The sequence below is a fragment of the Acomys minous genome, assembly GCF_964271855.1.
Source record: "Acomys minous genome assembly, chromosome: 1".
Classification (NCBI taxonomy): domain Eukaryota; kingdom Metazoa; phylum Chordata; class Mammalia; order Rodentia; family Muridae; genus Acomys; species Acomys minous.
Window position 1 is genome coordinate 185,439,488 of NC_140483.1, and position 72,089 is coordinate 185,511,576.

At 39.6% G+C, this 72,089-nt stretch overlaps 1 protein-coding gene and 1 long non-coding RNA gene across 3 annotated transcripts; one reads left to right on the forward strand and one right to left on the reverse strand.

The window, feature by feature from the left end:
- Nucleotides 1-2,624: 2,624 nt before the first annotated feature.
- Nucleotides 2,625-2,978, forward strand: LOC311594035 (large ribosomal subunit protein eL31-like; the record flags this gene model as incomplete). Its single annotated transcript, XM_084775455.1, has 1 exon — nt 2,625-2,978. One exon carries the CDS (start codon nt 2,625-2,627, stop codon nt 2,976-2,978), a length of 354 nt encoding a protein of 117 aa, XP_084631581.1.
- Nucleotides 2,979-30,402: 27,424 nt separating this feature from the next.
- LOC311605472 lies at nt 30,403-60,026 on the reverse strand. Of its 2 annotated transcripts, XR_014781971.1 has the most exons (6): nt 59,674-60,026; nt 56,776-56,922; nt 37,103-37,318; nt 32,454-32,621; nt 31,898-32,060; nt 30,403-31,002 (listed from the first exon to the last, which is right to left on the reverse strand). It is a non-coding gene; the product is annotated as an uncharacterized lncRNA (long non-coding RNA). The 2 variants fall into 2 exon arrangements; XR_014781972.1 differs by having other exon boundaries at nt 31,898-32,621; nt 59,674-59,795.
- Nucleotides 60,027-72,089: the final 12,063 nt, after the last annotated feature.

A 72,089-nucleotide genomic window follows, 5' to 3' on the forward strand; every position in this document is an offset into this window, starting at 1 on the left:
CAAATCTACGCACTAGAGAATAGACAGCATCTTCAACAAATGGGGCTAGTCAAATAGGATGACTGCAAATAGATCCATATTTATCATGATGCACAAAACTCAACTCCAAATGGGTCAAGAATCTCAACATAAAGCCAGATGCCTGATAGCCAAGAAATATACTAGAACTTCCTGGTGCAGGAAATTATTTCTTAAACAGGACCCTGATGGCACACACACTGAGACCAGCAATTCATAAATGCAACCTTGGGAAATGAAAAAAGTTTCTCTACAGGAAAGACATCATCATTCAAGAAAAGGGACAGCCTACAGAGCTGGGAAGGTCTCTAGCTGTGACTTCTCGTGGTCTTTCCTCAGTGGAAGAACACAGAGATAGAGTACTCAGAGGCTACGCTTTGACAACTGACACCTGTAAGAAGTACGAGTGGGAAAATTAATGCAACTGGATCACCATTTTACTCACTCTTTTGATACCATTTGATATTAATTACTTCCTTTTAATAAACATGTATGAACCATGTGCCACTCTACTAGACCTTGGAAACAGTCAGGGAAATGAGGAGTCGGTACCTAACTCAGTGGTCAGAAATAAGAAGATGAGACAAGAATATAAAATTGCATAGTAAAGGGAAATGCACATGATTTCTGTGGTCACAAGAACACGTATGTCACCTCCTCACTGAAGGTTAAGCTCCTTGAGATAAGTGTAAGATATATTTACAGGGAAAATAGAGGGTAAATACTGAATGCCCTGTTAGATTTTGTCTCTGCAGAAACACCACTATCCAAAGGATCTGCAGCAGTGTAGAAGCTTGGGACTTTAAAAATATGTTGCTATTTATTATGAGGCCCATGATCAGCCAAGATCCTTATATGGTCTTCGACTGGACAACGTTGTTACCTAAATGAAAGCTTTTATTTCTGCTCACGCTCCACCCTCCACCACTTCTACGTATCCAGAGGACTGTTCTACACCCTTCTTTCTAGGCAGTCTCGGGACTCTTGTTGTCACAGTTGTCTTTTCAAGGCAAAAGCAATTCCCAAGATGCCACTTCCGGACTCAGTATCCATCTTAGTTTTTTCCTAGTTGGACAGACTGGAAAATGACCTGCAATGTGGATCCATGATCAGCTGCCACCATCTCACAGTGTTGTGACTCCCTATGGTAACTTGGTGCATCCTTTTAAAAATATCTGTATTGCTTTGAACCAAAATAGGTATCTTTGCGCTTAGGGACTTGGCAGTGGAGGAAGGCTAATCTGCCTAGAGATTACAGAAAGTTTTTACATCTACTAGTTTCCTTTATTATAAAATAATATAGCATGCTTATAATAAAATAAATACAGTAGTCAGCTAACTTATATCCACATATAACATGATTTCTACTCCAGGTCCTAACAATTGCTGGCTTGCTCCCTACCAAGAAGTTTATTTACTTTTCATAGTCATGTCATTAACAAACCATATAGTTTAATGTTCATAATTGGACCTGTCTGCCACCGAACTAAGCTCGCCCTCATTCTCTTTCCATCTGAGCATCATATACATAGCCGGATAATGTCCGTCTTCTTTCATGCACAGTCAGCACTGGACTCCCCAAGGACTCGAGACAACAGGGCACCTACTGCTTCACTGACCGTGTTCACCGACGGCAAAGATTGCTGTGGCTGCACGTGCGTGTGCAAGCTGGCCGTTCACTTGCTTCTTGCAGCCACTTCTCCCTCTGCACCTGAGCTGAGGGTCAGGCATATCACACAATGCTCTCCAGAGGAGCTTGAGCACAACAGAGACAGCAAAGATTGTCCTGATCTTCATCTTAGCCTCACCACTAACAGGCAAGCAGATTGCCACTACAGCTATCTCCTTCCACCATCGTCTATAGAGATGGCTTGGTGTGCCGTGGCTTGGATTAATATCTGCTTCAACACCGTAAACTGAACTCAGATCCTCTGCAAGTATAGCAAGTGTAACTGGCCACCGAGTCATACCTCCAGCCCCTCTGCCAGCATCTTACTATTAAAATTAATTTGAAGACCTAAATACCTATTATTTAATTTCATAATTAGTTACATACTAAGTACATAATTAGCTACAAAATTAACATTTGCTTTACTGACTTTACCATATATCATCCATCTCTCAGAACTTGTTTTAATCCAGGTTAACTATTGAAGCACATGCTTTTGTTCCAAGAATGTATTTTAATCCTTGGTCTTTCAGATCCAGTTATGTGCTGATGTGCCTTACTGAGCATTAACTGAGGAACTGGGTTATGTGCTGAAGACACAAAGGTAAGTTAGAACCATCTCCCCCGTGAAGGAGTTCCCAGTGAGGTGGAGAAGATGGTGGGAGGAAGAATAACGGCCTCCAAAGGTGTTCACAATCCCACCCTAGAACCTTGGAATATGTGATATCACATGAGAAGAAGAGAATGAAGTTTGCAAAGGGCAGTAGAAAACGAAAGAAGGAAGCAGAGTCGGGACCAGTGAGGAAGACACAGAAAAGCAGAGCCAAGGCACAGTTGGCTTCAGAAATGGTAGGACACGGCCATCAGCCAAACGATGTGGAAACCTCTCAGTGTTAAAAATAAAAGGGGGGGAATAACATGCTTTTTTCCCAGCAGAATGGCTCCCACAAAGAAGGGTGGTGAGGAGAAGAAGGGCCGTTCCGCCATCAATGAGGTGGTGACCCGAGAATACACCATCAGCGTTCACAGGCGCATCCATGGAGTGGGCGTTAAGAGGCGTGCTCCCCAGGCACTGAAAGAGATTTGGAAACTTGCCATGAAGGAGATGCAGACCCCAGATGTGCACATAGACACCAGGCTCAATAGAGCTGTCTGGGCCAAAGGAATAAGGAATCTTGTATATTGCATGCAAGTATGTTTGTCCAGAAAACATAATGAAGATGAGGACTCACCTAACAAGCTCTACACATTGGTAACTTATGTGCCTGTTACCACATTCAAAATTCCATAGACGTTCAATGTGGATGAGAACTAACCTGCTGAATGTTGAATAAGGTTGCAGAACTACTACTTAAAAAAAAAAAAGGATAATATGAACTGACCCTAGAGCCTCTAAAATGGAGTGTGCCCCGCTGGCATCTTTACTATACCCTGGGAGGCCTGCTTCACTTCCCTACTCCACAGAATGCTGAGCCAATAAACCTGTGTAATTCCAAGCCACTGCACTTTGGCAGCTTTTGACAGCAGCCATAGGAAAGCTGGCTTGACCGCGTATTGTAGTTCATGCTGCCAGCCCTGAGATATAAGCAGCCACAAAGCTTTGTGAAAATAGGGCACGGTCCAGACAGAAACCCAGGAGTTCTTGGCAGATGAGCTTTGTCCGGTAGACAAAGTGAGGAAGCACTGTTGATAGGAAGTACGCCATGACACCCACAGAGCTGTAAAACGGCGCGGTACCCTTGAAGAATTGTGCCACTGTTCCTATTCTCGTCAACACAGCTTCATCTTTTCAATGCTTTGTCTATTATCATGAATTTTAAAATACAGATACTGTAGTCTTCCCAAAAGAGGGGTAATGGCAAGTCATGACAGGAAAAAAAAATGAATTAAACAAATCAATGATAAAACATTATTAGTTTAATGTACAATTGTTTCTTAGGCCTGAATGTCCTTTAAGGTAATAGTCATACGTCACAGCTGTGTGTACTTTCCCTCTGAGTGTAACAGATATGAGTGAAAATCAGCTCTGTTGCATTGCTACATTTCTTGTGCTGTTACTCCAGTGTCAATATTTTTCAAAATTAGGGATTGATGCTTGATAAAGTTCTGGAAAACCAAAGCATACTTCTAGTTCAATGAAAAATGTAGTCATATTTCTTGCTTAGTTTAGGCCTTGTTTCCATGTCTTTGCTGACATTATTAGTCAAGTAACTTATGGTTGGAAATTATGAAACCCCAAATACAAAATGGCTTACTTTAGAAACTAGAGTTGGCTGTTAGACAGCTTGTCTCATCATACCTAAACATCATCTGGAATTTAACCCAGTTATTATTTTTGACCCCACCTTCTGAGATTTCCTCCTTTGGAGGCATGTGGACAGGAACGACAGGTGTCAACAGTCCTGGGAACATGTTTCAGTAGAACTGAAGTGGAAAGGGCATTTTATGTATGGTTAGTTTCATCACGCAACCCTGAAGAAGTATAATCTCTATGCTGGGTGTCACAGGTAGATGAAGGAGTGAGTATGGTCTACACTGTCCTCTATTTGTCAGCCACTGTAAAGCAGGGGTAATTGGCACAACAGAGGCAGAACAAAACTAGCTGCCTTTGAACCTCATTACCACCACTCAGTTACAGCTGGAGTGTTTCTATGGCTACAATAGAAAATAGCTCCCTCTGGCTCACATATTTTAACATCTGATCTACGGCTAATGCTGGTGTTTAGAGAGGTTGTAGAACCATTACTTTAAAAGGCAAGCCTACTATCCTTCCTTCGAGCGCCATTGGGCCTCCCTATCAAGGGGACATGGCCAAATATGGGGCACCAGAGTTCATGTGAAAGTCAGTCCCCAGTCTCCACTTACCTGTGGAGAATGTTCTGTTCCTTGCCTAGAACTTGGTAGGAGTTTGATGATGACTGCACGTATTGTCCTTGGTTGGTGACTTGATACCCTAGCATCATATTCAGGGGGAGGAGGTCCCCCTCAGTCACAGTCATAGGGAAGGGGAATGGGGTGAAAGCCGGAGGGAGGGAGAAATGGGAGAATGCATGGGATGGGATAGCAATTGAGATGTAATATGAATGATTTTATTTTTAAATAAAAATGTGTAAAAAAATATTTAAAAAGCCAAGCCTAGCAGTAGAAGACCACTGACCGTGGGGTTTTGAAGACACTGTGTTAAGAGCTCTCTTCTAAGCTTTATCCGATAAGCCTTCCCCTTGGCCCCATAATGACCTTCACACCCTCCCTCCCTCAGGTTCCTTTGGTCAGGTCTTCTGTCAGTGGCAAGGTGAAACGCTGTGAGCGTAGGAACCGTCCTGTCAATCAGTAAAGAGAACACATGAGGAGATTCACAGTAGCCAACTGAAAAACCTTTGGGGAATAAACTTTCTGTAAGAGGTGTTAACAATTCAAGTTTCTCCATGTGATGATGATTTTCTTCATGGCTACAACTATAATTTTAGGGGTGACATCAAGGACTTAAAACAACACTCATCCAATACTTTTTGAAGGTAGAAACTGTCACGTTTCTGGCTAGTGGAGTACAGGTAGAAGTTGCCACTTCTCTGTGGAGCAGTGCAGAAAGAAGTGAAGGTTTATAAACAGGCTCAGCTGACACACGACCTCAGTAATGGCTGTACCTGGTTCTTTGCATTGTGTGATTTTTAAAGAGGTGTTTTCTGGTTTTTCTTTTTGTTTGTTTGGTTGGTTTGGTTTGGTTTGGGTTGGGTTGGATTGGGTTGGTTTTTTCCTATCAGCACAAAACAGGACGCTAGAAAGGTCTAATGTCCTTGATGACTCTTGCCAAAAGTGTCACTCACTGCTGAAAGTTAACCTCCAGACTTTTCTATTACTGAGAAGAAAAAGAAACAGAGGTAAGCTATGGCACTGCGGAGGCCACTGCTACAGTGCACTGTGCAACCCTAGCAGGAACATGAGTGTTAGCTGACTAACTGTTGGTGCTGAGGAAGCCGAATGAGGCAGCTTCAGTGCCGCCTGGAACCGCGTTCCCTCTTATGGAGTCACGTGAAGCTGTCAGCTGGGAAATCCTGCCATTTACAGAGCACCTGTAGCATTGGACAAGACCTTTGGCACTGTAAGCTGTGCTGGGTCTAGAAACAGAGTGGGGAGACTGGGACACAAACCTTAGAGAATGTGGGGCTCAGATCTTTCTTGAGATAGGAAGTCGGTACAGCAAAAAGGACTTAACCTTTAATATTGTCCAGAGACGACATCTAATAAGATAGAAGTGGTGAAGGGTATGGTATTTTAGAGTTTAATGAAGTTAAACGACAGAAAGACACACAATACTAGTGAGTCAGGTCACTGTAAAACATTCCACAGTATGTACAGCCCAAGAGCCAATGTGGAAAGCCAGCGTGAGTTGTGGAGGCAAAAGCGGGGCTGGTGTCTGACCAGAGCTGCCAGATAGACTTCAAACAATTGCTCTCCCTAGGGAAATGATTAGTTTGGACCTAATAATAGGAACTCTGGCAAAGGGGGCCAAGGGAGTCAGAGAAATGTCTCTAGATCGGAAGACATTGAGTTGGAATAAAAATGTTGCTCAGACCCTCGTATTCTGGCCCCTCTTAAGAAGTCACACCTAGAACCTTGGTCTCAAATGTGCTCAGCATACTCTCCTGTGACTCAGACAGTGCAGAGTCTACCTGAGTGGCGATGGCGAAGGACTAAGCTGACAGGGTTTCTTCTCTGTTCTCTTTCCTCAATCACGGGAAGAAACTTAATATAAATATGCACAGTTGCTTGTGATAAACACTGTCTTTATGTCTTATTTCTCTCTCTCTCTCTCTCTCTCTCTCTCTCTCTCTCTCTCTCTCTCTCTCTCTCTCTCTCTCTCTCACACACACACACACACACACACACACACAAAACTAACTCTGTACCCTCCTAATCAGAGGCATACCTGCTTCTGCCTCCTGAGTGCTGAGATTAAAGACATGTACCAACACATCCTGACTCTCTCTATTTTTTGAAAAAGGAAGAAGCAGGAGTTCATATGGACACAAAACTCAACATTATGAATTTTACTCTAACCCCTTTTCTTTTGGTTTAAATTTCTCTCTTTTTATACAGCAAGAAAGCTATCTCTGCAAACCCAAGTGCACTCACATGTTTAACCTTGCTCTGCGTATAAAGCCATTTCCTGATTATGGATTCTGAAACTTGGGAGACGAAGAAGCTCACATCCACACTGCAGAAGCACACTGGATACAGCTCGTTGTCTTCACGTTAGTATGTCTGGAGGGGTTAGTGTCTACAGATTATATGGCTATAGACTAATTTGCTATATCTAGTGAGAACAGGGCTTTATGTCTTCTTGGCATCGATTAGTTCCTACCTTCCTTGCCTATCTTAGCGCAGGTGTTATGCAAGATGTCTTTCTTATATTCACTTGTCATGATCTGTACTGAGTGTATGGTTCTTTCTATATCAGAGTTGATATTTTAATAAATATGCAAATAGAAACATTCAGTGTGGCACACAGGACTAGGCATTTGATAAGTTCAGAGTGCTATGCATCATAGTTCACCATGTAAGAGTTCCAGAGCTTCCTGAATTACCTTGGCCTACTCTTTTGTGCTCACCCTCAAGACTCCTTTTTATTGCTAGAAAATGTCACATGTTCAGTGGCCATTTCTGTATTCTATGTATTGATAGTGCTAATAAGCACTAAGTGAAAAAAAGTTCTTATCTGTCCACTACAGGGCAGTGCTAGTACAAAGCAGGGCCTGTGGAGAGCAATTTATATAACTTATTTGTCCTAACTGTTATCACTATCTTGCTTATTAAAGTCTTGTCTCTGCTCTGATGGCTGATATCAATGAGAATTGTTTCAGGTTTTTTGTCAAGCTTGAAAATGATGAAATGTAAACTCAAGGAGGGATCCAAGAATCTATTGTTTGCACTATATACTCAACATCTTACAAGCTGATATTTTTATTTAAATCCCATGGATAAATAGGACATATTTTAAAGTAGAAGGTTCCTCTCAAAAAATTGAAATCAGCTTGTTTTACTCTACAGGTTGTGTGGAATCGACTGCTTCTTAACTTGGGCTTATTGTAACAATAAAAGGATGATCAGTTGTCATCAAAGATCTGAGTCAAAAGCAAACTTTATATGTATGACGTCATTCTTTCAGAGAACCTATGCAACAGACATTCTATTATTACAAGAATTCCCAAGTGCCAGAGTTTTGGAGGGCTGTGTAATGAAAGAAGTTTCAAAGTGCTCAGACCTTATTTGCAAGGTCTCCAACACCATAAGCCTCTGCCTGTTCAGCTCATTATTCACGATCCAAATAACCCCTCACTGAGATTCCTCTTTCTAGGTAATTCTAGTTTATGTCGAGTTAGAAATTAAAACTAACCATTATACAAACTAAGGTTGTATTTTCTGCCAAAACACAGGACTAATTTTTAAAATAATGATTAAGTTGAATTATTTTTTAAAAACCCCAAAACTAAGAAACTAAGAACATTATAAGTTTTAGATAGACAAGATCATAACTCAAAAATGTTTATAATGGATATTATAGATGGAAACTCATCAAAAATAAATTTAACATTTTCAAGCAGTTAGTTTATAATAATTAAAAGTCCCCCTCTTGAAAATCTATTACCTTTTTTTCTGAAGTGAAAATGGTGGCACGATTCAGGAGAAGAGGTTGGTTGATCGGATGCAATTAAGCCTAATGATGCAGAATTGGACTGCAAAGTTTTGTATTTCTTTTTTGGTAACTGAAGTGCCTAGCCCAACAAATAGTCACAGGACCACCAAGCCGTCAAGGCCTGTTTAATCTTACCTGACTTCCTAGGATCATTTGATTATAGTTTCCTCCATCACTGAATCTTTATCACAGCACTTACAATAGAAACAGCTGAGGTCACAAGTACAGGGCACGAGTCAGGCTTTGGGCTAAGCACAGCAAGGCATTATGTCATTGAATGTCTGCAGTAACTCTTAGAGGCACATGCTATTATCATGTGGATTTTACACATGGGAAACGGTATAGCGAAGAAGGTGAGTACTTCTCTGAACTTAGTGCCCTCTGTGACTTGCCACGTGCCTGTTCTGTTTCTCATGAGAACACAAATATAATCTTTAATCTCAAGTCGTGCATATGGACCAGTGAAATGGACCTTTGTCTCACCTGCCTCTTACCTGTGTTTTCTGGATGCCATCTCCTTATGTAGTCATCACTTTCCCCTGGCCTTTGCTTGGCTTTGTGCAGTGTACTCACACAGCCCCAGGGATAGCATCATTTGGATCATGCATGCAGAAACAAAACATAAACTTCTCATATGTCAGACCATGCATATTTTGTCTTCAACACAATCTAACATCATCTACACAAAAGCTCCCAGTAAATTACAAAGTTATCCAAGAGTTTTAAAACCACTGAGTGCTGAAGTAAAGATCCCAAAACAGTTAGTTCCATGTCAGATTCTGCACGTCTAGACAAAAGCCGTATTACTTGCTAAATATCGTTTGCCTCATTTCTTATTAAGCTCTGAGGTTTTCCATGGAAGAAACTTTGCATTTTTATTTATGAGTCAATAACATTAAGTACTTAAAAGGAACTCAGATGAAATTGAAAGTAATTAAATTGAGGTATATGAAATGTTATATAAAATTTCCCAGCATTATCATCCACATCCTGTCCCTACTAGCATCTTACGTAACATTAATATTTTCACATCATTTTTACTTTCCCTAAGCCAGTTTCAAATGCCCAGGAATTATTAGTCAATGCTAAGATTCACTTTGACACCTGCTGGGTAACAAGCTCTTCTGGTGCTCTCACTTTGACTCTGAGTGACCATGATTGATTAGGTTCAAGCGGTAGCTTCAGCACTTTGCTAGGCCATTAGCTATTTCCACAACAATTCTGCAAAATATCCACTCTCTCCATTTCACAGATGGAAAATATATGAAGAAGAATGCGTAAACCTATGCAGCAATAAATCTAAAGTTAACCACTGTGATTGTCTGTTGTGTGTGTGTGTGTGTGTGTGCCTGGTATACCGATATAACTTTTCTTTTAAAATATAGTGCGTGAGTCAATTTTCTCAGTTTCCTCTCTCATGCTTAGATCTCAGAAAGGTTTCTGCAGTGAGGACATGAATCCATATAGAATAAAGACTTGAACTAGAACAACTACATGGACATTAGTGTTGTTAAAAGGAAAATCAAATAGTAATTATAATAGAGGCGAATGGGGCTGTCGTCAGTTGAAGAACACATGGGCGTGGCGTGGCTCTGCTGGGCTGAGGAGCATCCTTAAAAGAACTGGATGATGAAAGAGCACCAAGAAACAGGCCTTAGGATCCCAGAATCTGGATAAAGCGTATGTTCCATAAAACCGAAGACCAAACTCAGATTTCCTTACAGAGAAAGTAGGTGTGAAAGGCCAAATATAAGTCACAGTTGGAGCTGGATATTTCAGAATCCATTTCTCCTTGATGAAGCCAATGGATATAAACAGTTTCTGCTTAGTCCTAGGTTTCCATAGTCCCACATTCAGGCTTCCTTGATTGATGGTCCATTTATAAATTCCTCAAATATCTTTAAATTAAACAACATTCTCCTACATTTTCTTGGGGTCAAAGATGAAATCCTACAGGATACTGTCAAATATTCTTGGATAAACAACAATACAATCACAAAAATATCATGTTATAACTCACAAATAATGCATTGATTAAGGGCACAATGATGCCACTAAGGCTTACAATAGATCAATATTACGGTAAAGGTTAATGACCTAATGGTATATGTGAAGAAAGTAGAACTTTACAGTGAAGCCAAGAAGTAGTGACTCTGACATGAAAAGTTTAAATAGTAGAACGTCGAGGTAAAACACCACCTATAGGGTGATATAAACCGTAAAATGCAAAAAGTAAATCCTATCAAGAGATAGTCTCTCCTAAAGAGAGGCTGCAGAGGCATCTGGCCACACCAAGCAACATCTCTGGAGCACTTCTCTGCTGCAGTAAGTGCCGTGAGTGACTCACGCACCTGGTTCGCTGAGAGCCTTGGAGAGACAGACAGAAAGTGCAGAGGGAAATTCAAAGCAGAGGCTAAAGAGGGAAACCAAGCCACCGCAAACCTTAGTGAGCCTGAGAAGGGTCTAGAATTTCTGAAATTAGAGATTTCCAGCCATCACACTCCCCCCCTTCAGGCACCTCTAGGGAAACAGATGATCTGACTGGGCATGCGGGCCCAGACTTAACTCAGAGTTGGGCAGGAGCTGAACCCAGTCGGCCTCAAGGTGCGAGCAGAGAAGAACGCGTAGGCAATCCATGCCCATATAGAAAGCCGAGAGCACTTCCTCCGAAATGGTTGTGGAATCTGCATCGCTCACCACTCACGCCCTGTGCCCCACTCTCTATAGCTCTGAGATCCCCTGGAACTCCACAAAGATTGATGCAGAACAGCGAAGGTGGTACAGCGTCTGGATTGTAGAAACAAACCCCAAGTCACACGGACTGGATGGAGGTAGCAATGGAAACAGGTTAAGGGGTGAGATGTCATGATATCCTCACGTGGGCCACAGCAAGAAAATTAGAAGGCTCACAAGGTGTTTGTGACAGGACTTGTAAGAGAACCTCAGGAACAGAATTAAGGCACAACCAGACTGAGAATACAACATTAATTCGTATTTTATACCTTTTACTATTTTATTTGTATTTGCATATATATATTGGGTTTTTATTTTTTAAGTTTTAGTCTTTGTTTTCTGAGTAGTCACACTTAATACTGTAAGGGCTCATTTGATATTCGTCTCTTGTTGGAGGGCATGCCTATTCTTCATTTTGCCATATTTAATATGCAGCACTTTATCTACTGCCTCTTTTAGGGGGGTGGGTTTCAAGACAGGGTTTCTCTATGTAGCCCTGGCTGTCCAGAACTCACTTTGTAGACCAGACTGGACTTGAACTCACAGATATCTGTCTGCCTCTGCCTGCCGAGTGCTGTGATTAAAGGCGTGAGCCACCACGCCCTATATACTGCCTTTTATTTTTCTAACATTTTGTATATATGTTATTCTTAATATTCTTAATATTCTTAACGTTATTAATGTTATTCTTAATATTAATATGTTATTCATAATATATATATTATGTGCTATATATTTCTGTTATTCTTCTAACATATTTGTTCCTCTAACATAAGAATAATAAAGAATATATATGTATATATATTTTTTCTCATTCTTATTCTATTTCAACTCTTTCCTCTACCCCTTCATTTCATTACCTAAATATGGATATCATAGCTCTAAAACAATAACAAAATCATATACCTTTTATTTCTCCCAGTAACACTTTTTCCAAACCTCACAGTGAAAACAGTTGAGGAGCACAGCACAGTTTCCTATAGCTTACAGCAGTACTTCTACAAACTAGCAGAGCTGCCACCAAACCCCCTGAAAATAAATTCAAATGAAGATAATCCAATAGAGGGACTCACATAAGATAAAATAAATGAACAAAAAATGAAAAGCTATAAACTAGATAATACACAATCGAAGAAATATTTAAAAAACATGAAAAAGAAACTGAAAAATAAAAATATAAGACCTATTTGCATTCTTCTACACGCAGCCATCTAGTTTGATCAATACCATTTGCTGAAGATTCTTCATTTTTTCCAGTGTGTATTTCTGATTTGTTTGTTTCTTTGTTTAATAAAAAATCAGGTGTCCATACATGTGTGGGTTCATGACTAGCTCTTTGATTTGGTTCCATTGACCAGCATGAGTGTTTTTATGCAATTGTCATGCTGTTTTTATTTTTGTAGCTCTTGTAGTACAACTTGACGTAGAAGATGGTGCTACCTCCAGCAGTTCCTTCATGACTCACTTTTTTAGATATCCTTTTTAATGTTTACATAGGAAGCTAAAAATTATCTTTTCAATTTGTGAAGATTTGTGTTAGAATTTTGACTGATTGCACTGAATATATAGATTTCCTTGGGTAGGATGACCATTTTTACTATATTAATCTTTCAGATCCATGGACATGGAAGATTTTTTCATCTTCTGATATCTTTTGTGATCTTTCTGGTTTTTTTTTTCAACATCTTGAAGATTTTATTGTATAAGTCTCTTCTTGATTGATTAATTTTACTCCAAGACTTTTTTATTTTTGAGGCTATTGTGAAAGGCCTCAAAGGCCTATTGTTTTTCTGATTTCTTTCTTGGTCTGTTTACTGGTATGTATGAAGACTACTAATTTTTGTGTATTAATTTTGTATTCTGATACTTTGATGAAAGAGTTTGTAAGCTATAGGAGTTTTCTGTGGAGTTTTTAGGACCATTTATATGTGCAATCATATCATCAAAAAATAAAGATACTTTAACTTCTTTTTTTCCTATTTATATACCCATGATCTCCTTTAGTTGTCTTATTGCTCTAGCTAAGACTTCAATCCAGCACTACACTCAATAGGTATAGAGAGAGTAAAAACCTTGTCTTGTTCCTACTGGTAGTGGAAATTCTATAAGTTTTTCTCCACTTATGTTGATGTTGGCTGTGGATTTGTTGTAAGTCCTCTTTTTTTTTTTATGTTGAGGTGTGTCTCTTGTATGCTTAATTTCTGTAGAACCTTTTTCATAAAGGAGTGATAGATTTTGTCAAAGGCCATTTTTGCATCTAATGAGAAGAGCATATGGATATTCTAATTTTTTAAAAATTTCAGTCTGTATAGTGGACTATGTGTATTGATTTGCATATGTTAAAAGAATATTCCTCTCTAGGATAAAGCCTACTTGAAAACGGTGGATGAACTTTTTAATGTGTTCTTATTCTTCAGTTTTGAAGGATTTTATTGAGAATTTTTGCATCTATATTTGTATAATTGAACTAAAATTCTCTTTCTTTGATCGATTCTTTATGGGGTTTAGGTATCTAGGTATTTTTGGTCTTCTATAAGTAAATGGACAATGCTCCTTCTCTTTCTAATTTGTGGAATAATTTGAGGAGGATTGACATTAACGCTTCTCTGAAAATCTGGTAGAATATCCCACTAAAACTATATGGACCTGGACTACACCTACCACCCTATACAAAATTAAACTCCAAATAGATCAAATACCACAAATAAAGCTAACAACATTGAATCTGGCAGAATAGGAAGTGGAGAATAATCTTCAACTCGTTGGACAGGAAAAGGCTTTTGAACAGGACACAATTAGCACAGGAGCAAAGAATAGCAATATATGGCTTCTCAAGAAACTGAGTAGAAATGTACAGAAACTTTCCGTATGGCAAAGAACAGAACCACTTGGACAAAGCAACACACTAAAGATGGGGCAAAAAGTTTTACCAAGTACACATCCAACAGAGGGATACTATATAAAATATAGAAATAACTTTTTTAAAAAGTACATTGAGAAAACAAATAAACCAATTAAAATATACAGTAAATATCAAACAGAATTTTCAAGAATCCAAAGACAAATAGCTGAGAAACACTTAAACTCCTATTGGATACACAAACCACTCTTAAGGGCGGGTCCCATTAAGGGCAGCTTCCATGTCCATCAGGAGCTGGCCAACACAAAGTGAACACCGTGGAATTTTTGGAGGTTCTTTTTTGAGGGGGGTTGGGTTTTTTGGGGGCGTTCGATTGTGTTTTAGAGTTACCTTGTGGTTTGTTTTGTTTGTTTTACAATGCTTTGTCAGGATTTGTTCCTTATATAGGTCTTTTACATATATATATATATATATGTTTCTATTTTTATGATTTTTGTGTGATGTTTGTTTGTGAGAACACATGTGTCTCTGTGTCTATATGTTTCATATGCTTTCTTCTTTGCTTCTTTTTCTTCTGTTTCTTTGTTTGTTTGTTTTCTCCTAGTCTGTATTTTTTGTTTGTATTTTATGATATTTTACTTCATAATTATTTTTTAGAATGAAATTCTTTTTTCTAATGAGAGAGAAAAAGAAAGGTGTTGATTTGGATAGGAGGAGAGGTGAATCCTGGAGGAGCTCATGGAGAAGAAACTGTCCTCCTACTACATTGTATGGAAAAAATGTTTTAAAAAAGACCACATTCCATTATAACACTCCCACAAACCATAAAGCTTCAAATACTAGAAGATAAAGATGATGAAATGCCAGAAAAGATTTTATGGTCTTACTTTAAAAATGACAAATTACTAAATAGAGGATTCAAATATGCAGGTAAGAAATTTAATTCATTGTCTAGACAAGAATGTAATTAAATCAACTCGAAACATAGCCAAGAATGTTAGCAAAGTAGATGAATCAGTTGCATAGAAAGGAAAAATTTAAATATGTGAAAGACATTTTCAGAAGGGAAGCTGGGACATAGAAAAGACAAAAAAATGCTGGGAACAAAAGAATCAAGCAACCAAACCTCCATAAGTAAACAGCAGTAGGCAAGATCAGCTTCAACACACAAGACTAAGAAGAAGAATAAGTCACAAGGATGGGTGTCTACACACGGACATACATAAAGGAAAACGTTCATGAATATGGCCAGAACTTCCAGGAAATGTGGGATATGTTCAGTAGGCCAAGGTTACTGTTGAGTAAAATTTTGGAAAATAATTCCTCAAACTTAGGTAAAGAAATAGACATTATCTTCTGATATCTCCTCATAATCTGAATGTTAATACAAATCAAATAAATAATCAATAACAAATAAATAATACCAAGCACTACAGGGAAAAAGCATTAGCATAGAGAGGCAAAGACATGCAAACAACAGTATGGCTGCTGTAATGAGGTTGAAAAGCCTGGAAAGCCGGGCATGCTATGCTTGTAGACTTTAAAGTATGCTGTCAACTGAGATATCTATACACAGAAAAATGGTAGTTATTAACATATATAGAGAAATACTCCAAGGCAAGCACAAGTCAAGGTAGTTCACAAAAACTAAGCCACCACCGCAGAAAATTATTAAAGATACATGATATGTACAGCAAGCAGATAGTTTCAACAGAGTAAAGAAAAGTATACATTTAATGAGAGCAATGTAAACAGAAGATAGCCAAGAAGGAACCAGTCACACCCAACAGAGGAATGCCACAAGCGTCTAACACTAACAATAGCCGAACCAGGAAACAAACAACAAAATTTACACAGACTCTTTCAAGCTACTTTATGTGATATATCAACTGGGTATAACACATCTACATAATGTTTCACCAAACGGACAGGGAATACAGGTTTTTCTCAAAAGGACATGGGGCATTCTCTTAAAATGAATACACTTAAGACCTTAACAATGCAATCCTTAGCACATTTTTTAAATGAAGTATTTTTCTAAGTACTATCAGTCCACAGCAGATTTAAACTAGAAATCCATAACAAGACTAACCTCAGAAAAACACGTAAACACCTAGAGAGTGAACTACACATTTCAAAGAACAGCGCGTGGCTCATTGAAGAAAACATGCAAATCTTTAAATTCCCAGAAACAAGTGAAAATTGGAGGACAACTTACAGAAGCCCCTGGCGAGACACTCCGAAGAGGAAAGTTTAAAGTTATGCACTATCCCACTAAACAAACAAACACACAAACAAATGAACAAACCAACGAACGAAGGTGGAAAGATCTCTAACACCCCGATGATGAACCTCAAACCACGTACAGAGATCACAGGCAGGAAACCTCAACTGTAAGGGATGGTGAGGGGTAGTTAATAAAACACCCGCTTACCGTATGAGTGTGCGTAAAAAAAAGAGAACAGACTCCAGCCTCTCCCAGCAGAAAAGGCACACAGATTGTAGTTCTCTGTGGATGGGAGTTCTATGGTCCCACGCTGGCACCAGGGGCTGTACAATCCTGTGATTCGTAAGCTGAGCAAGGAAAGGGCTGCGCTGATGATCAGAGCCAGTTATGTTACTCGTGGAAAATAAAACCACGTGTATTCTGCAATGTACAGATTTTCCTTTCCTATGACCAGACATTAAATCAGACAGTGTAAATACTGTGTCCAATATGTTTAGTTGTTACAGTCCTCTTCAGAGGACTCAAAGTGTACAGGAAGCCGTGCATGGCTGTGCACACACCCAATGCTGGGGGATTCTAGAAGTACTCTCCCGCACGCCTGGCTGTGGGTACATACAGGAGAATTTTTCTGCTAGGTTTTAGCATATGGGGCAAGCCAGCTCAAACGTCACTTAATGAAAGGATGCTGGACAAAACTTAGAAGATGATTTGGCCCTTAGTAAGTAGTCAAATATTTGGTTCTTCATCATTATTCTCACAGTTGTAGAATTATATTGTGATTTAGTAATTCAGTCAATTACAGAGTAAAAACACTTTTGAGCTACAAAGTCTGAAAGGGGTCAGGGGAAGGGAAACTGTAATCAGAGTATATTAAATCAAAAAGTCTATTTTCAATTTTGCTTGATTTTTTAATCTTAAAAGTATATTTTTAAAAGTCTTAATAGGTAAAGACATAGTGTTTAGCCAAACTCAACACTAATCCACACTAAAATTCTCTGAAAATTTAAGTCTTCTAGAAACTTTGTAAATGTTATGAAAGGTAGCATTGGAAAGGGCGCCTTTAATGAATAAAAGTGAAATGCTTCTTTTTGAGAAAGTGAAGGGGACAGTTCTCATGATGTCCTTTCAGTCTTGTCAGAAGAGGTTGTAATCAGTGTAGCCAAACAAGGAAAAATATTAATAAAATGCGTATGTTGGAGGAGTAATAAAGCCATATTCATTAATTAACAACAGTTAGTTTTATAGATAGGTATCTACAATGTACCTGTAGTAGTTATTAAGTTAATATATAAAATTTCAGGATTTAAGAAATTTCTGTCTCTCTATATGTATCTATATCTATATATAATAATAAAATTATATAATATAATTTACGATTATACACAAAAATATATTTAAGTAATTTTATATCAATTTTATTCATAAGAGCACGAAACTGAAAGCTACCCCATATACCCAACAACTTAACAAAACAATGTGTTATAGAATTTACTCAATGTAAGATCACTCAGCAAACCATACATTATAGTCACATGCAACAACATGGATACACTTAAAAAAATCATCCAAGAGAAAGTATACATAATATATATTTATTTAAAATTCTAGTTCCATAAAAGTTGAGATATAAAGAAAATAAAACAGAAGACTGGTTGCCATTCTCTGTTTGGTGGTAACAGGTGTGGACTTGGAGTAGAAATGGGAGGCGGCACAGTGTAAACGGCTGCAGCACTCTGAGTTGTATGAAGGTGTGGCTGCACAAGCATTTTCATGCAGAATAGTTGATTAATGGGTCTGTTAAATTTGTGTAACTTTGTTGCATAAAATCTATATTTCAATCCAAATGAAAAGACAAAATAGAAAAATGGAGGAAAAAGGTAGAAAGGAGAGAGAGAGACACAGAGAGAGAGAGAGAGAGAGAGAGAGAGAGAGAGAGAGAGGGAGAGAGAGAGACAGACAGACAGAAAAGAGAGAGAGAGAGAGAGAGAGACACAGAGAGAGAGAGAGAGAGAGAGAGGGAGGGAGAGAGAGAGACAGACAGACAGAGAAAGAGAGAGAGAGAGAGAGAGAGAGAGAGAGAGAGAGAGAGACAGAGAGAGAGAGAGAGAGAGAGAGAGAGAGAGAAAGAAAGAGAACAGCTGTGAAAAGAGGTCACTCCGCTTCAAAATCCTGCAGCTATTTAAAGATGCCAAACAAAATCCTAAAGCAAAAAGAAAACATATTTTCAAAAGACGGCCCCTGACCTATGCCTTCTGATCTGTCAGCTCAGATAGCAATTGGAAGTATAAAAGTTCATTTTCAAGCATTAATTTGTATAGTTCTCTTGTTCGGTCCCTTTAATTTTGAAAATAAAAGTCGTTCCAAATTGCCCACTGTATTTCTGCCAAACTCTCATGTGAAGAATTGGGTGGCAGGTGGTTCTTTCTGTAGCCATTCTGAGGAGGGTTTGTTTCCATGTTTGAATGGAGTCACTTGTGCACTTCCCCCTCCCCCACGTCTTTCACTGCAGCCTGGCCTGAAATCTATTCTTCTGGAGTACGGCGGAATGTTCGCCCATTTATAATTGCTGCAATCCTTCATTTCTCTCTCTCTGTTGCTTTGCTGTGCCAAGCACATCAGAGATAAATTCTTGGCAAAGGATTTTTTTGCTTGTAATAGTACAAAATACATTTTCCTATGTCCTTCAGTGTGTGTCCTGAAAGGAGATGAAGAGACGTCTGAAACAGCCGAGGGAAGATCTTCCCAGGAACAGCAGCTGATATGAAAGTAACCTACAACAGCTAAATCGAGGTTCCTCCAGACTGTGGTGACAAGACAAGCAAAAATTCCCCCATGTGCGGGAAACGCCACAAACCCAAATGTAGAATATGTTAACACAGACTCTGCACCGAATTCTTATCACTACACTATTAGATGGTCATTTTCACTACTTTTTTTGTTTGAAATGATAACATTTATATTTAAAGGCAAATGCTAAGTAACTTTCCTAAGGTAAAAAACAAACAAACAACAACAACAAAACAGTGGGTTCTACACAGAGGGTTAGAAGTTTTATGTATCCAAGTTCAAGCCTAGAGGGGTTTTACCTAGCTCAGATTGCTTTATCGCTCTTCCCCAGGATTCCTGCACCAACACCTGTCACCATTAAGACTCTGAATGAACATGTGTTGAGTGTAAAGCCTGCGGAAGAGGAGGCGGGCAGAAGAAATAGCTGAGACATTGTAGGATCAAGCAATGTCTAACATGTATGTGTAAAACATCTCAACTGTTTGAGAACCACAGGAAACAAGGGGAAATAAAATGTAATTGACAGAACTAATATATTTACATGTTATACAATATTTAATATGTGTATATATGTGCATATGTGTAATTGGATAGAGAGAGATGAGATAGATAGATGATAGATAGATAGATAGATAGATAGATAGATGATAGATAGATAGATAGATAGATAGATGATAGATAGATAGATAGATAGATAGATAGATAGATGATAGGTAGATAGATAGGATGCATAGGCTACCAAATATTTAAAGATGTGTTCACACTAATAAATCAGTCTCTGGCATGGTTAGCAATTGCAATGACTTGCTCACTAGATCCTGATTTATGCCAGCTCAGAGACGTTAGACCATTTCATTAATCACTAGGGATATGCTTTATAATTTGCATGAAGGTTTTGGGACCTTCACTGTATGAAGACACCAATCACCATCCACTCTGATGGGATGCAGCCCTTGGATGACTGACGGACAAGCAGTCTCAGGTGAGTTAGATTGGACTGGTGGTATTTGGGTTGCTGTTTCAGTTTATTTCTTGTGTTTTATGAAGATTTCTTTTTCATTAGGCCAGTGGTCTTCAGGATTCAGTGAATCCCACAACATTTTATGGAAACTTGTAGGTACACTACATTTTGTATTGGGGAGGCTGGTTTTTTTATAATTTTATAAAATTAGTAATAAATTATGAGTCATTATGGAGCATTATTCTAAACCTTAGAATGTAAAGGCTGATTTTTAAGGTTTTTTCCTGTGTTGACTATACCTCTTGCTGCTGTAACAAAGTGCTTGATTAAAAGAAAACACAAGGAAAGAAAGGTTTCTCTAGGCTCAAATTTTCAATAGAGAACCCATCGTGCAGGGAATTTATGTCTCAGCTGGCATGTCAGTTTGAAAGACGGCAGGCAGAATAGTTTATGTCATAAACAGCTTTTCAAAAATTGATTACAAAAGTATGTAAGACACACATAATCAGTGAGAAAAAAGCTTAGTTGCTCTGGGTAAGGGACGGTTAGTGGCACGGAAGATGAGCACCATCTACCACATTCAGGGTCCACTTTAACATGTTCTCAGATGACTCAAGAGAGCTCCCTGCCTCCCAGGAGTGAGCTGGAAGCACCTGCAACAACCTTGGCATTTATGTCAGAATGCCGTCTTTGACATGATGTCCTTTTTTCTTTAGTTAATGAAATTGCTTATATTTTTTATCCTTTGAAGAAAATTCTGGAACTAAGTTTGAGTTACAATTATCGTAATTAAGCATTGTATAATATTATGTTATTTGTTTATCTAATACACAAAATTGTATAAGCAAATTCAAATATTTGTCCATTAAAGCAAGTTTTATAATCATTATTTAATTTAAAGGAATAGTCTATGTAGGCATCATTCTCTAATCAAAATTATTTTTATGGTTAAAGATGACTGACTATCCAAGGCTTTGTCCAATGTGTAATCAAAAACCTAAAATTCAATCTTAAGTTTTAAATGGCCCTTTAGAAAAAGGACATGTAAGAACAAATAAATGCTTAAGAAAATATTGTAGAAAATCAAACATAATTTTATCTCAGGATATTGAATTAACCATATAGCTTTACAGCCTTTATATTATATTTAACTTAGTTACAACCATATTTATTTTTAAACTAACATCTACAACATACTTTAGTCTTAATATTATCATTGTTATTAAAAATTTTAGAAAACAATTTTAATGAGGCAATTTTCAATGAAAGTTGAGGAGGGTATATCTAAAGCACAAAAATATGGTATCTTACATATCAAAAAGCTATAAACAGAGGTAATTAAATTAATCATTTCTGTTTTCTTAGTCAAACCTAATTACTTATTAAAATTTAAGTTATCATAGCAAGAACCGTGATATGATCATTGCTAGAAAAGCATTTGCTTTTTATTAGTAGTTTATGAAGCATTCAAAGAAGGATGAGGCATCCAGAACAGTCTGGAATTTATGACTTATTCACAATTATTTTTAACTAAACAAAGATGATTATTTTAAAAATATGTCTTTATGCTGCAATATATTAAGATGATCTGTAAACCTAAGATGTCTGTATAAGTCTCAAAGCAGGTTTTTAAGCATGACAATAAAAAAAAATTAGGATGTTTTCTTACATAAGCCTTACTAAAATAACAGTCTTGGAAACCCTGTTTATTTGTTTGTCTTCAAAGACACAACATGGTCAAAATATCCTTAAAATATGTATATAGATATATTCTCACACACATACACAATATATCTAAAAGCACAGACATGAGTTATCCTAGAATTAACCTTTTGAATAAACAGTTCAGTGTCTTGAGGGAGGCAATTGTACAATAAGAAAAACTTACCGTGGAATAAGGGTAATCATCACTTAAAGTTAATGTAAACCCTCAAGCAACAAGGATCATGTTGTAGAACCAGACTGGATGAGTATCAAGATGAGACTGTCCTGATCAGAATTTTATGGTCATGTAGATCTAGCCTTTAAAAGGAGATGTGAAATTTTGGTTTATTATGTTTTTTATTACTATATTTTTATTACTATATAACGCTTCTCTCTCTCCTTCAAATTCATGGCTGCTTTGTTCATCAGTTAAAATATCAGTTGATATTTCACACGCGCGTGTGCGTGCATGCGTGTATGTTTAGGACTGAATGTTTGGCGCTGGACAAACAACTGGTGTGCTCTTCTCTGGGAAAGGCCACCTCTCCAGCTCCACCTTCCCTCCATTGCCTACAGATTGTTATGTAGAGTTGGGGCCTCATGGGCATTTCCTGATCCAGTCTGACACATCTTTATTCAGCTCTCATTTAAGTAGGCATGTAGGTGCTACTTTAAAGATATAATTGCTGAAATTTTAGAAGACATAATCTCACAGCATCATTTTTTGGACTTCTGGTTCTTAGAGTCTTTCTACCCGCTTCTTCCACAATGTTTCCTGAGTCTTAGGGGTTGGAGTGCTTTGTAGATGAATCCATTGGGACTGGCATCCACAACTCCACTTCTTGATTGGTATAAAGCATCTGTTGAAAAGAGAAGTCTTCTTGACAAGATGTGAAGACTAAACTTATTTGTGAGTATAATGGCAAATGCTTATAGATTGTTCTTGGGTATTATTTTGGTTTAGTAAATTAGAGGTTGTAGTTTCTCCTCTAATATCCTTGGTTTCACTTCCACTCAGTAGTTCTAGGGCCCAGGCCTGGCTTTTGCTGAGCTGATCTTAAGTCCAATTAGGGAGCAGCTGGTTACTGTCAAGGTACATGTGCTATTACTGCAATGTTAGGGTTGCTGATGTAATTCATAGGCATCACAGCTCGGTAGGACTGTTGTATGCCTCCCTCACTTAGAGCTTTGCATAGCTCTTTCTGGCACCATGACCGCTAGTCCTCAGGGAGGGACATTCAGGTCAATTAAATTCAGGGCCCTCTGGGCCTTGTTTATAAAGTGTGGTATCATCAAAACTAGGGACTTGCTCCATCTCTGGGAAGGAGGTTAACTAAGGGCAACAGCAATAGGCTGTACCTTTTGAGAGTCTCTTAGACAGCTCTTGTCAACAACTCAAAAGAGGGCTTCACATATCTTGTACTGGGAAGACTTTTGGGTCATCATTGGCTCGTGGGAGGAGCACCATCAGCCCAGGTAAGAAGTTTTCATTTAAAAAAACCTCTCTCTCTCTCTCTCTCTCTCTTTCTCTCTCTCTCTCTCTCTCTCTCTCTCTCTCTCTCTCTCTCTCTCTCTCTCTCTGTGTGTGTGTGTGTGTGTGTGTGTGTGTGTGTGTGTGTGTGTGTGTGTAATTACATGTATTATTGCCTGTTTAAAGTAGATAGTTAACGGTAGTCTTCCTTGGTGACTGTTTTCAGCCATTCTCATTATTGTTTTATCTACTTTCCTCCTATATTAATCTTCCTTCCCTTTCCACAGGAAGCTCCATTTCCCATTTCCCTTATCAGATAAGTTATACTCCACAATTCCCCTTTACATTCTTTCCACTTTCTTCTGTATTTACCTCCGGTCTCCTCTCTAAGGAGCCTTCCTTTTCCCGTTTCACAGCCCAGATCTTAATTATATCCTGCAGTTCCCCTCTTTATTTCACCCCAATCCCTATACTACCAAAGGCCCCATTTTACTTTCATAGTTTCTGCAGCTACTGCAGGGTATGTACACACATCTGAACATCTGAAGCTAGGAATCCCCAGTAAGAGAGAACATGTAACATTCGTCTTTCTGTGTCTGGGTCATCTCATTCAATTTTTTTCTGTTTATATTCTATTACCTGAAAAGTTCATAATTTCATTTTTTTTTTACCACTGAACAGTAATTCACATATATATGTACCATATTTTTTCAGTAGCCATTCATTGCTTACAAGGAATTTAGGTTGTTTCCATTTCCCAACTTTTGTAACAATGGATGTGACTGAGCAAGTATTTTAAGAGTAGGATGTTGAATCCTTGGGACTATGCCAAAGCATGGTTGAGGACCGTCATATGGCAGATTTATTTTTTCATTTTTTTTTAGAATTATCTACACTGATTTTCACAGTGGCCACACCAGTGTGCAATCCCAACAATAAATCAGGGTTTTCTTCTCCCTGCCCTGAGCCAGAGCAATGGATTTGGGACCCCGTGGAAGCCTAGAAGTTAGCCATCCCAGGCACAGGTGGCCAGACTAACTCAGGGCTCTGGCGTCTGTGCTAGGTGTGGCAGAGTGAGGGAGAATACTCATCAGACTAGAACTTGGAGGAGGAAGTATAAAGTCCACTTACATTACTTGACTCAAAGAAAGGCTCAGAAACATTAGCCACCTCTGTTGCTTTTACGTACGTAGTCACACTGACTGAATACATGTTTTCTCTTTTAGCATTGTTTGTAGCTTAAGGTTTTGGTTTTACTACGAGCCAAGTGACGCTGAGGCAAATTAACAACTTTAGTATAAATAACCATTCAATCATGAGTCAATGAGGTACTAAGTATATTATGAAAAAGCAAACAGATAATAATCAAATATAATATATGTTCATACACAATATACATTTAAATAAACCAAGACTTTTGAACATTATTTCTAGTTGTGATTATATTTTGTATTACATAATATCTTCTTCATTGTGAAAAGGGAACATTGTAGATATGTTCATTACATATATATATATATATGTATATTCCAGCCTTAATAAAAAATACTTATACTTAACAGTGTAATAATATTAAGAATATTTTGGAGAAATCATATATAGTTTAAAGAAAATCAAGAGAAAAATACCTTCAAAGTTTCCAAAACTAAGCAAAATCCAAAACACTTTTAGAGAGCCAAAGTAAGTGAACAAACAAGCCAAGCCAAATGTCTAAACCACACTGTCTTTAAAGCAAACAAACTAGATTCTTTAAACGAACTACATTGAAAGCAGACTGGAAAGGTATCCATCACAACAGATTTCTTGCTAATAAACTGAATAAACAAAATGGGCTATTGAGAAAAAGCCAGGGACTTCCTGAGGCTCAGGAAGAACCTGCTAACAACCCACCTGGGGAAACATCACCAGATGGCCTGCACTCAGTGGGTCCCTGCAGGTACCCAGCTTCCAGATAATTATTCCAGTAAAAAGTAGCACATTCTCTGAGCCCCATGTTGTGTCACTACAATTGTTCACACACACACCAAAGTTCTCATTGTAAAAGGATTGAGAAATAGTTTATTCCGGAGTCATTATGAATTTCCATGGCCTGGAAAACAGATTTTGATTACTTCAGATCCCATGTTCTAACACGGAAGGAATTTTATGAAGTCTTTATTATTTTATAGAACAAAGAAAGCCATAAATGAAAGGAAGTTAAAATACACTGGTGGACACATTCTAGAGATAGTTACAGTGAGATGAGGGGAGGTTTTCAGTAGGCCCAAGATGCTATGTGATGACATTCTTAGATTTTTGAGTTGGTGGAAGCTGTGGCCTGCCAAGTTAATAGATTCTAAAAGGGTTTGATTTGTCACAAGATGCTGTTAAACACAGACATGGGCAAACAATGGCTGTTCTAGAGGGCTAGAGCTAGCCCAAGATAAGGTACCTAGATCCTGGAGCTGAAACATTACAACTCCCCCACAGTACTGCAGTTTTAATCAGCCAAACAGCCTCTTCAGACACAGTTCCTTTTGAGAAAGTTTTTGTTCCCAAGACTATGAAATTTTTTAAAACTGGAATGAATGCCTTTTGCCTTATTAAATGGCCCTAAAACTATGAGGTCCAGGGATGAAACGCTCTCAACAGAAGCAGCGAATTTTCATATGGAGTTGACAAGACTTGTAGTAGTTAATATTTATTACCAGCTTAACTGGTTTGAAATCACAGAGGTGTGTCTGCGAAGATATTTCTACAGACATTGAACCGAGGAAAGGAGACCACCCCCACCAGATGTGGGAAACTCTATCCCATGAAATGAGTTCCCAGACCAAATAAAGATGAAATGAAGTATCCAGGTGAGCACCAGCATTTTACACTCCCTGGTTCATGACTGAAGATGCCAGGTGGCCAGCTACCTCACGTCCTGCCACCGTACTTTCACAAAATACTGAACTCCATCTGCCTTAAAACCATGACCTAGAATGAACCGTCTTCTCTTAAGTTGTTTCAATCATATATTTCTAGGAATGGATGAAGAAAGTAACTGCGCACACCTTAATGTTTCACTCCTTTGCTCAAATTTCAATCTAATACAGACAGCATCTATTGTAATGTGTGCTCCAAGCAGGAAGGGAACACAGATGGACTCTGGAATGATCATAACCCATTACTGAAGCATCCACCATCTCTAGGATACTCCTCTTCTGACCACATAAGGAAAGGGCTAACGTAAAGCTAGAGTTCTGCAGCATCTGGAGTTGTTTTCACCAGAGTACAAGAATTTGACGCCACGTATATTTTCTTCAGGATATGACCTAGTTACTAACGACCTCTCCTCTTTATGGATCTGCTTCTCAGGGGGTTTTATTTGTCTAAAGTGCTACAAAATACGTTTGAAATGCCTCCTGACAACAAGTCACAGTATTTTAAAAATTATACAATATATAAGAATTAATAGTGACAATTCCTATTATATGACATTATGGAAAGAAAAAGAAAACTATAGTGAAAGTAAGACGCTGGTGACCAGGAGTTAGCAATAAAAGTGAATGAATAGTCCTGGACCATAGGCATTTTAGGGCAGATTAATTATTTTATATAATATACTAACAGTAGCTACATGGTAGTATATATTCAACAAAATACACAAGATATACAACACTGACATAAACCACGGTCCTTGGGTATAAATGACATTTTAATGTTGTTTATCAATTATGATAAATAATACCACTGAATATTAATTTATTTATGTGTTCTAGTACATGACTTAAATTCTACTTAGCTCATTTGTGCCACAAACAAAGTTATTCTTCATTTTTAAATTTTTACTTTTTAACTTTTAGAAACATTTTTCCTTTTTACTTATGTGTGAATGTGTGCATGTATGTCATGTGTGTGAATGTGTGCATGTATGTCATGTGTGTGAAGGTATGCATGTATGTCATGTGTGTGAAGGTGTGCATGTATGTCATGTGTGTGAAGGTGTGCATGTCTGTCATGTGTGTGAATGTGTGCATGTCTGTCATGTGTGTGAATGTGTGCATGTTTGTCATGTGTGTGAATGTGTGCATGTATGTCATGTGTGTGAATGTGTGCATGTATGTCATGTGTGTGAATGTGTGCATGTATGTCATGTGTGTGAAGGTGTGCATGTATGTCATGTGTGTGAATGTGTGCATGTATGTCATGTGTGTGAAGGTGTGCATGTATGTCATGTGTGTGAAGGTGCCCATGGATGCCAGAAGAATGTGCTGTATTCCCCAAAGCTGAAGTTATAGGCAACTATGAGCTGCTCAGTGTGGGTCTGGGAGCCCAACTCTAGTTCTCTTGAGAATGAGCAAGCACTTTTAAGTCATTTCTCAAGCCCTTAAAACAATGGTTTCCAATGTGTGGGATGTGATCACTTTGGGGATCAAAAAATACTTTCATGGCATCACCTAAAAACACTGGAAAACACAAATATTTATATTATGATTCATAGTAGTAGCAAAATTGCAGTTATAAGGTAGCAATGAACATAATTTTATGGCTGAGGGGTCACAAAAACATAAAGAACTATATTAAAGGGTTATAGTGCTAGGAAATTTGAGAATCACTGCCTCAAAACCACTCTTTTCAAAGCCTACTTCAGCTAGGGAATGTAGCGTTGTGGTACAGGACTTGTAAGCATGATACTTTGGGTTTAACCCCAAGTACTTATAATAATAAAGAAAATGGGACCATCAAGAGGGGCCCATGGGTAAAGGTACCTGGAATACATGCCTGGTGATGTGAGTTAATTCCACAATGCAAATTAAGGTGGAAGGAAAGAACCAACTCCACAAAGCTGTCCTCTAACCTCTGCATGAACACCACAGCTTGTACACATCAAACACACACATAGACACACACACACACACACACACACACACACACACACAAATAAATAAATAAATAAATTTACAAATGTTACTTCATGGTACACTAAGAAACAAGATACTATGTTATAATGGACTAAGCTGGTTTGTAATGAAATTCAAGGTAACTTTTTGATGTTGAATGTTTAAAATACTTACTACAACTTTGAATACAACAAAGGCCCTCCTTTTCTCTTGGTAAAAGTCTATATTAAAAAGTGTCCTAAAGAAGCCATTCCTATCTTACCTCCTCCATTCCAATGTATGAGAGGAAAATACAGTGCCAGGAAGCAAAGCCACATACAGGAAATCTTTTATCAGACAGTATCTATGAGAGGAACCCAACTTAGCTAATAAATCAGAACACTCATCTTCGAGGAACAATCATTATAGCAAGTCAAGTAGATAGAGACACAAGCGTCCTTCCCCACCATAGCCCTGCTCATTACTACGTGCCACCCCCATGCTTAGCACTGTAATCTCCCAAGAAGCTACTCAGCGTGATTGAATTCATATATAGATTCTCCTTGAGAGGAGACACCAGCCAAATAGAACAGCTTAATTGTCTTGCCAATTTAATTTTTGGCAGTGTTGGCACCTGGCTTTATTTATCAGTATTTTAGTAATTGCTTATTCTTATATATACAAAACCCAGCATGGCACCACAGCGTTGCAGATACACCACACAGGTCCTCACATTTTAAAAGCTGTCCTTGACTACAAATATCCTGAGACACTTCAAAGCAGTGATTATCAAAAAATAGCATTATTAATATTGTTTGAGAAAATGTGGAAAAGAAACAATAAATAGTTGGTCTCCATCCAACATCTAAAGAATCAGAAATTCTGAAGGCAGATAGGTCTGGAAACTAAGCTTGCTGAGTTGGGGGAGATGGCTCAGTCAGTAAAGTACTTGGCATGCAGGAATGAAGGCCTGTGTTTGATCCCCAGGGAGCCCATAAAAAGCCAAGTGTAGGAGAGGGTGTGCTGGCCAGCCAGTCTAGCCAAATAGAGAAATTCAAGTTTTAATGAGAGATTCTGTTCCAAAAAATAGTGTAGAGCAATTGAGGAAGACACAACCTCTGTTCTCTACATGAATTTACATATACATGCATGCATATCTCAGGAGAATGCACATGCATGAGTGTGTGCATGCATATGTACACACACCCACACCCACACCACCACCCACACCTGGCCTTTCAGATCCTCTGGGTGACTTTGGTATATGCTAATATTTAGGAAACATTTCTTTACAGTTTCTCCTAATGAAGTTCTTGAGCCTTCCAGGTAGGATCATGGTGGCCATATGTCATATAAAATGCTCATTTATGTTAGCTGTAGACATGCCACACCAGACAACTGGCCTACAAGAACATCTTACTAAGGGTGCTTTCCATAATATATTGAGTACAAATAAGGGCCTGGCCCAGATAAACTCAGACATCTAACACATGTCAATAGATATTATTATAGGTATTACCTCATATGTGGATTGAAATTATTCAAGCCAATGAAGAATAACATTTCAAAAAGAATGGCAACTTTAAAATGTATAGTGAGAAGCTAACAAATAAATAACAACCATTACATGTCCTGTCTATAGCCAGAGGACTCTGAAGAATTCAAGAGGTTTGTTCAAAATAAGGAAACTGATGGCAAAAAATAAGCTAAAATGACAATAATGAGATAAGTGTTTCTGAAAGTTTTCACCCATCATAGTAATAAATTTTTAATGCATTCTGGCATCTTCCTGAGAGAGCTGTTTCAGGTGGGTATAATATTACCCAAATTTTCACACTAAGCCGAAATAGATTTAAATCTGATTAGCTAAATGGTATGGTTGTAGTAGCTTAAATGAAACATGGACTCCATGGACTCATGTATCTGAACACTTGGGGGCCTGCTGCTGCCGCTGCTGCTGCTGCCACTGCTAGGGTTCTGGAACCTTTAGGAGGTACAGCCATGCTAACGGAAGGCGTCAGTTGGGGTGAGCTGTGAGTCCCACTCTACTTTCAGCTCGCTCTCTTCTCTGTGTGCAGTTGAGCTACTTCAACCTTCTGCTCTCATTGAATGTTGTCATATCTCCTTCACAGTTATAGACTCTCCCTCTGGACTCATAAGGCAAAATAAAATATTTCTTCCTTAAGTTGCCTTTGCTCATGATGCTTTATTACAGCACCAGAAAATACCTAATATATTGGCTATGGCTAATGCTACACTGATAGGAAGTACCAGGACCTAAGTTAAAACCCCAGCGTGCATGAACTGCAAGCCATAGGAGCAACAGCACAGCACGGCTTATCTCTAGACTCCCCTGGCAAGCAAGTGGTCTGCCACACTTGGAACCTCTTCGCCAAAGCTTTTTCATAAGACGACTCCGTTGGTTGTTTTTATTTTCTGTGTGACAAAACATCCTACAAGAAACAACTGAAGGCGAGAGAGGGCTTCTTCTGGCCTAAAGTTGGAGCACATGATGGTGGTGAAGGGATGGCGGCAAGCAAAGCTGTGACTGTGATGGAAGAAGCGCATCACTAGACACATCGTGGCCAGAGACTGGAAGCAGAGACGTGAATTTCGGTGCTCAGCTGACTTCCTCCTTCCCCACCTTTGATTCAGTCCGTGAACCCGGGGCATAGGAAGGTGCCGTCCACACCGAGAGTTGACTTTATTTTCTCAGTTAACCACTCTGGAGAGGCCTTCAAAGCTACGTTTCCAAATGATTATTAATCAAGTCAAGTTAACTATGGAATCACTTACTAGCCAGCAGAATAATGAAAATGAAAACAGATCCTGTCATGAGCCACTAACAAACCTCTTCTTGTTGTCTTCATCTTGTTGTTATTTTAAAGCAAATCTCTATTAAAGTAGCATCACTCTGCTGGCTCTGAATGAATTTAGTCAGGATGAGATGAGGTCGCTCAGTGGTACAAGCGCAGCTCATTCAGATGGCTTTGTGCATTTGAGTCCAACCCATTGCCGATCTGCTATTTTCCTGTGATAGAAAACAAATAGAAAGAGAATATATTTTCCCCACAACTTCCATTTCTTCAAGAGACTTCCTTATTTCCTGATTACTAGTTATAGTTAAAATAAATTGAGCTAATATCTAGAAAACAGAGAGCACGGGCATTTATTTATTTAACTTCTCTATCCTACTGCCCCACTGGATGAGGGAGACCATGGGGGAGAGCACACGAGGTTTGGCCTGTTCCACTTCACCTAGCTTCTCACCCTCAGCCAGAGGCTCATTGAGTAGTGCTCCACCTCCAGCTGGGAGGACAGGCAGGAAGGGTCACAAGAGACAGTACCTGGAAGGCATAGAGGCCAGGTCTCCCTACAACCAGATCTTGGATTTGTTTATGAGCTTCTCAGTTTCCATGGCCTCACAAGAAACCTTTAGTGGATTCCTAGAGGTTGCTAGAAGGTAGGTCAGGAAAGAATGGGGACAGTAGGCAATCTTGTCATCCATTTGTACTGTTAGTTCTATGTTAACTTGACACAAGCTAGAGACATCTGAGAAGAGGCAGCCTCAAATGAGAAAATGGCTCCATAGCATCCGGCTATTGGGCATTTTCTTAATTAGTGACTGACTAGAAGAGGGACCAGCTTATTATAGGTGCTCCCATCTGCGGGCTTGTGGTCTTATATGAAAGCAGGCTGAGCAAGCCCTGAACACCAAGTCAGTAAGCAGCTCTCTTCCATGTCCTTTGCATCAGTTCCCGCCTCTGTGTCTGCCCTGTTGGAGTTCCTGTCCTGACTTGTTTCAATGATGGTCTGTAATGTGGAAGTATAAGCTGAATAAAGCCTTTTTTCCCAACTTGCTCTTTAGTCACGGTGTTAGTTGCAACAATTGAAACCCAACAGAAGACATCATTATATTATTGTACTCGAATTCACTTGACTCTGTCCTTCTGTCAATTAGATTCCGCAGCAGCTTAGTCTCCTCTGTGGCACTGAAAAGTGTAGGCAATGAGCAGCCAGCCGGGACTCTCATCTGCCTCCTTGACAAGCAGGCCAGGACCAGAAGCCCAGAGGCTTCCACAGGAGTTTCTGTGGATAAAAGATAGAGGGAGGCGGGACATCCAATTCTCCCAGCTCCTGAGTAGGTTCTGTGTGAAACTGTATCTTTTCCCAGGACGTGAAGCTTTTCTACCCTGAAGTATAATGCTAAGAATTTACAGGGGACACTTTTAGAGATAAGGTAGCAACCAGCTCAAATGTCCCTTAAATGTTCCTGAAAATGATTACAGTACCCCTGAATCCAATACTGTTATCCAAATGGCAGCCCATATTCTAGTCCCCTTTATACAATGAATATTTCTAAGGTCACCATTATCATGAGAAGGGATTTTTCTATTTCTGTTATTTAAAGCTTTGTAACAAGCAGGGCTACTAGAGAGGGATTCTGGTGAGACTGCATTTGGCCACGCCATGCACACTGACCTTGAACTGCTCTGCTTGTATTTTCTCTTTGAGAAATCTATGCTCAGAATCTCAACAACAGGTGCCTCTAATTTCAATAGTTGATGCCTCTTAGGTTGGGTGTCACATGGCCTCTGGTAGCAGGACACATTCTGTTTCCCCTTTCCCTCTTGGCATTTGATCAAGCTCCTAGGGACAAAGTAGGAACTTGTAAATCCAGGAAAAACAGAAATTGTTACCTAATAAAACACCAACAGACTTTCCAGGCCTCGGGGAGTGTAACACCACTGCCCTTTCTAATTCTTAGACCACATTCCAAGTGCAAAATGGAATCATTTTTGTTTTCAAAGTGATGCTAATTTATTATCCATGGTGCAAATGTTGACTGTGGAAATGAGACTTCAAAAAGAATGTCTGTAGCCCATAAAGCTTGGGGGGCGGGGGACGGAAATCGGTAAGGAGTGAACAGAATCAAGTAAGTTCTCCATTCCAAATTGACTACACTCAACAATTCGTCTATTCATTCATTAAGCATTCTATTATTGACCTATTCATCTCAGAAACTTCCTAGGTTCTACAAACATACAGATGTTTGGTATGTTCATTTTTCTCCAATGGAAATGATGGCTGACTCAGAGAGAGATGGGCACACCAAGGACTGCAGGCAATGCTGTTATCTTAATGCATTTGTATTATTAAGCTGGTGGAAATATCAGAAAAGAATTGCAAGAGAACGGGATGTTAGGGAAGATATGAAGAAATGAAAACATTTGAAAGATAAGAAATCTTGAAGGATAATTTGTACAGTTAATTTCAACAAAGCTGTAGCTCTTCCAAGGAAAAACTAAAGGTAGATGTGTTGAGGGATTCTACAAAGGATGACTCAACTTTATAAGGGTTGCCAGACTTATTTTGCCTGTTTCTTCCCCCCAAGAATTCTGTCATGCTGTTTCCCAGGAGACTGTAGTAAGTAAAAGTCTCAGTACCTCAAGATTCTTGGGTCACATATGAAAAGGAGTTTACTTGAAAAGGTGTTAAGAGCATAAAAAAATAAACTTTAAAAGAATAGAAGTGATACAAAAAGCCTGGGAGGAGAAATGAAGCCAAGGTAACATGTAGTAATTTAATGTTACTGCCTCTGAGGAGCAAAGTGGCTGGACCCACACTGTGCATCTGTAAAAGCCCATGGAAGCCAGCAGGGCGACAGGTGAGGTCTTTGTATCCTGCTCCAAGGAATTAACAAAATTCTGGACATCGTTATCCACTTTCTATTTGTATCATTTTCCTTGCTTTACTATCATCAAGTGTTTTTTGAACTTTTGACGTGTATATACCATAAGATATATGATTTTAACACTTATCACATGCACATTTTTGTGTAACCATAACAACCATATCTCTCCACAGTTCTACTCATTATGCGAAACTGTAACTGTGTGGCCAGTAAACAAAACTCTTCCTTCCCTCTTTGTGCGGATTCTTGTCCAATTACATGTCAATCTTTGTAAAGTCCCTCCTCCAAATCTATGTGATTCTGTGTAAGCGAGGGCTTCCTGTGACAAACCTTCCATCCTGAACAAAGTCTCCTAGACAGCACCTGCTGACTATGTTTAGCCAGTCTGGAATCTACACCAGAACTTTGTGCCCTCCGTAAGAGATACAGAGATAGATGGCTGGGAGGGATCTAGTTATAGAAACTTTGGGAACATGTGGTTTTCCCAATGTTATGCACAGCTTTAATTTTTTGAGCTTGGGTATCAATCTAGAGGATCTGAAATTATAACCCTCACAACTGTTGAGTTAGACAACTATATGTTTTTTTGCTCTTGGTTGAACAGAACACTTGATGACATTTTTTACACATGGGTCACAGCAACTCAAAATAAACAGGTTCATACTCTAAAGAATTACTCTTAAATAACAGCATAGATTAACAATTATAATTAAACTGATAGTTATTTCTGCAAGATGCAATTGAGTAGATAGAAAAGTCTGGACTATCATGGGGTGTTGGAAAGGTTTGCAAGAGGTCATAGTGTTTTCTTTAGTCAGCGTTTCAGTATTGTAATAAACTATCTGGGGCAGTTAGCTTTAATAAATACAAAACATTTATTTATCTTATAGTTCTGAAGACTCATATACTTGCATATAGCAGGTGATTTCTTGTGTGGTTGTTGTGGTGAACGCCAGATGGAAACATTGCAGGATGGTCAGGAGCCAACAGTCATGCCTAGTAGCAGAGTGCGGAAAGAGCTGTGTTCTCATAAAACCTACCTTCTAGGGTAATACATAATGACTTAAAGATCTCTCGCTTTGCGTGTCTCCCAAAAGTTCTGCCACTTCCCAGGCCCATCACCACTCAGCCCAATCCCTCAGTGACCAAGGATACCTGGAGTGAACAACCAAACAATGCCCAACCTATAGCTAGCTGTCCTTCAGCCTAATCTTAAAGGTTGATGTAAGTATACTTTGCACATAAATCCTAGACACTGAGGAACATACTAAAGATTGAGGCAAGACTGGCTAAAGGTGCTACAAACTATTGAAATGTTAAGCTTTTCTTGAACCTCAGTGAGAGATGAGACCTTCCCAGAGAGGAACCAGGATAAATGGTTAGGACATAGGTTGGCTGGAAAGGGAAGCAGAATTCTTTTGCCGTGACCAAAAATAAACTCTCCAAGCTGGATCTGTTCGTGTGGATACCCCGTGGGTTCTCGGACTGAAACCTTGTCAAAATGTTGCCGGTGGGTGTGATTCTCGAGGAGATCTGTATCTTTCAGCAGTTTTTTTTATTGTGAATAGAATCTACATAGCGAGCAAAGGAGAATAGGGAGCCTTGAGGTTTTACTGTGTTCAGTGTTTCTATTTTCTACCTCAAATGCATTTTCTCCTCCTAAAATGGGAAGTTCACCACATAATCCCTGCACTGGCCACATTTCCACTGCTCATTTGTGCACTGGGGTGGATGAAGAGAATGTGGGAGGACAGAATAAGGGCGGGGAGAAGTGGGAAGCAGAGACTGATTTCCACTTCCCTGGGAATAGCACGCAGCTTGCAAAGACAGTGAGCACATCCGGCACGCTAACGCCATGGGTGGCAGGCGAATGAACCGTCTTTTACTAGACTCTACCCTGAACAGTGAGTACTTCTGTCTCTCCTTCCTTGAACAACATATGATGCCACAATGTGAGTCCATGTTGGCAGCAATGGTTCCCATGAACATGGAAGGAATTGAAACTGTGTGAGAAAAATTCTTACACAGGGATTGGGGGGAAAAAAGCTTCGCTGCCACACAACCATTTAACTCTGTCCGTGCTGGTGGCACAGGGACAACATCTATCTTCCCTTTGCAGATTTATTATAAGCATTAAGGCAGAGAACATTACAACATAAATTTATCCTGTTTCCCCTTTGGCGTCGCAAATGATTCCAGGAATATATATACTGTTTTTAAAATGAGATGTCTCGCTATCTTGAATTAGACTATATTGCACTTGATCAGCAAATCACTTAGCAAGGCAGTAGTTGGCACCCTGTTAAGTGCCAGGACAATGAGCACTCCATCTCTCAAGGACTCTATGGGGAGACAACTCTTTCATGACTGAAATGGTACAAACAATACAAAAACATACTCTCTGTAAATGACAGCACTGAGTGCTTAGGGTTTTAGCTCTTTGAGTTGGATAAATCTGGCCTAGAATTATGGCTCTGCGAATTAACTGCACACTTCTTGGGTATGTTATACAACACCCTGGATATCTGTTTTCTTAGCTATGGAGTAGGACACTAAAAACACTCCAAGTCTTTGTGTTTTGCTTGCCACTGTTTTGTGGATAAGAAGACACCAATTGTGCATTATTCTGCATAGCATGTCCCTGGTAAGATATCTCCAACTGGCTAAAACTGACAAGACATTGGAAAGCATCTTACTCTCGGTGGGGGTAATGAAAAAGCATAACCTTGCAGACCGTATTTGTCATGAACCATGAAGAGTGAAAGCGGTCACCACAGGAGAATAGAACATGACGGAAGGAGAGTAATACATCCCAGGGAAATGCAGTCTAGGGGGCTGGATTCTAACTATGGGAGAAACGGATCAACCAATGCTGCAGAGCCAGACATTCAGTGAGGGCCACAGAGTTCTTAGAGGCAAATGGAACAGGACAGTTAGGATAGACGTAAACCATAAAGCACCAGCTTGCTTTGATAAAAAGCATAACCAAACAGTTCAATTAATTTGCACTAAGCTAAAGCAATGATGAGTAGAGAGAGGAAGTGAGCCATTTAGGTTAAGTGGCATAGTCGGAAAGGATTCCCACACATTTATGCCTGAGATTATAAGTAATGAATAGTGCTGATTCAGTTAAATTGTTTATCCTCTCCATATTATCATTTAATGGCATGTATGTAAGCATTTTATTTTCTGAAGAACATGTTTTGAATCCAATCAACTGCTCCCCAAATAAAAAACATCCTGGGGGTGGATACACACTTCAAGCTACTTACTGCTGTATAACAACCCTGTTCTAACGATTAATTGTCTAAAATTGCGACTGCTTTAGCAAATCTCAGGGCCTGACTGAGCTCACCACAGATGGGCAGCTCTGGTTTGTTGGTGTTGTCTTAAGCTGCAGTCATACGATGCTCAATGTACAAGATGGATCACTCACATGCCTTCTACTGGGCTGTCAGCGCGGAGCTCAGCAGGGATGCTGCGGGAAGCGCCTCATCTTTGAGCCTGACCTTCCTGTGTTGCTGGGAGCTCCAGAAGGAGGGATGTGGAGGTCCTGGATCTCAGGAGACCCTTTGCTTGCTGCTCGATGCCTTCTGTTCAGTAAAGTCTCTCTCAAGACCAGCTCCAGGTTCAGGCAGCAGACACATTCACCCTGAGAGGAAGAGGAAGACAAAGGCAAAGCATGGGGAGACTGATGGGGCCTGGCTTTGTGTGAGGTTGTACTTAGCTGAGAGATGTTCTTAAAAGACCCCAACTGAGGGGAACTGGCTTGAGAACTGTCTCTATTTCAATGACTAGGAGTCTAACGTTCATGTCAAAGGATTGGTTTCTAGAGAGCTTCCATTCTCACACAGCCTCCTACCCTGCATTGTCACTGCGTGATTCTTCTGGTGGCTGCTGATCCTAAGCTCCAGAGCCTCAGAGACGATGGGCTTTCCAAATGAATCTTACACGTGCCTATCAAAGTCACTGATGCACTGGAGTCATCCCCTGTCTACACCCACTCTGAGCTGTCTTTTCCTGAAGGAAGCCCTGCGTCTTCTAAGCTGATGCAGGCGACTCTGCCCATGATTCTGACGATACTTGTCAAACTTCAGCTCGCTAAGGAGCCCAGCTGGGAAGGCAGCTGGAAGGAGCGTTTGACTCAAGGGCTCAGGGTGAAGCTTGCTCCTGAGCAGCTCAGCACGTTCACTGACTGCCATCGCTGCCCGCCCGTAAGAAGTAAGGGATAAAGCACAGACTTGAACGTGTGCCAGGTATTGTTTAGCGTCCATTTTTATTTCAAGACTATTATTAGCCTCCAGGTCTTCTTTTCATTAATCTTTTCAAATAATTTCCGATCCCTCTTGTCACCTCTATCTTCTTTTGTGTGTCTGCTCTGAGCACTCTAACTCTACTTCTGTGTCCAGTCTCATGACCTAAGTCCATACATTACTCCAACGTAACATCCCCTTTCCTCACCCACAGCCCACAGCATACATGCAGTCTATGGTCATAAAACAAGACAATGTTTCCAACACAATGGCTTTGGTGCATGCTGTTAAAATTGCCCACCATGCAATGTGTCCATCAAATAAGCTGGAGATGTTTATCTAGAGATAAAATCGCAATTAAAATATTTTCTATCCAGAGACCTGCCCACTGTATTGACACATGGGACTGGAGCGGAAAGACGCTCAGAGACCTGCCCTCCACTGCGAGGCACAGTGAGCCTTCAACACACAGAGGCCTGCTGGCTGCCACACCACACAGAGGAAGTCACTCAGAGGCCCCCCAGCCTCCAGGCCAGCCTGCAGCAGGAGCCACTACCATGTGCAAGCATGTGGTGGACAGACGGGAGTGAAAAAGAAGCAGAACAGTTTGAGCATTATGAAAAGAGCTGGGACTGGAGGTATGAGAGTGGAGCCAGCCCTACTAGCTGAGGCCGTGGTGAGGGCTCGGTCTGTGCTGCCACTAAGGGCAAACTCTGGGTCCACAGCCGTGCAGCAGTGGGAGCAGTGCCGATGCCCATGGCTCATGTTACCACTCCAGAGCGAGGGGACTTCCTGGTCTGGGCAGCTGCCCAGGACTACCACATCGTTGTCCAAGGGCTGTGGCCCCACCCCTAACTGTCTGCTGCACTTCACTGGCTGCTGGCTTCACTGATCCCTGAGAGCAGCATTCAGGAGAATGGGCCCTACATCTCACCAAGGAAGCACAGTGAAGCTGGCCCTGGTGGTGGGGGCACAGGTGAGCCAGTCTTGACGGTGTGAATGTAGGAGAGCTGGCTCTGCCATTCATTTGCTGTAAGGCAGTGTGGGTGCAGGGTAATACCTCCCCACTTCTCCCTCCGCACATTAGGCAGTCAAAAGGGCTGGCTAAGCACCATGAGAAGGTGAGCTGCTCCTGCCCCTCACCAGCTGCAGCACACAGGGGAATGGGACATGCTCTTCCACTGGTAGCTGTCTGTAGAGGTATGTGGGTACCGGTGAGCTGGCCAGAGAGCATGAGAGCTGGAAAGCTAACCCTGCCTCCTGCTGATTGCTGCATTGGGAGGCCTAGCCAGGAGCAGGGCTGGAGAGCTTGCCCTGGTGGTATAGTTGCTCGGGAAGAGCGTGCAGACTGACCAGGTCAACTACCACCCAAGACCAGACCTAGGATTTTGAGTTGGCCCATCCCCACATCAATATGCATCGTCTTTGAACAGTTGGGTCTCATGAAAGGGCCTTTCCTGAGGATTCAAAGCTGCTGGATTACATGACCATGACACAGGGCTGTAGGCTCAATTTTCTTAACAAATATATTTGGTTACAAATTTATTAATGGAAAATATGTCACTTATAGCCTGACTAACCTAAACAATAATAAAAGAGGATTAAAGAAAACAATAACAAAATCATACGGATATCAGTTCTGAGGAACGATTCTCCTGGCGTAATCAGCAGGATTTCTTCTGCTGGAACCTGGAGTAATCAGAACCCGGAACCTCAGCAGGAGCCAAAGCCCCAAAGCCTTCCCTCGAGCAGTTCCCTCTAGGAGCGTCTTGAAGTGGAGCAATGAATAGCTAAAACTACCCCAAGTCTCCGAAGGCCCTGCCTCTTATTTCTGGCTCATTTATATGTCTCCTCCCAGAGTCTGTTCACGGACCTTTTCAGCTGGCAACAATCAAGCTCCCACATGAGGTGGTTGGTCTTCTAGTGGATTAACATCACCTGTTCTCTCACAAGCCTGTCCGCCATCCAACACTTGGGATTATAACAAAAACAGGTTTACTATCTCTCCTTCACAGGGCGACAACAGGATAACCAGGAGGGGTCTCGGTGAGGATCCAATATTGATGGTGTCACTGGACCCAGAGGCCTCCACTCAATGGCTCATTGCAATTAATATCTGCAAGTGAGGATGTGTGGGCAAAGGGACACACTGTGGGACACACTGTGGGACACACTGTGGGACACACTGTGGCACACCACAGCCTCTAGGATGAGATGTTTCCCAGGCTTTATTTTGTTTTGTTCATTTTTTGTTTTGTTTTGTTTTGTTTTGTGTGTGTGTGTGTGTGTGTGTGTGTGTGTGTGTGTGTAATTTAGGAGGAGGGGGCAAGGACAGAGGGTGGATACAAGGGGACTGGGAGTTGAGTGGGACCAGGATGTATGATGTAAAACTCACAAAGAATCAATAAAAAGTATAAAACATAGAGAACAGCAGAACAAAACCCAAACTTTAAAAATTGCCTGTTTCATGACAGCATTTCTCCTCCTAGAACTGATTCAGAAATTACTCCAAAGATGTTCACTGCTCTTTGAATAATCCCCATCAAAACAATCTTTATGTATTGTTGTAAGTTTTTCATACTTTAAACACATTACCATAAAATCTTTGAAAAATAAACCATACTTTCCCAATGCTATATATCTCATATCTAGGCCCAATTCAGTATAATAGTTACAATAATGCATCAGTTAAATATATAGGTTAAAAAGTTAACAGTGATATTTGGCAATATGAATAGCACAAACACCAAACGTTGTTGTCATCAAGTCTCCTGTGTTCCTTTTGCAGCCATGTGCTGCTTCTCAACTAATAGAAAACAAGAAGGGGATGATTCAAGGGAAGCTCTACCTTTAGTGTGATTTTAACTATGATGTCTTTCAACCCCTTTCCAATTATAAGACATATGATGACTTTATGAAGCTTGTTAAAAGATTTCTAAATCATATAACCAATTCTTCCTAAATGATACGAGACAGAAACCCCCAAGTTATGACACTTAGAGGGACAGTAATCCTATCATGCACACTTTCACCAATAGGGTTTTATTAAGCTTTTGTGAACTGAGCTGCGATCATTGGCAGCCGGTACAGGTCTCCCACTGTGAGCCAAAGTTTCCTAGCTCAGCACAAAGACCTAAGTTACCACAGCTTCAGCAGATGGGTGATGCCGATAACTTGGTCTTGACTTTTCTTCTCTTTTGTAATTTCTGTAAAACCCTGGTACTTCAAAGCAGTAAGGGGCTATTGCCAAAAGAGAAAAAAATAGAATTTATGGAATCCTTGTCTCAAAGAACAGAAAGTACTCCCAATAGACACATTTTTCATTTAAGGATGTTGCATTACATCAATAATACCCTTTTTTTTTTAATTGGCTCATCTTACAGGAAAAAAAACTGCGCATTTCCTTCTAATCTGATATTGAGTTCTTTGCTTGTCATAAGCTTCAAGAACGTCACGGCTATAAACTGATCCAACAATTACAAAAATAATTATTGAGTTTTTAGAACTGTTGTGTACAGTTTGGTATTATGAGAAAATGTAAGCAGTACGCAGCCTGCCATGAAGATAGCACAGCCAGGTCACTACATGGCAGTGCAGGGACAATGACAAAACAGGCCCTTCACATTCAGTAATGAACAAACTAAGTCAACACTGGCTATTTCTCCAAATTAAGAAAGGCATGTTTATTTTGCTTTTGCCCTTGTGTACTTATGTGACTGGCTGTGCTTTGCCGTGAGAGTGAGGAAGGGAGAGAGGAAGAGTGTTAACCTCTGTCTGGTGGTGGAGGTCTGTCAGACCTGCTTGTTTTCTCCCCATCTCTCACCCCCAGATCAGCCACAATAACCACCTAATGGACACTTTATTTTATTTTATTTTATTGAAGACGGGGTTTCTTTTATAGTCCTTCTGGCTGTGTCCTGGACTCACTCTGTACACCTGGCTGGCCTCCAACTCACAGAGATCCACCTCTGCATCCCAACTGCTGAGATTAAAGGCATGCACCACAACTCCCGGCCCAACGGTCACTTTAAATGGAGTCTAGGTGAGTTTGCCACAGCTATGCTTCACAAAGTACATGCTAGAGCAGAAGAAAACCAAACATGCTGAAAACAAGACTTCAACAAGGATGTGCTCTAATTTGGGATAGGGTGGAGGAGGAGGTGTGTGGGAAACTTAATTTTAAGATGTCCGCCTTAGAATCTCCCTTAACTATCTCACCACCAGCAGCTAGGTGATAACAGAAAGATGTTAAGCCTGTTCTTCAAATGTGGCCCTCAGTCCTACTAATCACCTCAGGCAAGATGCTGAAGCAACCCAAGGAGAGGGTTAGGAGAGGGAGGTAGAAGGAAAATGCCTGTTAGGAGAGGGGTGCGGCTACTGTGGAATAGTACTCAGCCTCATAAAGGAAGAAAACCCTCACCACTGAGGGAATGTGACTGAGCTGGGAAAGCATGGTGCCAATGACATCAGCCAGATACTTAAAGAACTGTACTCTGTCTTTACACATAAATCTGAAAGTTGAGTTTATGGACACACAGGGTAGGAGGATGGGTACCAGAAGCCAGTGAGTTGGGGGGAAAAGGAAAGACGCTGTTGAAAAGGATAAACTTTTCAGTTCTGGAGTGAAGTCATAGCAAATACACAAAACAGTGAGTACAGTTAAGAGCATTGTACTGAGACCTCATACTTTGCTGCTAATTTGAAAATAGTTCTTCTGAAATTTTGTTTACTTTGTATGTGTGTGTGTGTGTGTGTGTGTGTGTTTGTGTGTGTGCGTGCGTGCGCGCACACGCGCCCACAGAGACCAGAAGAAGATATTGACTCCTCTGGAGCTGGGATTGCAGGCAGCTGTGAGGCCCCCTGCACAGGTAGTTGGAACTGAACTCGGGTGCTCTCTAAGAGCACTACAACTGCTATCCTCTGAGCCCAGTCTACAATGTCCACCATGGAAAAAAATTAAAGCTGTTGAAATCCTTTTTGTCTGTCTGTTCATTTGTTTTTTTAGGGATAAGGTTTCTCTATGTAGCCTTGGCTTCCCTAGACTAACTTTGTAGATCAGGCTGGCCTCAAACTTAAAGAGATCCTCCTGCCTCTGCCTCTCCAGTGCTGAGATTACAGGCATGCACCACCATGCCCAACTAATGCTATTGAATTCTATGCCTGAAATTTACCAGGACTATAGATCACAAGTGTTCTATTATAACAAGTTCCCCTGTGAGGAACACATGGTCACTTAGCTTGATCATGGAGACTGTTTTACATTGTAAACTTGTAGCAAAACATCATTTCGTGTATCTGAAATACACACACACAAATATACACACACATTTACACACACATTTATACACAAATATATATATATACATATTTGCTACTTTAACTTCAATAAAGACGAAAATAATAATAATATAATTTTCAGTTTTTGAAATGCACCCCCTCCAAGAATGCTAATAACAAAGGACCATTCTTGGGAACAAGGCAGAGAGCAAAGTTTCAAAACCTACTGCATCTCTCCTGAGTCACACTCTAGGGAAGTGACCTGCGTTTAACAAGTGTTGCGGTGATGTTCATGGAGACCCTTGGCCCAGAGCCTGAGCACTCTGGCAGAGGAACATGTCAGAACACAGCACCAGATGCAGTGGGGGCTATTAGCCCAGCAGGAAGAACTCAAGGCAAGCTTCCCAGCAAAGGTTAGCACCTGACACTTTTTAATCTTCTAATTCAGCATTTTCTTCTCCCTTAAACTCTGCCAGGCCATTGACAACAATGCCGAAGCCTAACAAGAAGTGCCAACTGTCACCTGCATGTGCACTGAATTGTGTCACATGAAAGACACTGAGCTAGAAAACCTAAGTCTTCGAGTATTAAACGACCCTGACGCTTCTCCAGGTAAGAGGTGTGGGTTGGGGGTGGGGTGGGGGGGAAGGGTGGCCATTGTTTTTATTAGCCGGTTACCCACAAGGAAGCTATCTTATCTTTAACGGCCATGAGAAAGCTTACCTTTTGTTACGGAGGACAACTGTTTCTCAATTTTTATGATTTGTAAAGATAAACATCCTTGTAAAATCAATTAAGAACAAAGAGCATAAACAGTTACCCAGCAGTCAAGTGACACTCTGTTTCTGGGGACAAGGAAGCCAGACTGAACTCAGACTTCCTTAGTATGAGGGAGAGGGAGAGTATGCCTGAGGGTTTTCTAATGTGAGCTATGCAGTGAAAGGACGCTTTCCAAAGAAGAGCTGGTGAACTCTCAGGCTTTCCTAAAACAATTGTGCATGAGAAAATCATGCCTCAAGGGAAGAAGAATTTATAACAAAATTCAACTATGCATGTACTTGGCCTCTGGAGCCAAATTTTACTATATGCTCTCAAAATATGATGTCCCTTTCTCTTAGAACTTCTTATAACAATTGTATTATATTAACCAATTAAATGCTTTTACCTCACTGTCTATTGATTTCTCTAGACTATAAACTCTTATTGTTCAAGGAACTGCATGCTTCATTTTTAGTATTATGTTTGAGTATGTTAAACAATAGCACAGTGCTGGGTATCTAGTAGGTATAAGGTATATACATTATATATATATATATATATATATATATATATATATATATACACACACACACACACATACACATATATATCACATATATGTAACACACACATAATCATACTTTAATGTTGAGCCATCTGCTCACTTTACTTCCTAGTGGAATATAGAAATTGGATCATCAGGACTGACTCCCTTGTTCTTCTGTCATTTGTGGCTCTCAAGCATATGATTTGAGTTCCCCGTGACAAGAAAACATCTAGTATTTTGGCTTTAATTTACAAAGAAATCACTGTGAACCAGAGACAGCATTGGATTATCTAAAGCCAGAGAGCAAATCATAAGGACTGAGATTGGAGTTTACGTTTTCTGACTCCTGCGCTTTCACTTGTTCCCTGTCCCTTCAGAACAATGGCTTAAAACACTCTGTGTTCTTCCACCATGAGGTGTGGTCAAGGGATCTTGAGACAACAGTAAGACTATGAACATGGCTGGTGCCCTATACTAGCGCCACCCAAGTGTCCTGTGCATTACAGAGCCTGGATGACAAATATAACAAATCTCAAGTCTCAAGTGGATTCTCAAAATGTGTAACTTGGTTGGTTGGCTTTTGTTGTTGTTGTTGTTGTTTTTGTTGTTGTTGTTGTTGAGTTTTCTAGGAAAGGAGTTGTGAAAATCTGAAGGGAAACTGCACAAATCACAATGCTTGACTCATCGGCCAAGCTCAGTGTCAAAGCTGCACATGTCACTGCTCTTTCTTTCTTCCACATTGTTTAAATTCATAAAAGAAGCCTCTCTTGCTCAATTTGCCTCTGTTTGTGATGACTTAGCACTCAGTCCATCTTGGTTTAGGGATGCAAACATGTTAAATGTCTTAAAGAGCTTTGCTTCTGTGATTTTAGCAAAGTTATGTAGTAGCTGTACTGGAATGGGGCACACTAAAGACTCTGAGAAGTCATCTCCATTTCTACAATGAAGGAGTGTCTACCATCTGCTCACCTGGCAGGCACCACAGCATGCCTGTGATGGACTGTTGCACCAGCAGCTTGGTCTGACAAAGGCCTTGCATGGAAGGAAAGGCCATTTTTAAATATGATAAGTAAACAATGATTAAGAATTTCCACATGGGCTCTGGACTCAGTAGAGGCAAGGATTTGGTTTTTAAATCTGAAAGAAATGCAGGAGTGAACTCCGTCTTACAGCTTGGAAAATCCATGATTTATGTACTTGAACATTGTCATTCTCATCCTCATGCGGCTCCAACTATTGGAATACTAGAGGTGAGGTTGCTTTAGGGCCCCAGGAGAGCCTGGCTTCCTTTATAGACTACGTAGTTCCACACTCACTGCTGAGCAATGAATCTCTTCTTTTTAGTCCATTCCATGACAAGGTTTTTAGAAGTAGAACACTGTAGAGCAAATGTTCGCACCATAGAATAAATGGAAAGTTTCCCAAAAGCAACCAGTCATAACTTTTCTCAGCTACTGGCTAAGCATTTCTCCAAGAATCTGATATCGTTACTCAATATCTTCTCACACATCCATTGTGAATATGACTTTACTCATTCTTACAGATTCACAGTTTAATTCACTGCCTTCATTGGAATGGGGCTACCAGATGGACTTAGACTTGCATGATGTTGGAGTACTCTAATGAGAAGTTCGGCCATTATTTCATATTTTTCTGTTGTCCACCATTTTCTTTGATCTGAGAATTAGATAGTTCTGGAATCGTAGTGCTCTCTTGGTTTCAGTAAATTTATTCTTTTATCTACTGAAAACAAGGTTCCTTCTCTCTCCTCTCTCTCTCTCTCTCTCTCCCTCAGTTCATAATTTTTAGAGTATTATGAAGCCATTAGAAAATAAGACTTGAATTGTGAGCTGCATTAATATCAGGCTCCTAGTTTCTGGTTTTGAGTACAACCTTCACTTATAAAAGCATTTCTCCATTCAAACAAAGGCAAAGGATATATAATCTCAATTTCTCTCTTTCTTTCTCTCTCCTCTCTGTTCTCTCTCTTGGTTTTCATTCTTCAAAACCATTTGTGTACACAAATCCTCTTTAAAAGACATGTGTAGAAGAATATGTAAAAGTAGGAAATGGAAACACTTCCTGTTCTCTGTATGTTTAACTCTAAAGTGGAGACAGATCCTAGCCATAGTTAAAATTAAATGAAACTAATCCCATTGACAGGTGATATGGTATGCTTCAAGTTCATGAAATTTCAATCCACCTGTGGTCCGGGGTCTTAGTTAGAGTTTCTATTGCTGTAATGAACCATCACTATTGAAAGAAACTTGGGGAGAATGGGGCTTATTTCATCCTATAGATTGAAGTTCATCATCCAGAGAAGTCAAAGAGGGAACTCAAGCCAGAAACATGAGGCAGAGCTGATGCAGAAGTTGTGGAGGGATGCTACTGTCTGGCTTGTTCTAGCCTGCTTTCTTACACACCCCAAGACTATCTGCCTAGAGGTGGTACCACCGGCAATGGGCTGGGCCATCCTGCATCAATCACAATTTTAAAAATGCCTTACAGTCAAATCTATGGAAGCATATTCTGAATAGAAATTTATTATTCCCAAATTACTCTACCTAATATCAAGTTAATATGAGACTAGTATGATTCCCAGGAATTTGATATTGTCTTATGTCCAACCTGAAACTGAGATCATGATAATATCATCCTTTCCTTTATAGGGTAGTTGGTATTATTTATTGAGTTAATATATGTAATGCTATTGGAGCAGTGTCTAGTACTTAGCAATACATGAATGTTGGCCATATTGTAAGGAAACCAATGTACATATCATTTACTAAATGCTGCTTTGTTTCCTTTCCTGACTCTAAGTTCAAGCCCATAGACAGCTTATTAAGAGCAGTACAAACCCAGGCAGAGCAGTACATGCCTGTAACACTAGCACATGAGAAGCCGAGATCACTGGACCAAAGCCAGCTTGTACTGAAGAAGCTTTCCTACCTCAAGGGAAGCCCAGGATACATAGTTCAAAGAAGAAGAACAAAAAACCCTTCTAGCACAGACAAAAGAGCTATGGGTTATTCATACAATTTCCTACTATAAAGTGACAAGAGAATAATCTTCCACTGCATGGAAAAATATAGATGAACTCCACAAATAAGATATTGGGTGAAAGAAAGCATTAACCAGGAGAGATTTGAGGCATGAACATTTATGTGAGCTAGTTAGTGAGTGAACCATCTACTTCTGGCCATAATGGTATCATTGACACTAGGCAAGTCCTGCTATCAACTAAACATCAGGAAAAATGTATAAAGCAAATGTTTTTACATATTGGGAACTGAAAGCAACTGCTTTGTTTCTCAAGATATGCTAAGCTATTTTTAACCCATATCTGTAAGTTGACACACTCCAGACCCTGCTTTAGAAGAGAGAAACCCAAGTAGAACACATTGGTCCCCAAGCTAAAGACAAGATCTCAGGATGGAGCTACAGGTTGAGCAGTTAAACACAGAATGAGTAGGGAAAGGCTCTGAGGTCACTAGCTACTGGTGCTCACTAGATTTCACAGGGGGTTTTATTATTATCAATGCGCAAGAAAATAGCCTGTTGGAAGTTTGAAACATTTATATCTCTGAATTTCTCTCTGAAAGACCAACGGGATGGCTTAGCGGGTAGAGGCAGTTGCATCTGAGATTGATCCCAGGTCATCAAAGTAGGAGGCTCCCACGGGGTATCTTCTAACTCTGTGTACACTCCGCACAACACAGTGAGTACATGGTTTTAAAGGCAAAACAAGCAAGATTTCTAAACCATAAGAAGGTATAATCTGAAAGTGAATTTCCTACCATTCTTTAACACTCAATATCCAACATGTCAAGTATCCAATCAAAAGTTATTAAGTATTAGGGTGAAAGGGGGAGAGAGATGGTTTAATGCCTAAATGCATACACATAAATTAAAATAAATAAATCATAAAAAATTAAAAAGTACTGGATATGCCAAAAAATAAAGCAATAAATAAAACCTGTTGTTAAGAGAAATAATAAATAAATAGGCAAAAATGAATAAAGATGACATTAGTAGAAAGTATATTGTGGAGAAAGTAGCGTAGAGGAGATTAGAGGAATGAGGGCACCTGCATCACATCCTCTTCTTTCTAGGCTGAGGGATCATCTTGGAAGAAGAGACAGAAATATGTAAGAGCCATACTTTGTAGAATACTACATCAAAATTGTGTTTTGGGAACACTGCAGGCAAGTTGGACATATGAATTTACAGTAGTTGTGACAGCGTGCCTATGACCTCCTGTAAAATGAAGCCAAACGAAATCTCAGCATGGAATGAGGAGACAGTCACAAAGCCTCACCCCCAAGATGAATCGCTATTGACAATTAGTAGCTGCTAGGAGAAGGGAAATCAGGTTGTTTTTAAGGTGTGTGGCCCTTACTAGGTCAATGATGCTGCAGTAGGTAACCCCCACACCTAGAATTATACGGGTAGCACACACTGGACTTGGTTCTCTTGCGTCTCTTTCAGTTTTATAGAGGACATGAAGCTGGTAGCGATACACATAGGTGGTAGGGTTGGTTCTAGGTTCCACATAAAGAACCTGTGGGGATGTGATGACAATGAGAGATTTCTGAGGTTCATTTATAGTAACTAAAACCAAAACAATCAAAAGTGCTACAACTTGTGAAAAAATGTCAAATCATCTAAAGTACATACAAATGGTGTGTAAGAAAGAAAAGGCAGAAAACTATTTAAATAGATAATCACCAAAATATTTCTGGGCTTCCATAAAAAAAAAAAAACCCACAGGTCAACAATTCTGGGAGCTTAAAGAAGAACAAATTTTAAAAAACCCAAAAACAAACAAACAAACAAAACACATACAAAACACTTATTACTTACATTTCTCAATACCAATGATGATAAAATCTTAAAATAAATTTGAGGGGAAATGTACATAATGACTGACTAAGGTAATAATCAATATTAAATTTACATCTGAAATAAATAAAGCCATGGAGCATGATATTTGATGTGCAATCAGGAAAAAAATTTAAAAGGTATTAATTGGCCCTTAGGCAATAGCTCAGTTGGTAAAGTACTTGATTTGTAAATATGAGGAACAAAGTTAAATCTGCAGTAAAACTCCAGAGGTGGCGTCTTTCATTTATAACCAAGCACTGGGAGGCAGAGACAGGTGGGCACCTGCAGCTCACTGGACAGCCACCCTTGTTAGCCAGGAAGCCTCAGGTCCCATTGTACAACCTTGTACCACAAAACAAGGCGGATCTCTCCTGAGGAATGGCATCCAAGTTTGAACTCTAGCCTTTACACACATGTCAAGACAGGCACACACACATGCATCTACACACAGGTGTACACATATCCACACCCACATAAAAACAAGGAAAATTTAACTTACAGTTCTACTCACAGAAAATCCTCCAAAACAAAGCAAAGTTAATATACATCTAAATATTTAAGAAGCCATCACCAATATAAGTAGCAAATATAGAAATGCGCATATTGAAGGAAATCACACTGAAGAAAAAAATAGAAATAAGAAAAATGAAGGTTAAAAAAAAAGAAAGGTAAATCCAAAACATATATTATAGCCTCAATCTTAAATTTCTTTAAAAGGTAATGGCTTAAAGCAAAATAACAACAGAAATAATGATAATATGCTAGATGGCTGCCATAACATGACCTGCATAAAGACAATAGCAGTTGGCATGCCAGTGTAGGTGGGAGAAGTTTTGCAAGGCTCCACCCCTAGGTGAAGAGTTACAGGAGATCAATGGCTGCGGAGAGAGGGAGACTCTGTTTTCTGATTGGCAGGTTTGAGCTCCCTGGCAGGTTATATAATTCCAAAGTGGTCAGTCCTGGCACATGTGAAATAAGAACAAAACAGAGAGAGAGAGAGAGAGAGACAGAGAGAGAGAGACAGACAGACAGACAGACAGACAGACAGACAGACAGACAGACACAGAGACAGAGAGAGACAGAGACAGAGACACACAGAGAATGTTTTTTCATTATCAATAACTAAAGAGTTCATGAATTTGAGAGTGGGTGATTCTCTGGGGTATTCCCGGTAACCACTGAGCTCACTTCTGAGGAATGGAGCCTTAGGCTTGTTCTGAACTAACAGGAAAGTGAAGCCTGCCAAGGAGTCAGCTAGGCTTGTTTACCCAGTCCCCATCTTAATGACGCAGCATGGCTGTCAGTCTGTCTGTGAGCAGTCTGTGTCTATCTAGGATAGAAAGCTTTGCTTTGATACTGGTTTAGAAATATACTTGAAGTCATGCTAAGAACTGATGCAGTTAATTACCAGATTGAGTTTTACCTTGTTTTCTTGTTTCACATTTTCAAGGTTAAGCCTAGGATGGGTAATTAAAATCAGAGTGTGTTTAGCTCAGCTGTACTTAATAGATGATGGTCCTCAAACATGTCAGAAAATCTGTAGAATGAGTACATTTATATGCTTATTATAAAGATGGCTGTGACAGAGACTCAGCTTCTAGTGGTTACCCAACGGCCTCCGAGAAGAATTAGGGACAATGGCAGATGACTTCACCTGGATCGTGATACTTAGTAAGACTGCCCCAATTCCAACTCTCCCTCTGCCAAGGCCATGCCTAGCCTGTGGGCAAACATGGAGAGTTGACGGCCCTGTTTTGCCTAGACAAAATAAGGTCAGTCAGTCAGTCTCAAGTGTGCTGGGCCTGGCAGATGAAAACTGATGCTGCCCTAGCTCCTCTGCCCACAATGGCACGGCAGGAGCCTAGTGGGAAGGCAGTCTGGAGAGTGAGCAAGCCTCTGTCATATTTATCTATACACAGGTCGCTTGGATTATGCTTCCTGCAGAAATTTGTCTTTCTCAGGTCACTGATGGGTTTTAAGCTCAGTTTAACAGCAAAAACCAAGGCTTCAGTTGCCTTCTCAGAACAGTGTAACCTAAGAAGCGTTTGAGGGTCTGAGAAGGTGTTTTAAGATTGGCAGTAAGAAAATGATTTAAGGTATATGGAAGCTCTTCTCTCTTCTATGCTACTGTTGTGTTAAGACTGTTCAGAGCTTTAACATTAACCATATTTTAAATTGTCTCCCAGGCCAGTTCCAACTCCTTTTGTAAACTGAAAAATACTCTTGTCAGTTTCAGGAGATCCACTCAAACACACAAGTCACACTCCAGGTAAGTCTGTCAATCAACAGCCTAAGTTTCCCACCTATTTTGTATTTCAGAGGGTGGGATTCCTCCCCTATTCCCTGGTCTTGGGACTGCCCTCCCCCCAACCACCAAACCTTAGACCTAGAAGTCCATGGGCCTAAAAGTTTCAAATGTGTACCTTAGAAAAAAATTACCTCCTCTAAACTCCTTAACTTTATCTTCTGCCCCTAACATACATACATACATACATACACACATACATACATATATATATTTATCACAGCTCCTTCAGTATTACTCCAAGTAGCATAGTATCCAACAATATCCATGTCTGCCTATATATACTTATGTATATTATGTATACATTTAGGTAAATATAAAACCATATGCTTACCTAAGGCTTTTTCATACACATAAATTTAATATGTAATGCATATAATTTTAGGTTCAGGAAACATTATGGAAGAGGGAACAGAAAGACTGCAAGCTCCAGAAGAGACTGTGTTGCTTCAAAATGGCTACCTAAACTAGTGCTGAACAGTGGCACTATCACTAGACATGCTAATACAGAAGGGGAGTAAAATCTCATGGAGCCCCACACCTAGACAGAGTACAACAAGTGAGAGGCAGAGTGTGCCTTTCCAGGGTTGACTTTCTAATTAGTTATTCAATGCAAAGTAGTCATATACACATAAACAACAAAACAGACTCAGCAAGTAGGTGTGTATGTGTATGTGTGAGTATGTGTGTGTGTCTATGTGTGTGTGTGTGTGTGTGTGTGTGTGTGTGTGTGAATTACAATAAAAGAAAATGAAGCCATCAATTTAAGAGGCAAATGGGTCAAGAAGGCATGAGGGAGTGGAGTAAGACAACATAGGAGGTTTGATAATAGGGAGGAATTGTTTACCTGTATCCTAATTTAAAAATATATTAAATTGAAGGATAGCAGGCTACCAAGAAGAGACTTGATACTCTATGAGCATATACAGGGGGAGGAGGTCCCACTCAGTCACAGTCATAGGGGAGGGGAGTAAGGGAAAAATGGGAGGGAGGGAGGAATGGGGAGATACATGGGATGGGATAACAGTTGAGATGTAATATGAATAAATTAATAAAATATATTTAAAAATAAATAAAAATATATTAATTTTAAAATATATGAATATAATCTCTCTTAAAGTAGCTTGTTGTACTGTACCCAGTCCTCCTGAACAAGAGTAACTGAAGCTGTAGAAGGCAAAACAATAGACAAGGAAGGGTGCTGGTGGTGACCAGTCAGCTCTGACACATAAAGCAGGCAATATACACTGCATTCTTCCGGAACCTCTTCCACTAACTCTTCCCTCCCCTTGGAAGCCTTGCTGGCCTCCAGTGAAGCAGGAAGTCCTAGGCTTGCTTGGTGCACTAGCAGCATCCTGTGGTTCTGCTAGGGCCTGTGTTTAGTGATGAGGTGACGTGTTTGTTTCTGTCTCTCAAGCTAGACTGTGTTAGCCACTCACACCCAGCACAAGGTCTAGCAGATGGGGGGAAAGGCATAAAATTGCTTGAAGATGGGGGGGAGGGAGGGAGGGAGAAAGGGAGGGAGAGAGGAAGAAGGCAAGAGAATGAGAAAGCAAGCAAAGTGATTTTCTAACACTGGCAGAGGGGGAGATACTCTTGGACTCATTTGTCCAGCAAGTTTCCATTTGCATCTACTGTCACAAGTGATTAGAATCTTTCTGAATCCTCTCACAGCAATGCCTGCAAAGTCTTTGCAAGTACTAATCCAGTGCTAGGCTGGTGCCGCGTGTCCTGCCTTGCCATATGAATCCCTTCCCTTATGATCTGAGGACAGTAAAATATTTTACAAATATTATTATGCCAAATGAGTATGTGTAAAAATTGTCCTCGGGGCTTCCAGTGAAGAAAGAGTATCTCACCAGCAAAACAAACACTCTTCCCCAGCCCCAGGCAACTCCACTCCTCTTTTCTCCTGACTCCCAGAGCACATTATTCATTCCTCTCTTGTTGAGCTCTCTGCGAGGCGGCTCATGGAGCTGTCTGAGTGTCCTGCCTCCCTACTGTATTTCAAGCTTCTGGAGGACACAGCTTGTCTTTTCCTGCCAGCCCCAGGTCCTGTGTAAGCACCGGAACACGCAGTGGTCCCACATGTATTTCTTGAGTGCTTCAGTAAAAAACAAGAGCATCATCCCTGATACTTAGATTTGAAAGTGTTTCTCCAAGGTTCTGTCCACATAAAAGAGTTGAGGCCAACGTTAAAGGCTTATCCTAAACAAGAGCCTGCATAAAGTATTCCTGGAAAGTAAGCTTCAGCCACTGGTGGCAGCGCTGGAAGCAGAAAGGGACCTGAAACCATCCCAACACGTCTGGTCAGCAGCAACACTCACGCCATGAGGCACTTCCACGACCTTTCACTAGGCAATTCTATTTTTCCAGTGAAACTTCATAAGCTCACAGATGTTTGGATGCGCAATAAAACTATGAAGACAAAAAACAAGATAGAAGTGATAGAAGTGGGAAAATATGCTTTCTATGTGAGTGCAAACATATAGCAGGCTCAGGATCGAGTGCGGAAGTGTGACGGGTTCCGTGGCCTGCCTCATGCATGCTTTAGAGTCTGGGCAGCTCCAAAATGCCCCCTGCTGTAATTTCACGATGTTCTCAGAGCAGACTAAACAAAACCATCGAAGGCGCAAGGACTCGGCGCTCAATTTTCATATTCATTTAACTTTAAAATCCAATAAAACGCAATGCTGATTTACCTAATATAGCAGACAAGTTATAAATAACGTCCTAGTCATGGCTTCACTCCCCAGGCGCTGTTTTTCAGTGTAAAAGGAACTAGACATCATCACAGATAAGCTGAGCCACCCAGCCATCCTAATAGACAACCCTGGACGAGAGAGCGGAGAATCAGCCGAGTCTTACATTGCAGTTTTAACAATAGGATTCAAATAACGTTAGAGAGCTGTGCACCAGGTAGATAGTGATGAGAAAAAGAACACTGTCATGAACCTGTCATGATTCCCAGGACTGCGGTGGGGCTATTCAGGGACAAGGATATTCCAGAATCTCTAAAAGGATGCTTTTAGAAAATATGCCAGTCAGAAGGATATTGATACCATCGGCCAACAGGATAGCCATCTTCACATGGATTTTGAAACACTACCTTTTAGAACTTATTTGAAATTTGATAAAGTAGAACTTACTTGAAAATCGTCATCAGCCTGTGGGAAAGATCTCCTAGTAGTCCTAGTCCCCTAATGTGTTTGTCTTTCAATGAGATCTGAATTTTTATTTAACTTAAATGATATATAAATCCCACAATGAGCCACAAAGTAACTTGATTAGCAGGTGAATATAAACACGCTGCTGGTCTCATAAGAGTGCATTATGTAATGCTATAGCTACCATACCTCCTGTGATTGTCCACCAGTTCAAACAGTGTCAAAGCACATAAAAACACATTTTCCAAAAACATTTCCTGTCATTAAGGGCTGCATGAATACATTGCCTTTTTTTTGGGGGGGGGGGGAAATCCCATGTTAAAACCCAGTAACTATTGTTTCTACTGATTAATTGAAAAGGCATCCAGCACATGTTTGGTGATAGCTGAGGCCTTTTGCATGTTCACACAACATGCTACAAACACAAGTTTAACATCCATAGGAATTTTTTTAAAAAAGCAAATTAAAAGCACAATCACTAAGAAGACTATCATCAGAGACAGAAAACAATCGCGTCTACCCTTGATCTTAGTGGAAAGGCCGAGAAGCAATAACAGTGGAGTCTGTATAAACTTGCGAAAAGTGGAAACTTGAGTGTAAAATGATGCAATCACATTGCAAGACTCCTTGCTATTTTCTTTTCAGAACCATATATTTCTATGTGACAAAAGCAAATTTACTTTTGATATTTATGCAAGAGAAAGGAAAATAACGATCAAATTGGAATGTAAGCACTCAACACAGCATTGTTTCTGACTGAGGGTTGAAACAAGCCAAACGCTTCTCAACTAAAGAATATGAGAGCTGTGTCAGGCTTGTCTCTGTGGATCTGTGGTGGGCCTCTGATAAGAAAGAACCTGCTGTTCTTGCCTCTGTCACTGCTAGCAAATAGTCTGAGGTGGCAGAGTCTGGCTTAAATGGACAATTCTTCTGAGAACCTCCATCAAAAAAAGTAAGATTGTATTTGTGGGCTGATTTTTTTTTTGTAGAAATGTTCAGAGTATGAGAATGGTAGTGAAAATGGAACCCAGAATTCCTAGAGAAGGCAATCCAGAGTTATCACCCGTTCCTTGTACAGCGTGTACATACTTTAACTACACTTTAGAACTTAGTTTGTACTCCCCTGCCATACAGTCCTGTGTACACAAAATTTAAAAAGCTTTTAGTCCACAAATCTCAACCCTTCCTCATTTTAGTTTACTTCTCACGTTTTAACTTCAACATGCAGCTGTTTTTAAGATTCTCACTTTACTATTACTTCTGTGACGTCCTGGTTAAGACCAGATGGATTGGAGTCCCACAGACTTAAACTTGTATCTCAAAAACTCACGGGCTGTTTCTTTGACCATTTAGTTAGCCTGTCATGAATTAGTCTACAGAATTAAGTCAGCGGTATCTGATTCAAGGATGGATGGAATAAAAACAGTTGTGTTCAGTGTTTGTTACATGCCCTGACCCAGTGAAAACGACTTCTGAGCTTTCTTAAGAAGTACAAGAACTTTGGAAACTGAGAGAGAAATGGAGCCGCCCACATGCCCAGCCCCCCTCTCTGCTGGCCACCCTTCTTTACCCAAGTGGTGCCCTGCAGTCATAGATGAGGCCAACTAAACAGAAGCAGGAGCGATGGATGTGCTCTAACCTTGCATAGCACTCGCTGAGTTCATCACTGCACAAGACTGAGTCCTTGGTTTTTGTCATCTATCAAAAGACTGGCTCTTGATATCTGCTGGAACGGTGCTAAAATACTTTGAATGCTTCAAAAACAATAATTGCTTACTTTTTGACTCCTTCTTTTTAGTGCCATTAAGAGATCTCTCAGTTCAAATTATCCCATTTATCTATTTTTTCTATTTATCTATATAACTTTATTTTCCCCTTTCAGAAGACATTGTCACTATATTCTCCATTTAAACTTACTGCAAGAAAATAATCCAAAGTTAAAAGCGATTGAAGTTACAGGAGACATATATCTGGTTAACAGCATATTGATTCCGTCCTCCTCTCTCCTCACAAGCCAGAATGTGGTTTCAAAAGCCATCTCTCTTCCCAAGACTACAGCTTCCACTGTAAACAGAGCAGAGCACATACACAGTTAACCACAGAGTTGATTTTTCACCCATTCTGAATACAGTATGATTTTGGATTTTTTTCCAGGCCATGTGTGAAGGGAGAAGTGGGTACCAGCAGTGGCTGTATGCAGGCTAAAAGTGACATGATTCTGCCCGCAATTACCCATGAGGGCAGTTTCATATTTCTAACAACATTTCAAAACTCAGCAAAATGCCCATGATGTCTCAGAACATCTTGGGCACCCATCCTCTCTCTACTTGCCCTAATCTCTTCTGTATTTATTCATATACTTCAAAAGTGTCAGCCAAGCGAGCTCCAGGAGACAGAATCTGGCACCTCAAATACACTGAGAGTCTCCATGCCTGAAGCTCTGGCAGGCTGCAGGCATCAAGAGTTAAGATTACAAGCTTCATGGGAAACCAATGGCCTCAGGAAGAAGCAGTCAATCTGAATTAAGACATCAACACGTCCGATGAGGAAGGTATGCTGTGGAGGCCATTGTTGACTGCATGTCAGGTGAAGGCACTGCTAATTACTGTGCAATCCAAATGTGTCTGCTCTCGAATCCTCCCAAACTAGGGTCACCTAGTTATTATGGCTTAGTGCTTGCACTATTTTGGATTCTGCCAAGTGGCAGGTGGCCTGACAAACATGCGACTCAGCATGTTTTGTTGGGTCCCCACAGCTGTGCTGCCAATCAGTTCAGGATGGCTGCAAGTTAATGCTAATTAGCTTCTGTTGATCTGCATATTCCAACAGCCTCCCAGGATTCCCGGTTTGATATGCGAGATTGCCAGTTGGGTATGTGATTGAATTAAGAAGCAAAAAAAAAAAAAAAAAAAAAAAAAAAAAAGATTTTAGCTTCCATGCAAGGATGTGTGGACTTGATTCCCAGCAGAGCCCCTTACCTTTCTTAGGAACAGTTGGCAGCTCTGGACCTCAGTGAGGGAGCAGGGGCTCCAGGCAAGGGTGCTGCTGTGTTTCTTGTGAAAACAAGATGACACTTTCACCTCCTAGCACCACTAGGAGGAAACATCCCTTCCATATGGTCTGTGAACTGTCACTGGCAGTGTAGATGGGCAAACAACCTTTAGCTTTCTCTTTGGTTCAAATCCATTTTGCTCTACTGGCTTCCGAACCAAAAATGTACTGATAATAAAATATTGTTTCTCTTTTTGTTCCAAGAGGACTAATTCCGAGTGGCCACTTCCAGTCTCCCTGAGTAGCCTTGGGCAAAGTACATTAGCTCCCTGGGGCTCTGGTTCTCCAGTGAAAATGAGAGGAGGTTATTACAGGATACACAGTATACAACAAGAACGTCAAAATGTTTGACATATGTGAGCTTCTAAGTATCATAATATATTATAAAAAAGGGAAATGTCCAATAACTACGGCTTGTATATCTCCACAAGTTCAAATCTGAACAAAAACTTACTTTCATCCTTCATCACCACAGTGTAAATGGGTGATTATGAGGGGATGTAAGTAAGTGCCCTCCAAGGACAATAACGGAGCCCACGCCATGTTGTTGAGTGAGTTAGCTGAAATAATGCTCGATACGTTCCTGGCACCTAGTCAGTACTATCCAGGGAGCAGTCCCTTCCTTCTGCTTTGTCTTTAGGAAAGCGTGTGAGAATCACGAGTGTGGAGGGCAGGGGCAGGAGCAGAGAGGTGGAAGGATTTCTGCCACGCTGAGGAAGGAGCTCGGCAGGAAACAGTGCTGTGGGGCTGATGTATTTACATTTTGCACCTGTATTTCATCAGGGCAATGAAAATATGATCTCACTGAGTAAACATCACAAAAGCAATTCTCAAAAGTTTTACTTGGCCACAGCATTTAGAAAGTCTGCTTCCCTGAAGTGATTAAACAATATTTCTTGGAAAACATTTTCTAAATATAACCGTAAAAGGAATTCTTTCCTCATTTTCATGTTGTAGAATTTGGGGGCCCAACTGCACCTTTGTAGGAAGAATTATTAGTACCATGGGGGCAATTATATTTTATTTTTATTGCATATTTGAAGTTTTCATATTTGTGCATATAAATATGCATGCCTCCATTTTCTCTACCTCTATATGTACCTATATATATATATATAGCACATGAACATATGCATCTATATAATGTGTGTATTTACATGCCATCTATGCATATACATAAATATCCTTGTTATGATTTGAATTTAGGCACACAGGTATGCGTGTGTTTTATAATATGCCACCCCCATAGTTACCACTCATTTAAGCATACATTGTGATGGCTAAGAGGACAAGCTGTTCAATAAAACCTTCTGACACTGCATCCTAGGTTACAACTCACTGCCGCGTGACTCTGTTACAGTTATTTAACCTCACTGACCTTCTCCCTAAAATGGGGTAATAATTATGCCTATCACGGGAGATTGTTATGAAAATTAAACAGACTCATAGATACAAAAGTACTTAAAACTAATCCTGACCAACATGCTTCTACTTTACATTATTATGGCAATTTTTATTGTAACATTTGTCATATGTCTGTTTTGTGATTGATAGTGTTATTTCTGTTTTGTTTGCTCTGGGTTACTTTGATTTTGACAATTTTTTTTTCTCTTCTTGTAGGTTCAGTGAGTAGAAGCATTTCTATTCTGCAAGTAGTAAACATTTTAAACTACATTTTGAAAGCATATCCTTCCTGCATTTTGAAGACGCCTGTTTCTACATATGCTTAGCTATGCAAATGTGTATACTGTGTGTCCAACCCACCTCTCTGCCGTCCTCCTCCTTAGAACAAATGGCGAGGTGAACACCTGAGTGCCTGTGGTTCAGAATGTGCAGATCAGTGTGCTACTTGGCAATGCAAACCGAGTGTTTGCTTTAGCTGAGCCCCTCCTTTGCATATTTGGCTGCTTCCTGGAGGGGAAGATTTCTTTATTAAGTAACTTAGGCTGCAAGTTATTGCTTGTTTTGACCAAGCTACATATGCTTGGCAATCCAGACTGGACTAAATCGGAATCTCCACCTCTTCCCATCCTAGCAACGGGACCTCAACCAAGCGGTGAAATTGAAGGTAAAATAAGTGAGCCTTGCTGCAGTGTTAATGTTGCGCAGTTGCCTGATGTGGTCTCACTGAGGCCCCAGAGCCAGAGTGTACTTCTGGAGAAAGGTGTTTTCACATAAAGAATGTGGCCCTTTCCACAACAATTCTGGGAAGCATTTAATCCACAGAGTTACAAAGTCTGCACTTTCCTTTGATGTCTTTAAAAAAAATGCTTATGTCAGGCAGTTATTTACCATAGTCTTGTCATATTCTAGGCCAAGCTGCTTAGGGTTCTAGAAACAGGATGTATGACCTCTGCTTTTTCAATGCTTATGATAAATAGGGAACATAAATATGCAAGTGCATGAACTAGATCAGTGTGGTTGAGACTACAACAGAATGCAATAAGCAGATGTGAGGAAGTGGGGAAAGATGGCCTCTTCAGACGCAGGAGAAGATCTAAGTAAGGTCTTTCCACGGGAAAGCATCCTGCAGGGTCACCCCAGGAAGGAGCGTAGGTACTGAGAAAAACCACCAGGGGTCCCGTGAGCCTCGATGGATGGGGAACGTAAGTAACAACTGGCAGGTCACATTAGTCTGCACAACCAGACTAAACAGCATGATTGCTTTTCCTAAAGAAAAAGGGAAACTATGGAAGTATTTTAAACAGATGAAGACCTTGTTTACATTTTCAGTTTCTTTTGATTACTAAATAAAAATTTGAAGTGTGGGACTGAGGCAAGGAATTATTTAAAAGGGTATTTTAGTAGATGAGTCTTGGTGCAATAGAAGCGCAGGGTAAATATACGATGGTAGGGAGAGGCATGAAGGAACTATATGTTTAAATAGAGCTGTAGCATCTACATGACTTGGAAATTGGTTCATGGAAGGAACTGGTCAAGGTGGGCTTGGGCTTCTTATTGAGAGGTTGTTATTTAACTATTGGGATTTGAACATGTTATAAGAAACGTAGGAAATATGGGTTTTGTTGTTTGTTTATGATTTGTTTTGCTTTGGGTTTTGTTTTGGTTTGATTTGGGTTTTTTGTTTTTTGTTTTTTGTTTTTTGTTTTTAAGAGTAAGAGATACTTTGGGGACATTCCAACAGAAATGCAAATCTAGATAAAAAAAAGTTTGGAACTCAGAGAAAAAGTTTGGGATAAAAGAAGGTATTTAGAAATAGCTTGGAGGACCCCATGTTTAATTATGAAAATATATGAAGTATCACACCCAAATTCTTTAAACACAGATGAGAATGCACAAATATATCAACCATGGTGATAGCACTTATGAGCACCATATTGGCATCTTTACTCTGAGTATGGTTTGAGTGCCACTGATTATTCAGCGAAGCTCCGGCATTTCTGGAAGACCTGACTAGTCTCACAACGTACAGTGTCCTCCGAAAGCTGTCTGATTTATTTGCCATCCATAGCCCCTCTGAATCAAGAACAAACAGAAAAAAAATTGATTCTAACTTCATAGAGAAGAGTTTAAAATGTGGTAACCATAGTTCAAATGACATCCCCAAATTCTCTCTAGTCTATTAATAAGGAACAAGAAGGCGTGTCATTTTCCCTTAGCAACCATTGGCAAGCATGCAGAACACTGGACTCTATTATCAGCGGATGGGCCCCAAGTGCAAGCTGAAGAACCCCATGTGTACAGTGCCAGTATGTGCTGATTGCTGGTTGGTTGAAGGCTCTTTCTAAGTACATGAATGGAAGCTCACCCAATAGTGTGGACGGTCTTTTTTCTCAGACAACCTAAACATGGAAGGTAAGGCCAATGTCTAATTTAAGAATATGTTTGGTAAGAAATTTAAAGAGAAGAAAAGCCTTTAGCTGCTTCTGATGGATTAAAGGCAAGTTGTAACAAGTTGGGTGGGGCTGATCAGGTTATTTCTTCTGTAGCAAGGGAAATGACCTCTCAGTGAGAGAACTGGTATTCACAGAATGTTTTCCTTCTTCCAAAATTTAATCGTAAGTGAAATATTTATCTCCTTAGATTAATAAAACTTAATACATTTCAGTAATTTGTACATTCTCCAGCAAGGGAATTTCTGACTAGTGAAAAATTTTGGTTTGGGATAAATTAGATGTTCTCTTTCTTATGAAGCCATAATAACCATAGCGAATGAGTTACAGGAATCTTAGTTCTGGACTCTACTCTGCTGTGATGTAAATTCCATGTGAGTTGCAGTCCTCTGCCCCATTGCTCCCAAACCATCACTTCCCAAACCCACTGACACACATGTTCTTGGAGCTCCTGGCATCCCGCTCTTCATCTCTACAGAATGCACTGGATTCAGGACAGTACAACTCTATTTCCTGTGGTGCCTTCTCCGGCAACAACAACCCCATAGTTTCTTACAATATGCTTAACCAATCCAACCAATAATGTCATATGTGCATATACATTTTAAGTTTATTTTATTATTTATTTGTTTGTTCATATGTTTTTATTTGTATTAGAATGTTAGCTAAAGGTATGTTTCTGCGTTAATGTGTGCCTGGTGCCTGCAGAAGTCAAGAGAGGGTATCAAATCCCATGAAACTGGAGCTATGAACAGTTGCAACCACCATGTGGATACTGGATGCTGGGAACGTGAGTCCTGTGCAAGAGCAGCAATTACCCTCACTGTTAAGCCCACTCTACCCATTGATCCTTTCCATTGTGACTTCATTTTTTTTATTTTCAAAATTGTGTTTTTAAAAATATATACATTTATATTATTACACATGAATAAAATAAACTACATACATCAGGAAGAACCACGAGAAATTCTATAAATATAACATTCATAGTGATTTGGCTGTTTGTGTTTGGCAAACGAAGTAAACATCTTTCCTATCTTGTTGGGTCTAAATTTCTGAGTGAAAATCAATATCTATCATATCTCATCTCTATTCATTTTTATGATCTCCTTTTGAATCTCAAAAATACCTCATGGGACTTTAGAAACAGCTATGTGTGATCCATATTTCAAATGGAGAAGGTAAGTAATCTCAGTCAACTTAAATTACCATGAGAAGTAAATAGAAGATGAGAAAACAAGTTCTTCATGGCTCCAAATATAACTGCTTCATTTAATTAAGTAAAAAATAATAACGAGGCCCATGCATTCATGAACTTGGCCGTCAGATTATTTATTACTTTATTTTATTAGACCTGATGTATTTGAAATCGCATGAGTCATAGCCCTAGGCTTATTATCAGTAGCTTACTCACATCCCTGACACTGCGCGTTATGAATGTATCTAAACTGTAATACGATGATTCATGCCATGGATCTACTATTCGGTTTAGGCTAAATTTTTCAAAATCTACTTTATTTTAACTTTCCTTTTAACGCACCTACCAGAGGTAAGGGAAAGAGAAAGTTAATCTTAACCCCTAAACACCTGAGCTTCATTGTAAAACTAAGCTACCTGTTCTTTAACTCCATCAGAAACTTGAGAAAGAGTAAACTTCATTACTTGAGTCTGCCAGGAGGGCAGGTTTTTAGCTTTCCAAATGAGAAGATGACAGAGACAGTTTTCTACCTGAATAGTCACCCCAAAGTCTCTATAATGGTGGAACATCTTCTTCAGCCTTCTGTCCCAATATATCTGACAGACATCTTTGTGAGGCAGGAACTACTGAGGACTTGCTTACCCTGTCTTGGCAGCATGTGGCTGTCGACTCTTCTGCATCCAGGCTTGCCCTTCTTTAGGCAGAATTCAGTCTGTGGTGGAAATGAAGACTTTTTGCCCAGTGGCTTGTTTGCCGCATTTGAAGCCATCTCCATAAGGAAGTTCTTTGATGCTCATCATCTTCTTTGAGGTAGGCTGGTCTAGATAGATGCTTTAAGTTGATAATGACAAGATGTGATGAATATTGATTTACATTCAGAATTTTAGACACACCAAAACAGGAAAGATGTTTTCTTCAAGGCTGCCAAATAAAAATAGTCAAAACACTAAGAATGTATCATTTATATAATTCCTGATTGTATCATAATTCTTCTTGCTATAGGTAGTTTATTGCACATATGGTAATAATATAAATGTATATGTAAAAGATTAAAAATTAATTTAAGAAAGGTTAATAGGAAAAAGGCACTGTGGACCTGTTTAGACGTAGTTCCTTGGGTCAATTCCACTCTGTGTTGTCTGGATACCAGCAGTCCATATCAACGGCAAACACCAAACAGGGACACAGATCAGTAGTGGAGGCACAATCCAGCAGAAACCTAACTGGCATGAGTCAGTGGAAGTGTCCAGAATCAGCCAGAAGACCACAGGAAGTTCTCTGTTGCATTTCTCTCTACAAAGTGAAGATTAGCAAATATCAGTCAAGTGTTGCATGGCATAGCAATGCAAAAAGGGTAGTCTCACTGAATGTGGGGTTCTAGTTAAATTCCTTCTAAACATCACATGTTTGTTTTCAGGAAAAGATCACACGCCCTCTCACAACACAGCTTCCAGAAAAACATCCCATGACACAACTGAGTTTTTAAAGAAACCAGAAACTTCCACTTCCGTTTAGACCTACAATAAAGCATTTTTATTACCATCTATACCTATGCGTTTCTTTTCCCTGACCTCTGATTTTCTGCATAACTCTGAAGTACTATACATTGAATTTTATTCTTATCATGCCCTAATTTTATAGTTAGTTTAATGTCATTTGTTCTAGCTTATTTTCAGATTTTATACTAATGTTATCAAGCTGTATAGAGTTTTCTAAAATTAAGATCTCTTAGTTCAACATTATATTACAAACAAATACCCACAGTATTTTATAAAATTGTCTTTCCTTAATTTTCATTTCTAGGTAATATTTTTGTAAAAACATGCCATAATTTATCCACTTCTTATTTTATTAAGAGGAATATGATTAATTTTAAATCATTGTTTTGATAACGATTAGTTCAATGTTACAATAAAAAAGCAATAATTATATTTTATACATTTTAAGAGTGTAATTGTTTTGGGGTATGCCTAGGTGTAGGATTGCTGAGCTGAAAATTATAAAAAATGTTTGTCTTTATAGGAAATGCCAAATTTCCTTAACAAAGTGGTTATACCAATCTGTAAATACACCATTAAGGTACAAGAAATCCTGACAACCCACAGCCTCTACAATAATGTGAATTTCTAGTATTTTGTCAATCACATGGATACAAACTGATTTCTCGGTTGCTTTTAATTTGCATCCCCTTCAAAAAATAATGAGACTGAGAATACCTCCCGACATTGGGGTTTTGCATTTCTTTTTATTTATTTGCTGTACTTCACACAATGTTGGTAATTCTTTGCCTGTCATATGGGTCTGTTATAACCAAAAGTCTGTCTTCTGTATGTAGACTCAGCTTTAACCAATACCTGCCTAGTGCAGAGGCTCAGGAGGAGAGACTGCACGGTTACCTAGCCAAGACCTCTATGCTATCTGTCCGACTTCTCCGTGGAATTAGGGCCATGCAGGACTTTAGCTGCTCAGCTCCCCTGATTTCCTTACCCACTACCTTTGTTTCATGGCAGGTTCCTCTTGAGAGCATGTCCTCAACCAATATTTGTGCAAATTTTTCCATTTTTGGTAATGTACCTAGGATATTCACATCAAGGTGCTTCTTTTAAAAATATTTTAATGAACAGTTTTTAATATGCGATTTATCATTTTATAACTATGGATTTTCTTTTAAAGAAATCTTCATTAAGAAAGCATTCCTTACCCAAATGGCAAGAAAAAAAATACCCCTTGTCTAAGCTTTATTTCTTTCTTTCTTTTTTTCTTCACTCCTTCCTTCATTCTTTCTTTTCAATTTATTACATTTATTTTTTTCAAGGAGGAGCATGTGCCGGGACACACAGAAAACAGTCATGACACTTTACAGGGGTCAGGTCTTCTTTGCTATGTGGGACCTGATGATCGGACTGAGATCGTCAGGCTTGCTTGTGAGTGCACTGGCCAACTGAGCCTGTCCTCAATCCAATTTCTTGTCAATATTTCTAACTTGTGCTTTGATGTTTTTGTCCTTTTGTTTCATTTTATACAGCAAGAGGTAGAGAATCACATGTCATATTCTGTTGAAATATAGCAAATACCATAATTGTAAGATTTATCTCGTAGAAAGAGTGTCAAGAATGAATATAGCCTCCGTTCCAGTAATTCTGTTTGGAATGCATCCAACTCCAAAATCTGAGACCCAGAAAGGGACCTTCATATTGAGTGCTTATGGCAGCATTCTTTAACATTAAGAAAATTAGAAATAACAAAACATTTCTCAAACCCAACTAATGGGACAGCATCATGAAAAGTGACAATCAAATACTGAGCAGGACATGACAAGTCGACGGCGAAAAATGATCTCAAGTCTCAGGACCACTGCACATGTGAAAATGGAGGAAAATGCAGGGGTATTAGATTCCACTGCATTTCAGTGGATATGCTGTTTTCTATGTATGTGTTTTAGCTGATACACATTTGGTAAACTTTCTTTTCTGTGGCTTTGAAATATTCTAAATGAAGATTTGGCACAATTTGTCTGTGCTTCTTTAGAGTGAGGTAGAGTGCATGGTAGTTATCCTTCCTGAAGATATTCCTGTAAATGCATACTGTGGAATGGAGGACTGGTCAGGAATTTCTCAGTTATTATGTTACATTGCCATCCACTTGAGATTTTCACTAGTATATTACAAAAACCATAGGGTTTTCAAGCAGCTTAAATTAGAGGACGAATTGGGGTTTTATCAAATGCATAATACCTTAGCTAGGCTATTCATTTACTTAACCTTAGATACTTTCTTATGAAATAATAGGGATATAAATATTTTTTTCCAAATACCACAATCTACAGAGAGTGGATTTTTCTCTGGGAGCCCTGAAATCAGAATCTGAGGCATATACACAGTCTAGAGAGGAGTATGGCAAAGAGGAGAAAACTGATGTCGTCATGCTATGGCTCTCATCCCTGGTGCCAGCGACTTGTGCCCTGCTTCCCTTCGTGCACCATGAGAAAATGCCTGTGTGGCATTTCAGCATGTCTTGGTCAATGACTGTTGTTGGAAGACAGAGCCTACTGTGGGAAGTTCCACGCCTGGCAGGTGGCCCCAGCTTACAGAAGAGAGCAAGCCAAGCAAACCATGCATGTCAAGAGAGTAAGCAGCATTCATCCATGGCCTCTGCTTCACTTCCTGTCCCCAGGTACCTGCCTTGAGTTTTAGCTCTGACTTCACTCAGCGACAGAGTATGACCTCGGAGCTGCAGGCTGAAATAAGTCCTTCTTTGCCAAGGTTCTAGCAGTGATGCTGCTTACCACAACAGCAGAAAGCTAAGACATCTGTTTTCTATCCAAAATTTGATATTGATAGAGTTAAATCTGGGCATTCTAACAAGTGTAAAATAATATATTTTATGAGTGTCTAAAAATTTATCCTGATGGTATCTCAATGCCGTATTTATAAGATAATTTCTAGCTCAAAGCCATAAGTTATGCTATGATGTCATAAAATTTTATGGTTTATTCTAAATGAGAGATTTTATTCTAACTGAGATCAATTTTTATATAGAAAAACACTGTTTATTTTCTCTGTCTGTATAGCTTTCTTTCCCCTAGCATCAGGCAGTTGTATTATACTTATTTCTGTCCTAAGTAAATTGCCATGTCCAACTTCAAGCCCGTACTATATTTGCATGTGCAGTGCTTGACATACTTTTCTTGATATCCAATAGATCATATCCCCACTTTTAGCTTATTTACTCTCTTGAACTCTTTTGGCTGTGCATAGCTTTTCCTGTTTCTAAATTTTTCAGGATAATCATTGACTAGTGTTTTTATTTATTATTTGAACTTTTCATACATGTACACAATGTTTCTTGATCATATCCACACTCGCTCCTCTCTCCAACTGCCCCCAGACCCCCAACATTTCTCCCTTCCAATATAATGTATTCCTTATTTATTTGCCATTTTGCAGCAAATAGCAGTTAATTCAAAGATTCTTAGTTGGTCAAACTCTTGAGAATAAGTGAATGCTCAGTCCTCAGGGAGGCATAAGCATAAGTTTCTCAATGGCACAAGGACAACTGAGGGAGAGAAGGCACATGATGGGGAGTGATGTGACCACTGCCATAATGACACCATAGCAGCTGCCATCACCAGTCATGCCTCAGGGAGGAGCTCATGGGTTCTGCTCTTTCTAGCATTCTATGTAAGGGAGACAGTTGATGGCTGCTGTGGGAGAGGAGTCATCGTATTCAGTGAGATAGCAACAGGTGATTTACCCTGGCTGCATGGATATAGCATGATTTCTCATGATAGTGATCCTGGTTTAATTTTTGGGTCACAAAATAAGAACAAATCAAAAGGCTACATAATGGGAGAATGAATTTCAAGGGATAGGGTAATGTGACCACACTATATTCTGTATGACTTCAAAGAATGCATTAATTTTTAAAAATAGTATTAACTTAGAATGTTAGAATCACTTTGCCAAATTAAATGAATTTAGAAGTTTAGAATCAATGTATCAAGTTTTACAAAAGTTTTAATTAAAGTTTCAGAAGTCCTAAATTGGGGGAAAATGGATAGATGTACAATAGTAGAGCCTTTTTATTCATGACCATGGAACTCTTTTCTACTCATTTATATTTTTATTTAAAATTTAAAATTTAAATTTAAATCATATTTATATATAAAAAGGTTAATATTTTCATCTTTTTTGAGAATTACATAGGTGGCTTCCATGTCCACCCCTTTTCTACCATGTGCCCAAGTCACTCTCAAATTCATGACCTCTTCTTTAGATATTGTTTCACATGCACACACACATATATGTGTTGCAAACATAATATGTGCATAGTGTTACATATGAACATACACATACATACATATAAATACAGCCAGCTGAATTCACTTTCTGGTAACTACAAAATATTGTACCAAGTGCGGTCACCTAGACCCAGACAACTGATGTTCCATGTTCTCTCTTTGCCAATAATATCTCCTATTTTTTCTTTTCTTTATTAATTAGATTTTTTATTTTTTATGTTTACATTTATAGTATTACACACATACAATAAACTACCTTCAGCAAGAAGAACCATGACACAATCAGGAATTATATAAATGTTGCATTCTTATTGTTTTGGCTATTTGTATTGGCAGCCTTGAAGAAGACATCTTTCCTATCTTGGTGCTTCTAAAATTCTGAATGTAAATCAGTCTCTGTCACATCTTTTCATTGTCAATCTAAAACATTTATCTAGACTTAAAAACATCTTAACCCATAAACAACTAAGCTCCACTGTAAAACTAAGATACCTGTTCTTTAACTCCATCAGAGACTTGAGAAGGAATAAACTTGATTATCTGAGTATGCCAGGAGTGCAGGTTAGTAGCTTTCTAAATGGGAAGATGACAGAGACAGTTTTCTACCTGAATAGTCACCACAAAGTCTCTATAATGGTGGATCATCTTCTTCAGCCTTCTGACCTAATATATCAGACAGACATATTTGTGAGGCAGGAACTATTGAGGAATTGCTTACCCTGTCTTGGCAGAGTTTGGTCGCCAACTCTGCCTGCATCCAACCTCCCCTTTTTTTAGGAAAAATTCTGTCTGTGGTGGAAATGAAGGCTTTTTGCCCAGTGGCTGATTTGTCACATTTGGAGCCATCTCCATAGGGAGGTTCTTTGATGCTCATCATCCACTTTGAGGTAGGCTGGATATTGCCAGGAGTTAATCTGTCTCATTGTCAGTGAATCTTTAAGATAATAAAAGCATTTTTAAATGCCATATTCTGCATGTCTATGAGGTTTTTGAAGACCTTATCTAACTATCCTACCTCATCTTTCTATAGAATCATAAGATGTATTTTCTTGTGAAAAAAGTAGGCTAGTAATTGACATGACCGTGATTTGATCAGTTAACAATTAACTTGTATAATTTATTTATCCTAAACAGCCTGCAATAGCACTTTCAAAGTATTGGAAGTAAACCTTGTATCATAACTGAGTTATACAGGTACAATACCTCATATTAGAATATATACACATATATATGTATATTTATACTCATATATATACACACACATGTATATATACACATACAGTGTGTGTGTGAAGAATAATCTTACATTTGAATTCTATACCACTGTTTCTAAAATTACACTTATTTTGCATCTATATACAAAATTCTATACCAGTGAATTAAAAATAACTTTGTGAGTGACAATTAAGGCATTAAGTTAAGGAGTAGACTTACTAATCTACTTTTTGTTCTATCTTCCCTATATATTTATATATTCTCCCTTCTTTCTTTTCAAACCCTATCTCCAAATCTAAGAATGTAAGATAAAGGAAAAAAAAAAAAAGAAACATCGATGAGTCTAACCTTCTCTTCTCTTTAAATAAGACCAGTACTAAAGTGTTACCAACCCCTATTAATAATAATCCTCTATAGACCAAGAAAGCAACTGAAAACCTACCAACCCCCCTTGAAGAAAAAGGGGCATCATTCTCTTAAAGTTTCTTCTGGCTGATTTTGGACTAATAATACCTTTGTAGGGGTCCAAATAATATTGGGGAAATGGTTAAACAAGCTAGGAATAGCATTTGTGGTCCAGTTTCTAAGTGTTGAGAAATTCCAGGCTTAATTAGAGTCCTGTGTGGGACAGTCTGAAATGCTGGACCAATTGCAATTGGAAGCTTTCTTTGAAAGTCTCCTAGGAGCTGTCTTGTTCTGATGCTGAACAGCAATTGAAGCACTTGGTGCTGGAATATGAAGGATTCAAGATGTCAGTGTCCATCATGCTGAGAGGAGTGAATCCTCTGAGGTCTGATCCAATGTCAGTGTCCAGCCCTTTTGTTCTGAAAGCATATAATTTCTAACAAGCATTGTATTGTCCTAAAATTATAAGTATATAAGGTTTTCATGATGCACAGAACAATTAAGGCTGGTTTTCTAATCTTTGTATGATCAGAAAAAAAGGCATCTGTAAATCTTCACTCATGACACATGAAGAATGGCATCTACTAGTAACTCATAGGGGTTCTGTAGCCAACAAGGAGCATTGTCTATGCCTAGACCTTCATGTCTCAGCCAGTCTCAGAGCTACTCTCATATGGTGGGATTAGCAATGTAAGTTACTTGCTTGTTCTGCAGTTTAAATTCTTCACTTCCTGATTGTTTCTACTTCCCTCGTTCCCTCCCGATTCAAATCCCTTCCTCCATCCCCTCTCCCTCCCTCCCTTAGTCCTCAGAAAGGGGAGCCCTCCTCCCCTAACATCTGACCTCAGCCTATCAAGTCTCATCTGTACTACCTGTAACCTCTTCCTTTGTAGCCTGGAAAGGCCTTCCTGCCATGGGGTAGTGATCTAAATTTGGTGGCCAAAGTCCGTGTCCGAAGTAGTTCTTACTCTCCACACATGAGACCCATAAAGAGATGTGCTACTACATCTGAGCAGAGGGTCTAGGTCCACATCATACATGGTCCTTGGTTGATGTTTTGGTCTCTGTTGTAGTGTAGTTATCCTGTATTAAGTGGCTAATATCTGCTTATGAGTGAGTGTATACCATGCCTGTCTTTCTGGGTTTGGATCACCTCACTCAGGATTGTCTTTCTAGTCCCATCCATTTGCCTGCAAATTTCAATATTTCCTTGTTTTTAATAGCTGAATAGTATTCCATTGTGTAAATGTACCACAGTTTCTTTATCCACTCCTTGGTTGAGGGACATCTAGGTTGTATTCAGATTCTGGCTATTACAAATAAAGCTGCTATGAACATAGTTGAGCAACTGTCCTTGTTGTATGGTGAAGCATATTTTGGGTATCTTCCCAGTAGTGGTATGGCTAGGTCCTGAGACAGAGTTATTCTCATTTTCCTGAGAAAGGGCCAGATTGATTTCCAAAGTGGTTGTACAAGTTTGCACTCCCACCAGCAATGGAGGAGTGTTCCCCTTTCTCCATATCTTTGCCAGCATGTGCTGTCACCTGAGCTTTTGAGCTATTTGGATAGGTGTAAGCTGGAATCTCAGAGTCATTTTGAATTGCATTTCCATGATAACTAGGGATATTGAGTATTTCTTTATGTGTTTCTCAGCCATTGGATAGTCTGCTATTGAGGGAATTCTCTTTAATTCTGTATTCCATTTTTA